The sequence below is a fragment of the Orussus abietinus genome, unplaced genomic scaffold (assembly GCF_000612105.2).
Source record: "Orussus abietinus isolate OABI.00-Male unplaced genomic scaffold, Oabi_2.0 scaffold64, whole genome shotgun sequence".
Classification (NCBI taxonomy): domain Eukaryota; kingdom Metazoa; phylum Arthropoda; class Insecta; order Hymenoptera; family Orussidae; genus Orussus; species Orussus abietinus.
Window position 1 is genome coordinate 378070 of NW_019394435.1, and position 60948 is coordinate 439017.

The 60948-nt window shown below is 43.2% G+C and overlaps 5 protein-coding genes and 2 long non-coding RNA genes across 13 annotated transcripts in view; 4 read left to right on the forward strand and 3 right to left on the reverse strand.

Annotated features, from left to right (window-relative positions):
- The window catches only part of LOC105697631 (acyl-CoA Delta(11) desaturase), a 7140-nt gene extending 882 nt beyond the window's left edge, over positions 1–6258 (forward strand). For both annotated transcript variants that reach the window (XM_012421118.2, XM_012421119.1), the window contains exons 2-6: positions 4231–4481; positions 4647–4777; positions 4887–5092; positions 5188–5370; positions 5472–6258. In XM_012421118.2, the coding sequence (XP_012276541.1) occupies positions 4244–4481; positions 4647–4777; positions 4887–5092; positions 5188–5370; positions 5472–5826 (1113 nt within the window). In that variant the 5' untranslated portion in view covers positions 4231–4243 and the 3' untranslated portion in view covers positions 5827–6258. The remainder of the gene's footprint in view (positions 1–4230; positions 4482–4646; positions 4778–4886; positions 5093–5187; positions 5371–5471) is intronic.
- LOC105697633 lies at positions 2752–4301 on the reverse strand. 3 transcript variants are annotated; one of them, XR_002762181.1, is made up of 5 exons: positions 4219–4301; positions 3983–4113; positions 3839–3885; positions 3519–3716; positions 2752–3420 (listed from the first exon to the last, which is right to left on the reverse strand). It is a non-coding gene; the product is annotated as an uncharacterized LOC105697633 (long non-coding RNA). The 3 variants fall into 3 exon arrangements; XR_001103859.1 differs by having other exon boundaries at positions 2752–3284; positions 3377–3420; positions 3519–3885; XR_002762180.1 differs by having other exon boundaries at positions 3519–3885.
- Positions 6259–6365: 107 nt separating the features above from the next.
- LOC105697632 lies at positions 6366–8038 on the reverse strand. The gene is made up of 4 exons (XR_001103858.1): positions 7959–8038; positions 7452–7882; positions 7102–7377; positions 6366–6832 (listed from the first exon to the last, which is right to left on the reverse strand). It is a non-coding gene; the product is annotated as an uncharacterized LOC105697632 (long non-coding RNA).
- On the forward strand, positions 7756–13746 carry LOC105697630 (glutamyl aminopeptidase). Of its 2 annotated transcripts, XM_012421115.2 has the most exons (17): positions 7756–7853; positions 8556–8674; positions 8782–9120; positions 9652–10087; positions 10179–10326; positions 10465–10735; positions 10811–10981; positions 11048–11145; positions 11224–11358; positions 11421–11719; positions 11822–11907; positions 11987–12114; positions 12192–12395; positions 12485–12564; positions 12629–12777; positions 12846–12978; positions 13047–13746. In XM_012421115.2, the coding sequence occupies exons 3-17, from the start codon at positions 8913–8915 to the stop codon at positions 13444–13446; spliced, it is 2946 nt and encodes a 981-aa protein (XP_012276538.1). In that variant the 5' UTR covers positions 7756–7853; positions 8556–8674; positions 8782–8912; the 3' UTR covers positions 13447–13746. The 2 variants fall into 2 exon arrangements, with proteins under 2 accessions (XP_012276538.1, XP_012276537.1); XM_012421114.2 differs by lacking the exon at positions 7756–7853 and adding an exon at positions 8300–8392 and having other exon boundaries at positions 8556–9120.
- An 8607-nt stretch (positions 13747–22353) lies between these two features.
- LOC105697603 (organic cation transporter protein) lies at positions 22354–34999 on the forward strand. The gene is made up of 8 exons (XM_012421058.2): positions 22354–23108; positions 28155–28356; positions 30419–30677; positions 32264–32562; positions 32751–32863; positions 32962–33176; positions 33417–33765; positions 34267–34999. The coding sequence occupies exons 1-8, from the start codon at positions 22777–22779 to the stop codon at positions 34436–34438; spliced, it is 1941 nt and encodes a 646-aa protein (XP_012276481.1). The 5' UTR covers positions 22354–22776; the 3' UTR covers positions 34439–34999.
- Positions 35000–35127: 128 nt separating this feature from the next.
- LOC105697606 (carcinine transporter) lies at positions 35128–41216 on the forward strand. 2 transcript variants are annotated; one of them, XM_012421062.1, is made up of 10 exons: positions 35128–35755; positions 37681–37951; positions 38620–38815; positions 38904–39162; positions 39263–39455; positions 39513–39618; positions 39689–39792; positions 39929–40143; positions 40251–40426; positions 40511–41216. In XM_012421062.1, the coding sequence occupies exons 2-10, from the start codon at positions 37707–37709 to the stop codon at positions 40694–40696; spliced, it is 1680 nt and encodes a 559-aa protein (XP_012276485.1). In that variant the 5' UTR covers positions 35128–35755; positions 37681–37706; the 3' UTR covers positions 40697–41216. The 2 variants fall into 2 exon arrangements, with proteins under 2 accessions (XP_012276485.1, XP_012276484.1); XM_012421061.1 differs by lacking the exon at positions 35128–35755 and having other exon boundaries at positions 35772–37951.
- On the reverse strand, positions 41093–58689 carry LOC105697604 (carcinine transporter). 2 transcript variants are annotated; one of them, XM_012421060.2, is made up of 10 exons: positions 58473–58689; positions 48084–48342; positions 45571–45781; positions 44514–44772; positions 44225–44417; positions 43671–43889; positions 43383–43597; positions 43121–43296; positions 42839–43011; positions 41093–42706 (listed from the first exon to the last, which is right to left on the reverse strand). In XM_012421060.2, the coding sequence occupies exons 2-10, from the start codon at positions 48332–48334 to the stop codon at positions 42607–42609; spliced, it is 1797 nt and encodes a 598-aa protein (XP_012276483.1). In that variant the 5' UTR covers positions 48335–48342; positions 58473–58689; the 3' UTR covers positions 41093–42606. The 2 variants fall into 2 exon arrangements, with proteins under 2 accessions (XP_012276483.1, XP_012276482.1); XM_012421059.2 differs by lacking the exon at positions 58473–58689 and adding an exon at positions 50479–50754.
- Positions 58690–60948: the final 2259 nt, after the last annotated feature.

The following is a 60948-nucleotide window of genomic DNA, read 5'->3' on the forward strand; positions in this document are numbered from 1 at the left end:
GACAGGTGCACATTCTTATCACAACTTGCGTTCGGTTTCTTGCCTCTAATTTCTGCAACCTTTGGAAATTATCTTGACGACAGGAAGAGCGGATAAATTACACTTGACGTCGCCTTTTCGCAGAAGCTTAATGTTACCCCTTTTTTTCTCTGCTTCAAGGTGAAATTATGGAAATAGTCTCCCCCCCCCCCTCCCCTCTCCTCTCTCTTCCTGATTAAACATTTCGCAATTGTTCAGGAAGAGCTGACGGAGTCAAAAACAGAAGCATAAGAACGTTATCAATATTTTCTCACCACGTCCAGTTTTATTCCTCACGTTGCAACGTTATTAGGCCTCCGTTAAATTATTATAAAATATTGGAAATCCTGTCGAAAAATTGTACACGTTGTTTTAAACGTTTTGTCGTTTGATATTGCACGAAGTCATGTTCAGGTGACAATCAGGCTCCCTGTTAACTTTGCAATGTCGAGGCCGAGATCAACAAACGGGGCATGTAACTAGCTGCACAGCATCTCTCTCTTGACACACTTTCTCGTTTTCCTCTAAAAGTCGATCAGGTAGTACGTAATCCTTCAAATGGATCGTACAGGGTTTATGTTATCATGTTACGTTATCAGTTCGGTAGGAGATATCCATCGCCATTCTCTCGTAATAATCCCCAGAATTTCTGAAAGAATTTTCCGAGTGCACTGAAATTGCTCTCCATACCCAGAATATTTGTTCGATCGTGAAAGGATATTCCACTAAACTGTAAGGTTAATATTTTTCGCCCTAATCTACTTACCTCTTTAGCTGGCCATTAACGCAGCGCGTTTATACGAACTCATGAACCCGTTTAATTTTTATGAAATATTTCCATCCATATTAGCGTCATCATTTTCCTTACCTGCTGGTGGTTTATAGCTTTTTGTCCTCTCCGTAACGTCTTTTAGAAGTTGTAAAATCTCCATTTCCTTAAGAAATTTATCGGTCCCAGTTTCCATCCTCGAAGTATGGTTATTACATCCCAGCATGTGCTATTTTCCGGATTTGGTTTTTTTAAGTACCCAAAGAGTATCCAAACGTGTCCCTGGACCAACCGCTGCAATATCCGCTTCACGCCTGAGTCTGTAGACAAAAGACAAACGAAGGAGACGCCTTTTAGTTACCCCATTCAAGGCACCGCCTTTGAGTTAGACAAATTTCTCGCAAGATCCAAAGTCCTCTTTCTCGGCAATGTTTTCTCAAAAGAGAAAAGGCACTTCCCTTCTCGATAACGACTCGGTTTCCGGATGTCCCAAATACTTTGCTCTTCCTCCGAGCTTCTTTCGTGAGAAAGAAACACGCCTAAGAACGTCAGGATTAATTTAATTTTTAATTTCTTTTTTCTCTCCCGCATTCCTGAAATTCCAAAATGCCTCACAGCCGCTTCATTAAGACTATCAACGTCGGCTTCAACATTTATGACAATTCTTGTAGGATTTTATTTAATATCGACCCACAGGCGAGTTAAATGTGAAACGTCGTCGAGCGTTTAATTTCTCTCCACTTTCCAACTACTCGGACACTCAATCAGGGTTAACTTACTTCGCTGTAATGACAGTAATAAACCACTGTAACGCCAAGTTGGGGTCGCAAGTATAGTGTTCCAGCTGGGACCAGCTGATCATTGAGGAGCTCACATTAAGATAACGGTGGACCTTCGTTAGCTCGATTTTTCGAGTCGATGGATCATTTTGACGGCTCGCTGTTAGGGGTGGAGAAAGTCCGAATCATCTTGTCTAGAGAAGATATATTCCCGATTGGACTTCTGCTTCACGGAGATGGTTGGCAGTGACCTCAAACTCGCCATTGGCCTCCTTTCCTCCGAACTCGTTTACGCCTCGAGTCTTTCTCCTCGCCTTGCGGTGCAGTCGCCTCCACATCAGGTACCGTTCCTAAACGAACAAGGAAAAGGAATACTTTTATTAAAGCGGTTCTTTCTCTGGCCCACCTGTACAACCTCCACCGTGGAGACCGGTAATTAGAGCGAGAGATTAATTTAAAAAATCGCTAATTGTGAAAGAAGGTACCCAGAGCATTAAACATATAAAACCCAATTTTCATATCTTTTACTTCTCAGGTTGCGTCGGTTTTCATATTTTTCTTACCTACAAGTTGATATCAATTTCGAATATTAATACGTAGATTTTTAGATTATTATCACTATCTGGGCATATATCTATAAGAGCTAGCGTAACCCTTCAGTAAATTCGCAATTAAATTCGCGAGTATTTGCACTTGCACTCTTGCAGGTGCAATGACTTTTGAGACGACCGGAAACGATAGGCTGTAAATTCTCGGTCCAGGTTTATTAACAGAAAATACCCTGAGGAAGCGTCGGCGTAAATACTGTTATTGATCGCTTCGGAGACTTCGAAGAAAGTAGAACTCGCCGTCAGAGAAGACCGGGTCGAGAAACGATCTTGCTCCGAAACTGTGAATCGGGTACCGTTAAGGTTTTTTCTTTTTTTTTCCTGTGCTCTCGAAATACCTCCAGATGACCCGGACGAAAGTGGACCAGAAACATACAAGTTCTCTTAACCCCGAGATGTATTCGACCGGTTCGGATACTTCGATTTCAATGGCCCAATTCTCAACGTACAATTTCTTCGTGGATTTAATCGCTATCGAAAGATTATACTTAAAATTCGGAACTTATCAAAAATCGTTAAATCCTGAGGAAGCTGTCAAACCTGAAATTTATTCGACCCATTGAAAGTATATTACATCTTTCCGGAAATATTATTGTGTTTAATATTTAATTTTTAATTTTTAATAGGCATGTACTCGTATTCGCAATTTGGCTCTTCTCGGTGGATTTTCTAAGCGTGCAGTTCAAGGTATCGAGGTCGGTGATAGGTGTGGGACGGAGATCTGCTCCGGATCGGGATCAATTCGTTCTATCGTAATTTTTATCGTATCGTAAAAAATGTTAGAAACCACTGGAAAGCCGGGAAAATAGTTATTATAAGACGAATGGCGACGATGGGAGATGGCGTCGACTTTACGACTCGCGGTGCACCTTCGGGTTTAACGATCAGCACAATGGGATAGCTTTCACGACGTCGAGATCCTTAAAAGCGGTCGAGAGGACGTCTACGTGGAACATCTGCGAGGAGAATATCTGACAATGCCATTTCTCTTTCCATGGGTGATTGATGAGAGCTCTAAGATTTCTATGAACTGCGATACGCCCGGGTCCATCTCATTTCTTCGATTTCTGCATGGACCATGATGACGTTTCCCGGTTTGCAGCTGACCAACTGCAATTTTTAGTTATTAACAATATTTAATTTAATGTCTAATTATTTCACCTGACTGACTATGAACCTGGTTCTCATTCCTTTTGATTTACCTCCAATGTTGAAACGTTGGCTCGAAGAAAAATGATGACTCTTTCTGCTCGAAAATCAAAAAGAATTAAATATCCTTTCTAAAAGAACGTTAATTTGGTAGGAAAACATTTAATGATATTTCTAGTAAATAAGGGAACTTACGCCTGTTTAAATCCTCTTCAGAAAGTCTAGGCACGCGTGTAATTAGGGTTAATAGAATTGCTGGGGTTTCATTATCATTCGTAGGAAGAAGAGATAATAGATTCTTTAGTCATGCAAACCACTCGTCTTGATCTTTCAGCGCAGGCCAAAGGATTTTTTTTTGAGCGACTGTTCGAGTCAACAATTTTTTTTTCCGGCCTGTTCCATTATTCAGAGGGGGCGAAAAAGTGTAATTGTAGAGTTTGTCGCAATGGTAATTCATTGCAAATGTCCGAGTATAGTGGATGATGGCCACCACTTGTTCGCTGCTGAATACTCACCTCTATGAGGGTTTTTCTGGCCATGCACCTCATTATTCCTTCGGTTTCTGGATTGAGAAAATTTTTTCATGCTCATGCGAGCCATGGAAACATAGAAATATGAAAATGAGGGCAATAAATATTGATAATAAGTGCTTTAAATACCTTATGCATCATATGTCTCTTCGTTTGAATATCTGACAGAAATGAATTATTTCTCTTGAACACCTTGTGACGTTGGAAATGCTAATCCGTTCTATCTTTCAAATTGAAGTTCTTGCATGATTTAAATTAACCTACAACATTTTACAAACGTGAAGTCATGCATGATTTCCATGGTAGAATGATTATTATCACTAGATGCCGAGTTCAGTTTGCGAGTAATATTTGATTATTTATACGCAATTTTCCAGATCGTCCTGAAAGATGGCACCCAATCTTTTTGGAAATTCGGCGACGCTCTTCCTGGAAGCGTCCCAACAAGATGCCATCCAGAAAGCACCTGCGGTGTCAACTAAGTCATCGTCTAGTTCAAGTCAAGAGCCGAAATATAAATGGAACATTGTCTGGAGAAACGTGATCGCTTTCGTCTACCTCCACCTTGGAGCTCTCTTCGGATTCTACCTATTCTTCACCTCGGCCAAATTCCTTACTTTCTTGTGGTGTAAGTGTTGCCTTTACATCCGTATAAAAAGTACTTCACTCTGATTATACAAATTATAGAAAAATATAATAGATGCGAAAGTAATTACCGTAAAATCCTTGAATAATTTAGGCCCTTAGAGACGTTCAGAAAAATTACAATAATTAGATGTAATCTTTCCTCCAGCCTATATCCTCGCTATTATTGCTGCCATGGGCGTCACAGCTGGAGCACACAGATTATGGGCGCACAAATCGTACAAGGCTAGGTGGCCATTGAGGGTTTTCTTGATGATCCTGCAAACTGTCGCATTCCAGGTTAGTTAAAAGAAAAAAGAAAATTACTGCTTGCGTTAAGAGTTACTAAATATATTAGCCTCGTCGTTATGTAATATTAATTCCAATTTGTAATACCTTTCGAACACAGAATCATATTTACGAGTGGGTAAGGGATCACCGAGTGCACCACAAATTCACGGACACCGATGCTGACCCACACAACGCCCAGAGAGGTTTCTTCTTCTCCCATATGGGATGGCTTTTGGTACGCAAACACCCTGACGTGATAAAAAAGGGGGCAACGATCGACATGAGTGATATGGACCAGGACCCTGTTGTAGTCTGGCAAAGAAGGTACGTCCAAATCGCAGTTGAGAAGCAATAAGCAATCTGTGCAGGAAATGGACGTCACTAATTTACCTCTTTCTTTAAATTATCTACATTCTCAGGCTGTACATCATCCTTATGCCGCTGTTCTGCTTCCTCATACCCACATGGATTCCCTGCTACTTCTGGGGTGAGACTGGACTGAACTCTTGGTATGCCAACATATTCAGATACACCTTGTCCCTGAATTTGACGTGGCTCGTCAATTCGGCTGCACACATCTGGGGCACCAAGCCGTACGATAAGTAAGTGATTTGTACAATTTCATAATGACTTAATCTAGGTGACATAAGTACGTTAATGATTTTCTTTTCCTAACACTAATAATTTTAACAATACCTTACAGCTCGATCAGCCCTACGGACAACCTGAAGATCGCAATCGGAGCCGTTGGCGAGGGCTGGCATAATTACCACCACGTCTTCCCGTGGGATTACAAGGCGGCCGAGTTGGGCGATTACAAGGGCAACTTAACGACCCTCTTCATTGACATTTGCGCAAGATGCGGACTGGCATACGAGATGAAAACCGTGCCGGTGGAGATGGTGAACAAACGCTCAGCCAGGACAGGTGATGGGACCAGGATCACCAGGGAGCAGGTGGAGGGTCACACCTACGAGGGCGCCGTTTGGGGGTGGGACGACACCGACATGACTGTGGAAGACATAAAAGACGCCCAAATTGTAAACAAGATCGACTAGAGGCTGTTCTCGGACATTATTTATAAAGCTTTAATGTCAAAGGGACTTTTACGTCCATCGCGGCGGGTCTCGAAGGTGCCGATAATTTGTCACCTGTGGGATGATAAACCGTCGCCTCCGAAATCCGTCTCGAATTTTTACCGTGATTTTTAGTCTCTCCCGGGGGATCGTTCTCTAGGAAAGAAGTCAGGCTGATTATCCGATACGATACTATGCTATCATTTGGCTACGGTACTTCCTGTTTCCGGGAGTCGCTAGCCAGGCTTCGAAAGGCATTAGGTACTTTAAGAAATCGATTTAAGCCTATATTTAAGCTCGCTATTTAACCTGCGAATCTGAGAGCTCAAAGGATCTCTCTGACCTGTATACACTGCGCTTTCTGACAGTATATACATTTCCATGGTATTTATTAATAAAGTATCGTTTCCGAACCGTGGCTGGGTATTTAACTCTATGAGATTTCCTCGGTGTACTATGGGTTGCCGTTTTAGGGAGGACAAATTCACGTGGTTATTTTCATCTATGATTGGGCATATCGAGATAGGTTTTGCAGCTCCCTTAAACATTCGCCCAACTTTCTCGGAGTGTCTCGACTTCACGCTCTCTCGGAATTTGCCGACTTGTCTTGCGTTATTCGCTTCGGACAAACCGATCCTGCGAGGAAAAACTACCGTCGGGGTAAGTGTACTACCGATTGCACTGCAAATACGGTAAAACACTGCCCGGCTAATTGTAATTCCGTCACGACGAGCTCTCATCCACCTTCACTTGTCTCGCGGGTAAACGCAATGTTAGCGTCGGGCCTAATTGCGAAATCCTCCTGTGATTTCGCCGCAGAATTGCGCTCCGTGTACTGCATACAGGTGGAAACGTCCCTTGACAAGGTACGCTCAATGTATAATGCATCAGCTGACGTGTTTCCGTGATGAAACGTTTCACGCGGCTGGCAATAGTAACGCCCCCGAAATTTCAAAAATCGACTCCGAGGTCGTCCACATTGGGTACGCTGAAATTAAAAATGGAATCGGAGTGAAAACAGAGTAGGTGCATTGGATTGGTATCTTGCATCATTGGTCATTCCTGATAATTATATCTTTCTTGACGAGCAAAATCTGTACAGCGCTGAATTGTGGAAAGTTACGATACGAAAGAAAGAGATCGGATAAAGTATAGAGATATCAATCCCTCGTATCAAGGATGCTCTTAATGATACGAGACCCATCGCGGAAAACAGTTGCCTTTGGAGAGGGCGGCTAATTTAATGACGGCACGTACATGTTGCTAATTTGCCTCAATTATCCAATGCACTCAAATGCAGGTCCGGGGCAGTCAATTGGGAACAAAGTTCGTGGTCTCGAAGAGCCACATCATCGGTCTCGAAACTCGGTTCCGGCGCAGTTCTGACAATAAGTGGAAAAGGTGAATCCACGGTGGCCTTTTCTTCTGTCTTGGTCAGATGCTGAGTCGTCATCGCAGGGCTCACTTGACTGGGAAATCCAAGTTGCAAGTGGAATAGGTCGTCATAGGATTCTCACCCCATCATCGAGAAACCTACATCAAGGTCTATAGTGAAAATCAATGTTGCAAGTGAGAAAGGTGAATTCTTATCTGATTTTTTCCCCGACCTGGCCAAATGCGTGAGTCGTCATAGCAGGACTCACTTGACAGTGTAATCCAGGCTGCAAGTCTAACTGAATAGGTTGTCATCAGATTCTTACGTCGTCATCGAAAGACTTACATCAAAATTTATAATGGATATCAACATTTCAAGTGATAAGGTGAACCCTAGTTTGCTATTCGTGCCCTCATAGTCAGGATTTAATCGCTGTCATCGAGGGGATTATTTGACAGTGCAATCGAATTCTACTTAGTTCGGAAATTCTAGGCCAAGAAGTAGAGAGTTTCCTGCGAAGGACACTACGGCTCTTATATATGTAGAGCTGGAAACGTGACAGCAAAGTGTACCGAAGGATTGGCCAACGTGTCGGTCATAATTTGGCCGTTTCATGGAATCCAGCTGATTTCGTGTAAGTCGTGCTGCACGCTGTGTTTTGTCCTTGAAGATATCAAAACCGAAATTTAAAACATTTTCATTACTTGATTATTCTAAATAGTGTTCGGGGTTGGCTCACCTTAAACTCGAATATTTACTCGGGCGTGCTATTTGACCCCTCGCAAAGATTGATTACTAATCTCTTATAATTAACGGAAGATTTGATAAGTCTTATAACACTTGCAAAATCCTGGTTATCATCCGCGTTATTTCAAGACGAGTCGTCGTTATCTCTCTCGCATCCACGTGTGCGCAGGATATACTAAAAAAATTTAAAATCTAAAGAAATGCCTGGTGCATAAAGAACTCAGGAATCGCACCTTTCATAGTCCTCTTGAAAAGACTTGAGTCTTGTCAATAGCTCCCAGAAGCGGAAACTAATTTTCCCTGTCACGTTTCAACGATCACGAACATGTCAGCTGTAATTGAAAAGGAAGTCTCGGAATTAACATTTTTACCGCCTTTTCCATACTCACGTTTGATTTACATTTACACGCCTGCACGTTAACAAAGGTGAGTTAGTACCCCTCATCTTTCGGAAACCTTGATTTACAATAATTGGAAAAATTCCTGAGGATTCTTGGCAATTTCTGGCAATGCTTAAAAAGACATCCTCGCGGGTATTGATATCAGTGTACACGAGTATCCAGCGCTTTTCTGAATCCTTTGTTTACAGGTTTCTTCTCTTGTCGCGCTTGTTAGCCATTTTGAAAAGGGCGCTCGCCCGGCAGGCGCATGCGCAGGAGGCACTGCTGCAAGCCTTAGACCATAATACCTCGCGTAGCGGTGGAAGGGGTAAACTCGAATACTACATATACCACGTGTGCCGACGGCACTCGGACCCAATCAGATTTTAGACCATATAGTTATATAGACCATAGTTTATATAGACCGTCTTCCAGTGGAAGGGGTAAACGAATGTACCACGTGTCCCGACGATTCACCCACACAGTTAAAGCCATTCTGCTTACTGAAAATCTGAGAGTGGGAGGTCCAATGCGAGGTCTAGATATATATGGTCTAAGTTGCAAGCATGAAAGAAAATGACGTGAAGCGAACAGCGCACAATCTGGTGGACCGCGACAGAAATTCTGTCAAGATGTACCGACACCGAGATATTCGACCGGGGATATTGTGTTTCGTTTGCGGACTTTGTATTATCCTCAGTTTGGTCTGCTCCTGTCTGGGAGCCTTCGTGGTTTTACTCCAGCGAGATAAGAGTTCCACCGGCGAGCACACAGGTAAAATAGCAGAAATAATTCAAAGATAAGAGCATAAACCGACATCCAACTTGCAACTACATTCCGGCGAAAAGCTCGTCATTTTTTATTGCTTTGTTCTTAGTACTTTCAAGCGTTTTTCTGCACATGCGCTTTTGCGCATTGCACTTTAATTTTAAGTTCAAGTATACCGGTACTAGGAATCAATTTGTAATATTGTTCTATTCACTAGAATATTGATTGAAAAAAAGTCGAATTTGAACGAGTTGAGAAGGAATTGGATTATTTGGGTACGTGGAGAGGCGAATATTATATGTTTCATCCTCGATATAATTATATATAATTGTGGGGCGGTGACATTTAATCTAATCATTTGAAACCTGTTGATGCGCATTGAGGACAAAAGAGGTTGGACTTATCTCTTTATTTCTGAATTTTATTTCATCGCAGTTGGAGATGCAAAGTACAAGTTGGATGGATTTCCGAGTGTTCCTTGAATTAATGGAAAGATCGACATTCTAAAATTCAAATTAACTATTACATTTTTTGCAGATCCGTACAGTTCGGAAGCATCGGCCATCATGACGAACAGAGAGCCACCAGCAGATCTCACGTTCCGACTGCCACAAGAAGTGAAACCAGTGCATTACGATTTATATTTGCATCCAGATCTCGAAAAGGGAACTTTCCAAGGTAAGGTCACCATTTCGATCGACGTCGTCGACAAGAGGAGCTATATTGCCCTGCATCAAAAGGATCTCAATATAACTTCCACCAAGCTGACCACCATCGACCGAGAGATCAATTACGACATTCCCATAAAAACTACCTACAACATAGAGAAGTTAGAGGTCTTCGTCATTGCGACTGAAAATGATATCACGGATGGCCTCTACAAGCTGTCTCTTGAATTTGATGGAGCTCTGCAACCGAACAAAATTGTTGGATTTTACTCGAGCTCGTACAAGGATGAGGATGGAAAGAAAAGGTAAATCAAATCATAATTTAAAGTTCTACATTTATTGCATTCTACACGCAATACTCTAACCTTTTCTTTCTTAATTTATTTTTTTATCTAGACTTATCGCCACTTCGAAATTTGAACCCACATATGCCAGAAGAGGTTTTCCATGCTTTGACGAGCCTGGATTTAAGGCGGAGTTTTCTGTCAAACTTGTTCATCCCAGTGGTTACAGTTACACGGCACTATCGAATATGCATGTGGAGGTACAACCATATAATTACTTATGAATTACTTGTTTAGTAACATCATGCAATCATTTTCTTTTGTCTCTTACATTCATTTGTCAACAGAACTTAGTTGAACTAAAGGTGCATTCTGAACTAGCGAAAATCATGTTTTAGAGTTCTTTGAACGATCAGCCATCGCCGGGTCTCACGACCGTAACGTTTGCCAAAAGCGTTCCAATGTCGACGTATCTAGCTTGCTTTATAGTGAGCGATTTCGTGGCTGTCACGTCAATGGCTAAGAGATTGAAGGGAGAGGCACTCCCCGTGAGCGTGTACGCCACGAAGGCTCAAAAAGAAAAGGGAAGATTTGCCGTGGACATCGGGGTAAAAGCCATTGAATTTTACATCAATCTCTTTCAGATTGACTATCCTCTCCCCAAACTTGGTACAAGAAATATTTACCTCAGAATTAAACTGAAAACGCCAATAGATTTAATTTCACAAAGCTTCTTGATTTTAGATATGGCAGCAATTCCAGATTTCGTCTCTGGAGCTATGGAGAATTGGGGACTCGTCACTTACAGAGAAGCAAGACTTCTTTACAGCGAAAGTGCGACCTCTACAAACAATAAAAAGGGCATTGTCACCGTCATCGCCCACGAGTTCGCGCATATGTGGTTCGGAAATTTAGGTAAAGTTACTTGAAATCTTATATTCGATTTCCATTTGTACAATTGAAATCTTTTCTATTTTTTAGTGACGATGGAATGGTGGAACGATCTGTGGCTAAACGAAGGCTTCGCAACGTATATGCAGTACAAATGCGCAGATGCGATACTACCCGAGTGGGGTTTCGTTAGTCGCTTCATATTTACATATTCAAAACTTTAGATTTGTGAAGTGTGTAAATGATTTCCTTGAAATTCACTTCAGATGGAGGATTTCTTGGTTGACAACCTTTACACCGTTTTCGTGACAGACTCGAAGCTCAGCTCGCATCCAATAGTGCAGACTGTCAGCAATCCCGATGAGATTACTGCGATTTTTGATGTCATTTCGTACTCGAAGGTACTTAAATAAAAATATTCTAAAATTTTTGAATAAATATATAAAATTGTAAATAATCTTAGGGTTCCGCTGTCCTTCGGATGCTGAACAATTTCGTCGGTTCGGATGTCTTCAATGCTGGAATTACAGCATATCTGAAGAAATACGAATATGCCAATGCGAAAACGGAAGACCTCTTCAACATCCTGCAAGACGCAGTAGGTAGCAAACTGAACGTCACCAATATCATGGACACGTGGACCAGGCAGATGGGTTTCCCGGTGGTGGAGGTCGTCAAAAACGGCAACTCATATGTTCTAAAACAGAAGCGATTCTTGGCAGATTCAGAATTAAAGTTCGACCCTACCGAATCGCAATTTGGGTGAGACCTAAATATTTAAATCTGGAACGTATTTAAATTGAGCCTCGCAGTTCATAAAGGAGCGTGATCAGAAATGTCGCAAGAAAAGCAACATTTTTTCAGTTACAAGTGGACCATACCCATCACTTACATCACGAATAAAAACCCGACACCGACACTATTGTGGTTCGACAGAAACGACGATAATTGTAACTTTTAATTTTTATTTATTGCAAGTCTCGTTGGCACTCTGCGGTATGTCATTTTTTCCTCATTTTTAATGTTCAGTGGTCGTCAACACTTCTGGTCCGGTGGAGTGGATCAAGTTCAACAAGGACCAGGTTGGCTACTATCGAGTCAACTACGAGGTCTCCGAGTGGCAGAAGCTGAAGGGAGTTCTTCAAAAGTGTCATGAGGTAAATTGCATCATCAGGGACACAAATTCGTTCCAACAAATTCTCGATACATAATTCATTTTTCCTTTTTCTTTCAGACATTGACTGCATCAGATAGAACGAGTCTGCTGGAAGATGCGTTCAGCTTGGCCGAGGCTGGAGAATTGGACTACACGATTGCGATGGATATTACGAGTTACTTACCTCGTGAGAATCATCCCGTCCCTTGGAGTGTTGCGGCTACGAAATTAATATTCATGGATAAGCTCCTTTTCTCTACCAATGTGTCTCCTATGTTCCGAGTAAGAATTTTTTTCAGACACGTTAATCTACCCTTCGGCTTACCCCTAACAGGAATTACCCTAACACTTTACCACATACCACTTTACAGGAATACATGAGGAGAACTGTGGACGTTGCGTACCACAAAGTTTTGTGGACTGTCGGAGCCAATGATAGCTTCACGACTTTGTGAGTATAGGGATACGTATAATCTTAAAAAAAAAAAATGTATTTATTCCATAATTTCCCGTAGGTCATTACGAACGGTTATTCTGAATCTGGCTTGCCTGGCAGGACATCAGAACTGTCTTAATGAAGTGCAGAAAATGTTTAGTTCCTGGATACACCACTCCAGTGATGTACGACCTCCTCCTGACATACGGGCCTTGGTTTACTATTATGGCAAGTTTCGTTCTCGTTGAAAATGTATTTTCATCGGTAACTTTAATTATGATACGTCATTTGTTCAGGAATGAACTACGTGGGTGACGAGTTCGCATGGGAGATCATGTTCCAGAGGTTCGTCAACGAAAAGGACTCGAACGAGAAGCTGAAATTAATGCGTGGGTTGGCTGGAATCCGCTCAGCCTGGGTCTTAAACAGGTACAAATTAAATCATTTCAATTCAACCGTGATTTTAAACAAATATTGACGCTCTTCTTTTTCTTCAGGTTTATAAACATCGCCTTCGACGAGACTTACGTTCGAGCTCAAGATTTCTTTGGATGCTTGCAAGTCATATCATCCAATCCCATTGGCACACCGTTAGTTTGGGATTGGCTTCGCGAAAACTGGGAAAAACTTGTCAACAGGTACACCCTGAACGATCGATACTTGGGTCAGCTGATTCCAGCTATTACGAAAACATTCTCAACCGAGCTGAGACGGGACGAGATGAAAGCATTCTTTGCAAAGTATCCGGAAGCAGGAGCCGGAGTGTCATACAGAGCTCAAGCTTTGGAGACTGTTTCGAACAACATAAAATGGCTGAAGAGAAATGCAAATAAAGTAGAGGAATGGCTGATCTCAGCAGCGACTCATCATTCCAAAATCGCCGGAACGAAAAAATAAATCAGCCGAGACGATGGATTTCCGCTAAAACTGTTATCATCCGAATATCATTTATTAGCGATAAGATTACTTGCTAAAAGCAGAGATCTAAAAGTTTAAACACGTTTTGTATGTACTTTAAGAAATATACCTACAATGGAATACGCGTGTAACCATTCTATGCTCACTTCGTGTCTTTTATGATAGACTAGGAAATTATCATTTCACAAAAAGCGGTAATCGTTCATAATTCGAATTCAGAAAAAATGTCTCACGTAGAGAACTCATATTGCAAATTAATTATACCTAAATTAGCACACATATGTTGCAGTTTTATGACCCCTTGCAGTGTTCAGTGTTCATGACCGTTTCGATAAACGTTCCTCGCAATTAAGACGGATCCGCAATTATTCCTCGGTATGACGCAAGGACGAATGAAATCTCTGCAAACGGCTTATCGATATCATTATTGTGAAACTATCGGTCATTTGACAATAAGGAAGTGAGCGGCGGGTATAGTTTACATAGTACTTACCGTTTCGCGGAAAGTAGATTACCTTCAGGATATGCCTTTCATTACTCGCCGTCACTGCCTCGAGATAATCCTGTCAATAAATGTCAGATCCGCATTTTTTTCGCAGTTTTTTTTTGTCTTTTGCTGCTGCGGCATTGTTACACCGAGAGGCCCGACCAATTTACTATATTTTTATTTTCAAGACTCGGAACCACTTTTCCTTGATTTTTTTTTTTTTTTAAATATTGCTTTTAATCGCAGACAAGTTAACTTATTCTGAGCATGTTAAACATTTCTTTTTCTCGTTTCAAAGATAACAGTTCTCTTGGGTGCGATTTTTTAGCTACGTGTCGAGCTAACTTGGCATGTCAATATGTCGAGCGATCGACAACTCCGATCACGATTCCACACTTGGCAAGGGCACGTGTTGTGTACGGTGAGCCATGAAAGGAATAAAGAAGTAAATAAATAAAAAGTGTCTGTCCACACGTAGACCTACTAGTTGTGGGGTAACTCCGGCATTTTTTATGGCAATTCGACCGACTTTCTGAGCCGGGAACTCGACGGAGTTTCACGCCAAATGCAACGCGGCAATGGCGAGATCGACCGAGTACATTTACGGAAACGAATCCGGTTATGCAACACGAAAGAAATAGTTTACGCCGTGAAAATAGAAAATTCGAAGTCGGAATAAATGCTTCATTGGAGGCTTAAGCTGCGAACCTCTAAATGAAGGGAGAATTATTGTACTTTTTATTAATTTCGCGGATCTCCAAAAGAAACGGAGAGTTCATTGGACGAAAATTTATTCCCGCATGTTAGGGATGGATCTGCATCCGATTGTCGCTTCCAATTATTTTTCCCGAGCTAGCGACCGGTTATCCAGTAATTGTTCATGGATGAGGAACAATCCAGCTGACCCGTGGATTCCGAAGGGAATTTTAACGAGCATCGATCCTACCCTCTTCCGTTCGGCAAAATATAGAAGCGTCTAAGTAGAAAAAGGCGACCGAGATTCTCGAAGTTTAGCCCAGTAAAAGTTCCCGTGTTTGTAGACTTGGCCTTCTTAGGGCGGTTCTCGCTATTAATTATTAAGTTCCACATGAAGCATTAGCGAGCTTCGCTGCGAATTAAGCTTCTCACCGACCGAGAGCGATTCGGCCTCCTCGGGCGATTTCGAGAAAACTTTTAACGAGCATTTGCATACGTCCTCCGGATTGTCGCTTCGTAAAATCCGACAAGCAACGGCTCGGTTAGACCGAAGTCTGATTACGAATTCCCGAAGTGGCCTCTCTGTGCAGAGCTTTCGCATCTTTATCAGTATTCTGGATTTCGCGCTCAACAATTAAACCAAATGTTCTATGTACAATCTACTATGTTTGTAATTATAAAAATGATTTAACATGATTCAAATTCAGCCATCGAATTTTATCGAATACTATTTCCTAATTTCACAGGTGCAATAATTATCCGTAATTACGGATGAGTACTCCATTGTTTCTGACGAAGGGAATGCACCTGTCCGAAATTCGGAGGAACGGGAATTCTTTTTTTCGAGCCAAGGATTCATCGGTTGAGAAAGTAAAAATAATATGATTCGAATTTATCCATCGAGTTATTTTGAATAGAATTTTCTAATATCAGTTGTGCAATGACTATCTGTCATTACACATGAGTATTTTATCGTCTTTGACGGAAGAAATGCACTTGCCCGGAATTCCGAAGAGCGCGAATTCTTTTCTTTCGAACAAAGGACTCATCAGCTGGGATAGGTGCATTTTTTAAGTCCAGTTGAGGATACCGACAAGACTGCAATCCAATGTAATTGCATGACTCACCTGTAAGGTTCGTTCCAGAGAATAACTCCAGTTCCCCGGTCCGTCGTTTCGAACTATCCAGCACGCAGTATTAAAGACAATTAACGGGAGGTGTAATTGCCAATTGAGGGACGAATGTGTCATTGTTGATTCGCGGACAATTACAGGTTTTCTCACGGCCCCAGGAGCGTTCATGAAGGCTCGCATGCAGACGACATATAAACATCGGTCGTCGCTCTGTCTCGCGTGATAACGTCAATTGCGACGTGCACATTTACGGAATAACGCGCAAGCTCGTTACGACAATTCCGATCAATCGGAAAAGGTAACGCCTGTCGTCGCGACGTCTGCGTCAACCCCGTATTAAATTGTCCGGAAAGTAATCGCACATTTAACATTTCTTTTTCTATTAAAGATGAAATTAAAGAAACGCACTATATTTAAAATAAAGTCGCTTTTCCCTTACGTTCATGTAACATATCGTTTTAGAGTGCAGACTTCGCTCGACACTTCCGCGGCAAAAATTCTGTTTCAAATAATTTTTCACTTTATTTATAGCTTTTCATTAACCGTTTGAGTCCTAGGGGGTATTGAAAAAACTGTCGAAGAATCCCGAACAGCGCAACCGCGCTTTCTCTAAATGAGTACGAGAAGACCCAAACAGCGCGATAGCGCTTTGTTTATTTTATGTCGATGAATCCCACTCGGCGCGATAGCGTTTCTTGAATTGTAAGATGTATTATTTACACCCTTGCGTTACGATTTAAATTCCAATAGCGCGTGCCATAAACAACAAAAGTGTCGGTCATACATCGGGCCATTTCACGGTTTGGCTGAACGTAACTTCTCATACGGTTTGTTTACATTTGGCCCGATTAACATACCACGTCTCTCACACGTTTTGTTCACGTTTGGCCCGATTGATTTACCACGTCTCTCACACGATATTGTAAGTTAAGAGGTTGATGAAAAAAAAAAAAAGAAGAAATGAATATTTGAAACACAATTGTTCTTATCAAAATGTAGAACGAAATTTGTCCTTTAAAATGGTACATTACATGAATACGAAGGAGAAGCAACTTTATTTTAAACGAAAGCGGGAAATCTTAAGTAGTATAAAACGTGATAAATTTCCGGACCGCGTAATACTGAAACCTCGTCAGGACGTCATTAAATTCGTGCGTAGTTAAAGGCTTGATTATCCGCTAATTGTTTGAGAAATTGTTATCGGCAAGTGGCACGTAACTGCCTGACGCCTTCTGTTACGCTTGCATGTCGATAATCCGACGACATGTTTCCACGATGGCACTGAAACGTGCTCTAGCCCGCAGCAGGCAGATTAAAATTAATCGAAAAATGAAGATAAACATTACCGAACATGTCCTTATCGCCTCGTAGGACGGGAAAATGTGCGACAGCTCGAACGTCATACTCGGAGAATTTAACTGATTAACCGTGAATGTTGTCCAACTCTCGAGAAATATGAAAAAAAAAAACATCAGCTCTTCCCACCGTCTCTTGAGAAGAGAATATTCTTTTGTCCGAGAGAAAATATTTATAAACGTTTTAATCCACGCGAGCATCTTTTCTGAAAATTACATCAAGAAATACGTATCAATGTGTCTATTATTACGCCACATTGTTAGACATAACGGGCTTTGTCAGCTGCCACCTGGTTCACTTTTTCCCGGATTTTTTTGTTCCATTTCATTTTCAAGTCTCGTTTATCAGCACTTTTTCTCCCGGTTGATTCATTCGCGAATTGTCACGATTAACAGGCCCGTCTGGGGTATGACTTGACAGGCATGGTTTTTTTTTTTTTCTTTCCCCGGCAAAGTAGCGGATTTAGAGGAAATGCTTGAATGCTCGTACGAGTGCCTCGAGGTTATTTCCGGATACGGTCCTGCTCCCGTTGCTCCCATTCATAACGATTTCGATGATAAGCGGTCTACTATCGTTATCGTCGCGGCTGGGGCCTCTAGGAACTCCCTCCGACATTGACGATAATTTCTACCATTAAATCGCGCATGCCGCGTACGTACCTACCTACGAAATCTATAAATGCACGGCTGCAAGTGCACGTCGATTGAATATAAATCTATTCGGGGCTCATTGAGTTGCAGCTTGAGGCTTTACGATAAAGGATGCTCGATCGCTTGCTACGTTCAATTTCCTTTTACGGCTGATTTTATGATTCACGCATGTAACGACAATCGTTGACGTAACTCCACACGGAGAGGATAACGGTATCGTGTGTAAATAATCGTTATTCCTCCTCACAGAATGGCCACTTGCTCGGAAATTCTGAATTCCAAGTAAATCGAAAATTTTCTCAAATTCTTCTCTTTATAGTCCTACGCTGTAAATACATTTTTAAACCCGCGTTTATTTTCATTCTTAAATTCGCTTACGTTAAATCTGCCAGTAGGTGAGGTACGATCGTGGCCAGACAATGAGAATTTATTAAAAAAAAAAAAATTGTTTCTATCATTTGTTAACAGAGGGTTCCCATAGAATCTACAAAAAACACATTTACACCTGGGAATGCACGTCCCCCGCTATATTAAAATCCCTTTTACGATTGTTTTTACGATTCGCGCACGTAAACGCAATCGTCGGCGTAACGTGCAATGAAGGGTGTTACGGTGTCGTTGGTAAGCAAATATCTTTATAAAATGGTTATGTCCTCGGAATGCGGCTGTTCTCCACGCCGGAAGAGCTCGAAAGAATCCCAGATTGCATGAATAAATGTACAAGTGTTCAACACCTTTCACGATTGATTGCGCGATTAGCACGTAACGACGATCGCCGATGCAACTGCCGATGAAGTGCATAACGGTATCGTTTGTGAGTAAGCTGCATCCTCTTTACCAATATCTATTACCTTTAAACAAAAAAAAAAAGAAATCCTACCTGCCCCTCGTTTAAATATATCTTTTTATCCGATCCGATGCACCGGTAATGAAGTACATACTTGCATCGTTTGTGAGGAAATTCCAGCTCTTTTTTTTCTTTCATGGAATTCCTACAAAAAAAGATTATTAACATTTATTTAATAATTCCTTTGCATATCACTGGTTTATATCCGGGGTTAAAAAGATCCCAGGGGGATATGATTAATAGGTGAGATTTGTTTAATGATTGTTTGTCCGCACACGTGTAGCGGTTAAGCCGCTTCCGCAGTTCCCGAGCACGCGGAAAGACAACAAGCCGATCGGCTCGGATTTGATTAATCGAAAGATCGCATAATTGGCCGATAATGCTGGAAACGACCTCGGGCTGAGATTTGGCCTTCGTCGGTCTCGTAACGAGCAATAGCGATGTCTTGCACAATTTACAGGAAGCGGCTCTATCACCTGTGATCTAGATCACGATCCGGCCAGCTCGTGCGGCCCCTTTGCGTTTCCTTGCTTCTTCGGCTCCATTGTCCATTCACCTGTTCCCGAGACAACTGGGACGACTGAGACAGGTGGAAGAGTCATCCTGCGATTGATTGACAGCCAAGGGCGAACCAGATATCATTGACCCATTTATCGGTATTGATTGTAAACGGCTATTAATTATCAAAGGGACGCTGACAACGCATTGTCGGCAAATCTGCGATTGACGGACACTCTAAGTACTCGAATCTCCGAAATAGATAAAGATCGAAGAATATCCGACAAAAAAGAAAATAATATACATAAAGGCCCATCGTCGACCTGTAATTAATCGACCGAACGATGTTCTGCGAAATTCCAATTTTGTATTATCTTTAATTTTCGGTGCATTTAACGAGCATCCAGAGCAACCTCCGAGGCCGTAATTTCTTTCGCGTCGCCTTGAAGCTTCCTTGAATTATCGAGACGGGATTACATGTTTCCTGCGTTTGATACCCGTAATTAGGAGCCTTCAGAGTATCGCTGCACCAGAGGAATTTTTAATCGGCGAGGGAGCCTGAAAAGGAAATCGTATTCCTCGATGCAGAATTCCATCGTCGGCCTTTATCGTACCATAACGCGATCTAAATTCATCGAGGCACGCGGAAAAATCTAAATATCGTACCGCGATAATAAGCAGGGTATTGCGGAAATTGCGGGAAACTATGGGAAATTGTTTTATGCTTCTAAGTTTGTTCGGACAACGAATGCGATTTATTACGCGGAATTATCGCTGCGTTCAATTGCAGGGACAATAGTCTCGGAGGAATTCTTTATCGTAACGGAATGCTATTGTTAGATCTACGGATCGATATCGATAAGAGTTAAACCGAGAAGGTATTTCTTTTTTCTCCCGGTTTACACCGGAAAGAATACTCTCTGATGCATGCCTCGAGTCAATGTTTTTCCCTCTTTCGAAGAAATTGCAAAGACCCGTCTCGCGCATCGGTGCATCGCGAAGAATCGCCGGAGTTTCATAAACTCCTTGCATTTGCATGGCAAGTCCCAAGCAGGCGGATGTCCATGACATGTGCGATTAAATCGGAGAAATGTGTTGTGTAAACCTTCGAGTTAAACGATCGAGTAAACGACACCAATGTCGGCCGAAGAATTTCCGTCCGAATCGCGGAATGGATTTAAATGCACGAGCAATATAAAATCCTAAAGCAACTGAAACAATGAAAATGAATAATTTCTTCGGTTAAAAGAAAATCCCTTGGACTAGATTCCCTGAAAAAAGGAGAAAAAATAAAATAATCAGAGGGCGTTTACCTCCAGGGTGCATAATGCATCGACACAGATCTGCTTTGCAATCAGCGGCTGCATAATTACAGATTTCAACATAAATAACTACGGTCAATGATCACATATCCCGGGTTATCATGATTAATTCACGCTGTACCCGGTGGAATATAATTAACATCGCATGTCAATGTAAAAACCGACCGCAGATTTTTGAGAGTGAAACGTTAGGTAAACCTGAATTGCGCAATCGGTAGCTTGCAGGACGAAGAGCTCACTGGTGTATTCATTTCTCAGGATTGTTCCACAAGACATTGATTAAAAGTCTAATTGATCGTAATTATCGGAGGTTTACCCCAGGTATTCCTTAGTAGGGGATCTCTAATCAGGGTATCGGGGCTTAAAATAATTAAACACCGCTCCAAGGTGGAAAACGCACGAGTTCCTCTTACACTCGTGTTAACTAGTTTCTCGCGGTAACAGGTGATTGGGACAGTTTCCCATAAGGCACAGGTAGGAGAATAGCACTCTTGGTAATCGAATTGGAAATTCCATTAGACTTTCCAGTCGGGAAAGTGTAACGAACAAAAGCTCTGGCGAAATAACACCGGCCGAAAGTGGGTGCGGAATAAGTGCGGTTAAACAGCTGGGCGAACCTCTGCAGGTCTGCGGTTTTCTCGATGACGCGGGAAATCGCAGGAAAGGGAAACCGAGCGATCGGTTCCGGAAGTTTTTCCAGCTCGGTGTAATTGGACAGTTTAGTCTGAATGGAGAGATCCATTTTACGAGTGCGAGGGCAGAGTATGACGCGCGTTCGCTGGAAGGATTTATGGGCTACGACATCCTGGAGTCCTGTAGTCCTGCGGGGGAAGGACCTTGGCGAAAAACGACATAATTCATGCAGGGTTTATTTTCAGACACGTGGAGATGATTATTCAATTACCGGCTCCCAGCAAATGGGAGAAAAAATCCCGGCTTATTTGCTATCGAACGACTCGTTTACTACCACGGACGCGGTTGTTAAAGGGGCTTAACGTGTGCTTTAATTTTAACTATCATTTACTGAAACTCGAGTACATATAAAGTCCACGGTGCAGAATGAGCCGGGTAATGCGATATATGGTTGCAGTACATGGAACGGGTGCAACGAGAGCTACGGAAAAGAATGGACTTGAGAAATCAGCTGATCGGGTATCGGGTGGTTGACATAAGGACTTGTCGTATCCAGGGGGAATTCATTTATCGCGACATTGTTTTAATCGTTAAATCTTATTCATTTTATTGGATAGGTGAAGATTGTTGGACCCGGTCACTCTGGTAGCCAGGTCGCGGATAAACCTCGAGAAAAACCAGTCGTGAGATTTTCAAAGCCGTTCCATTTCAAGAGACACTGGCAAATATTTGCCGGCAAAGTTAGACATACTAATTTAGACAGGAGATAAAAAGGATTTTGTGTCTACAGCGGACATTTTTGCGGTCGAGGTGCGCCGATACGTATCCCCCACCTTAGCCTCGACTCGATCGGAAATTTATATCGACTATCGAACTTCTATTAGACGATCTACGATTCGTGATAACCGATACGTGCCATAGTCATCTTATCGTAGAATACGGGAGCGTCTTCGATACTATTCGAGGAATCGGTCAACCATGTTGAAAATCATAAGCCACGGCTTGCGCTACTCTTTTCATACTTTCTATCGTCAAAAACCCTCAAGGACCCATCGGTACGTCATCCCGATCTCCCGATCGCGGAAGATAATGGCAAATCTCGTCAGAAGTTAACAGTTAACAGTAGGACTGACGCAGCGTTCAATGCCATCGAGAAAACATTGAATTGTGTTCTCCAAAGAACAGCAACTTAGGAGGGGAGTCTTCTGACGGATGCCTATATAGCCAGCTACTCAGCGAACCGTTTCAGTATTGGCTTCTGCGCTAGGATTTGCCCGCTTTTTTTTAAGGGCTAGCCTAGTGGTCCTCTCACATTTGTTTAAACAATCTCCCGTCGAGTCCAAAACCCGCGGGAGTGACCTGTGACCCCCAATTTTTCAAAGTGCAATTATTCCGGAGCACTTCAGGGTCCATCCGACACCATGTCTTCGGAGACCTAGGAATTTTTATTTCCATATCAGAATTTTAATTACCGGTCGTATCTGTACTCAGCGGAGCAACGTTAAGGTTTATCTACCCTGCATATTTTTTTCCACAAGTTTTGTGCGCGCACGTGGCACAGAAGGTGAAGAGGTACCGCGAGCAGGGATTTTCAAAGTGACCGAGTGGCAGGAAGATCAGTGGAAATAAATTAGGAGTAATCGAGGAAATTGAGAGGGAAATCAAGGGAAATCAGGGAAAGTCGAGGATGCCTCCGCAGGAGAAATTCGAAACCACCGTGCCGAATTGTCTGTCAAATGACAATGACAACGTTTGCCCGAGTTTGGCACCGAGTGCCTGCGAGACAATTTGCCCGTCTCAGCCTCCGATCTCGTCGAAAGATGAGAAGAACCTGGATTTCGATGATCTTTTGCCACACATTGGGGAATTCGGGGTCTACCAGAAGATTTTGTTCATCCTGATGATCCCGTTCGCGTGTTTCGTGGCTTGGGTCTACTTTTCGCAAATATTCATCACTCTGGTCCCTGAAGAACATTGGTGCAGGATTCCCGAGCTGGAGAACTTGACGATGGCGCAAAGGTGAGAGCACCTGTATTTTTTCCCTGCCATTCAGAGTCCGGTAAAACATCCTCTAATTGCAAACAATTACGTCGACAGTTAGCTCCTATTATTTTAAATATTTTAAAATAGTCCCTCACTCCTAAGCTCCCGTAACATCGAAGATTGGAAAGACTTACTCCACTCTTTACATATCGTCGAAATTGACGAAATTACTACTAAGTAATTTGTATATCAGGCGGATAAATAATTACGAGTTCGCACAAAAGGTAGCCTTATAAAGTGTCGAATTAATTTCAATGAATCAATCGATGAAATTAAAATAAGGGGGTTAAATAATATTGGAGGTGGAACAATTGATTAACACGTCCAGGAAACAATGGATTGCCCTGCGCAATTTCCGCCAGTCTATTTATCCTAATTTTTACATTTATGGTATCTCCCGGAAAAATTCTCATGTATTTTTAATAATCTCTGATGAAAGCTTCGAAATAATGTCATCATCGAGACGCAATTCAATCCTGTGTACCAGATCGTTAAATAGATTCATAGTTCATGGTGCTCGCGAGACGGACTAATTAGCACCGGCCTTTGTCACTGAATGCTCGCTCACTCTTCCGTGATCCAAGCCAACCTCGGCTTTGCATAATCCATGCTAATCTATGTAACTTCATTGTCTCGAGTGGCGTTACAGAAAATTATTCTTCAGAGGAATCGGAGAGATTGACTGCAGTCATATTTTGAGTCAATAGTTCTGATCAAATGGTTTTGTGAGCATTCGAGTCAGGGACACTTCCGGCACCAATTTCTCGGCTGTCCGGCCGAATTCGAACAGTACAACGGATTTGTCTCGCAATGAGAACACTTTTAAGTTAAACAATAAAATCCGAAATCTTTCCGACATCTCGATCATCCTCTAATATGTATAATTAAAATTCTGAAAAATAGTTCCAGTGCTTTTTCTATTTTTGTATGTTTCTTCCCTGGCATTTGAAATTGACTTATGTAATTCACGTGCCACGAGAATCAGAGTAAAGCATTTAATCGACACTTAATCGGCGTTTATTCATTGAGAATGGTCATGGTTGGCCCCCCCTTCTGGTCCAATTAGAGCCGAGAAAGAGTACTTTATGGGTGTTGCAGATTTCATTCACGGAATGCATTTCAGCCTAATGATCGTTGCATGAAATGGCAGTAAGAGCATGAATGCAGCGTCTAGTTACTCCCTAGTGGAATTACCTGCTAAGTCCCTATCTGACATACTCCTCGCACTAAAATAAGGTTCTACGGATTAGGTGCTCTGTCATCCAATAAGGCCAAGGCTAAGTGGATCACCATTGTTCATTTTTCTGCATCATTTTTCAAAGACCAGTTACTACGTGCACACGAGATTTATGCCGAGAGCTATTGAAAATAATTAATCCTCGTTACTTTTTTTTTTCTCTAACGAAAGCACGTGGCCGTTCAATTGTTATAATTAATGTGTACGTGCTGTTAATTTATTTCCAAAGAAGAATTTCAACATGTTCGTGCACATTTTCCACGCTCGTCAGCGAGGAAAATCTTAATGCGTTTCAGGATTTATGAACTTCCTAACAAAAACGAGCATTTTCCATCTGCTTCCGTGACACTTCACCTTAGAATGCCTTGACCTTTAACCCGAGTCGGATTAATTAATTAACATGTGACGAAGTAGAGCAATTTAATTTTTTTATGATTAGCGTCGAGTTTAATGATTGATAGAAAATACGGAACCATTTCAGCGACTTTCTACGACGTTTTGAAAATTAGGTGTTATTTATCGCGTGAAGATAAAAATAATAAAGGTATTGACTTTCAATTTTTACAATGAATACCTTGAGTAGGGATCTGACTTGAGCCTTTAATGTCCATTAGATTACGTGTTAATGACACGTAAAGAGGCGGACTATTAACTGGAATCTTTGCAGTAATGACTTGGAAACTATTTAGCATCCATCATATGTTGTAAAATCAGGCTTAAACCAGCACACTCTTTATACAAGGTATTATAGTCATCCATTATTAAGGTCGAGGACTAGCCACTTTACTAAGGCCATACTTCAGCGAAATACTGTTGGCACCTTGTCCGGTTTTTTAACAGACCCTAATTGCCGCAAACCGACGCGTAAGAAAAATGGCCATTTATTGTAGCATAACTGTGATTGCGGTGGCGGAGATTTTTATAGGCAAAACATATTTAACGGACAATTGAATCGTACGAAATAAAAGTTCGTCTACCTTCTTTGGGAACGATTTTCCGTTAAAATTACGTAAACATAACGTGACATAATTTTCGTGCATTACCCAATACTCCACTTTTCGTAAAAATTACCGAAATTTCTGTAAAACGACATTTGACTTTAAATAATTATGCCCTTCACTTCTTGCGATGTTCAGTAGACCTAGTTATGGTTCAATGATTATGCCCGTAATTATTATAAACGAGAATATTATATAATAACGACATATTTAATCGGGAATCGAAAGACTATCTCAGGTGTTCGATTGCAGATTTTTCTTTACTCCTTTGACGCGTTTCCTTCGCTTCGCTGTAACTGTTATTGCAAGAGATCCTTGATCTTTCCAATGATCCCGAATGCTCGATCCTCTCACAATCTTATTTATCCCGATAAATTCTGTCGAGTATATCCCAGGGATTTAGAATCTCTGGAATAAACCTCGCACTCGCAAATGGAAAATCGATTTGCGCTCGATACTCGGAATCGGCAGGCAAGAACTGTACATACAAAAGAAACCAGAAAAGAAAAAAATGCTTCCAGATAATTGTCACGTGATTTTCAGAAAAGGTCATACCTAATTGTCGCTGCGATTGCCATTAATTATTACCCGCGCTAAAAATCTCCGCCAGACTTTTCCGTCCGGAGCTCGAGAAACTGGCCATAATTTGGTTTAATTGTTAACCACGGGTTGAAAAAAAGGAACAAAAAAACAGTCAAAGGTTGAAACGAACGAATGATGGTAAGATGAGTCATCAAATTGGTGAATAATGCACTGGCCATTAACAATTTCTCATGCTTCTTTTACTCCCAACGAGAAGCACTGTTTGAGTCATCTACTTTCAAGGCATTGGCAAAATGCTAATTTCGTAATTTTAAAATGACTTTTCTTTTTAATGATGCCGCGTGGAAAAAAAAAAAGATCGTCAAGGAATGGAGAAAGGTGCGGCTTTTGAAGACTGGAGTGCTTTGGCAGGACTCGCTTTTAATCCAGCAATAAATCGATATATTTGCAAATTCGCCGAAGGATCGACATGCATAAATTTAGCATGAACCAGCCAATCGTGCACGCATCATCAGTCTGTAAAATGGGCTCGTACCGATGGCAGATAATGAACGCTCGTCGTGAAAAACCTTCACAGCGGCAATGAGAGCGTGAACGCGAAAAATACTAGCGTACTTCGGTTTCGACATAACGTTACGTTTAAGTCCACTGGCATGCATATGTTCACCGTTATGTGGAAAGGGCAATTCAGGGTGCGTCAGAATTGCAGCTGCAACGCGCCGTAAAAAATGTGAAGGCGCTAAACAGATCGACATTAGCCATAAAAAAAAATTGCGGGGCTAAAATCAACACCTTTATTCGGTGTCAAAGCACTCCCTACAAGCAATTACAATGTACATTCCTACTTTTTTCATCCAAATTTCCTCCCCCGTACCCCATATCTATCTCCGCCACCTACCAAAAAACTATCCAATAAAAAGTTGCATTTCAATTAATAAATCCATGTCGATGCAAAGGACAACGTTAACTGAATTCCCCGATTTATGAACATAACTGCAATTTGCAAGACTGAGAAGAAAAAAAGATAAAAGGAAAAGAGTTATCCTCCGACGTTCTAATCCTTGACACGTGGTTTCCTCAGACTTTGACGTTTCTTTTTTATCGGCCGTTGTTTTTCTCTTCCTCTATACGACACGTGGGTGCGGTACAGAAATGCCGACACGACAGGTGAAATAAAAGCGGGCATTTGCAGATATATCGGGGCGATACGATTAACAGTTCGTTAGGTCCGACAAGAAAACTGGGAAAATCGCGTTACGCGCACGTACGCACATGCGTGCGAGGTTAGTCCTGTCGGCCTGATTTAGTTTCTTAGGACTGACCTTCTCGAAGTCGCGTTGGCTGGCCAACGAGGGGAAATAATCTACATGGAATTTGTCGAGGACGTAGATTCCTCGTTTTATAGATCGGCCCTACGCAGGAGCGAGGGAGGAGTTTCCGGAAACCGCTCGGCGACTCCAAGGATCTCCTAAAATTCAGAGAACCTGCAGAACTGCACGAAACGCTGCGGCTTCCATTTGTCGAGGAAGTTATTAAAAACGAGGGTAGATACATTCCGCGAAAAGCACCTCCGAGATATGTCCCCTCGTTCGTTACTTTTTGCACCGCAGGAAATTCATTCCGTCCGGAATTTCGCGAATTAGTGAGGCCGAGCAGCGGGGAAGCATTAATAGAAATTGAAGGGTCGTATTTTAGTTTCGCGTACGACCCCCGCACGGGGAAACTCTGCACAGCTAGGGTTCTGGAAAATCTAGGGAAAAATATTCCCGCATTTGCAATGTACTCCTTGCAACGTGGACTTGATCTTTTAAGGCAACCGTAATGAGTACGGCCACCGTGTTGCTGGCAGGTCTAAACTTTTTCCGCGCGGCAAAAAGGTAATCGATTCTGTCAAATTGACGGTCGCGATTATGGGGGAAAAAAAAACCCTATCCCACATGTTGGGGAAAGAAACGGAGGAAAAGGTAGAGCAGAACGCCGGGTGCCAGGGAATGAGGGATCCGTGTCTCCGGGATTTGGTTTTGACCCGAGATGCGTTTTATCTCCTCGAAAAAGGGGCTGATTTATTTTCTCTATATTGTTCTTCATCAGCCAGCTCGAAAATCTCAGCACACCGTGGTAATTTCCTATGGGAAGAAGATCGGGCTAACAGGTGGCGGTAATTATATCGATCTATGGGGAATGTTTTCCAAGAGCGCGATCGACAGGATTTAAACGAGCCGCGACTTATGAATTCACTTTCAGAATAGCCCTGGCAATTCCACCAGCTGCGGAGGGCGAAGAGAGCACCAAGGAATACTCCAGGTGCACTATGTACGCGATCAACTATACGGAAGTACTTCAGAGCGGGATCACCACGGCCAATCTGAGCTGGCCGACCGAGAAATGCCGACACGGCTGGGAATTTAATTTCACGGACTTGCCTTACTCCACCGTGTCGACCGAGGTGAGTCCGTATGTTGGAAAGTAACGATAGTTTAATGAGACACTTGCCGATTCGCGAAGAAACGCGCGGCCCTTAAAGACAGAGAAAAGAAATCCATTACACCTAATTCTTCCTCGATATAAAAACGCCGAACGTATCGAGGGATAAAGTATGTAAAGGATAATGATAAATAGATAACTCCCTATAGCGTCACACAGATGATTTCACATATCGACCCGTAATGAGAGAATAACGAGACAACCTTTGTCAACGCATGCTAAAAAGTAATAATAGTTCCACGTGACACTCCCAGTCCTCGAATCTTAAAATTAGAAAAAAAAATCGATTAAGACTAATTTTTCCTTAATACAAAAGCGCCGTTGTTAAAACATATCGAGGGCTAAAGCACGTAAGGTAAGGAGATAATTTCCCATTGCACCGCCGAGAGGATTTCGCAAATCGACCTGTAATGACAAAATAATGGGACGATCGTTTGTCAATACATGCTGAAAAGTAATGACAATTCCCTGAGGCACTTATCGATTTCAGGACCTTAAATTAGGAAGAAAAAATTCCATAAGAATTTTTTCTCGGTGTTAAAAGATTCGACGATAAAAATTACCGAGGGGTGAAATATGCAGATAAGTTTGCATTATATCGCGGGGACGATTTCGTATATCGAGGGGGAATGACAGAATTATGAGGCAATAATTCGCGAAGGTAGACGGTGTTCATTGTCGTTGGAAATTCTGTAAGCACATCCGATGCTGGGGAAATTGCGGTAATGTAAGTAACGGCTGCATGGATGTATAAATAGGCGATTGACTCGCGATGGTAGAATGCACCGAGAGGAAAAGTAATAGCTCGATCTCGCCTTGCTTTACCATGCCGACCGAGGTGAGTGGGCATGTTGGAAAGTAATGACGGCTTCGTGAGGCAATAATTAATCCGTGAAGAAGTAGCGTACCGTAAGGTGGATAATGACTGCCTACGAACGAAGAGAATTGGCAGCACGGTTATTACGCGCGATTCGCTCGTAATGAAACAATCGGCGAATTTGCTGCTAACCTGTGCCTTAATTAAATATCTCTGATAAATAACACCGTGGTAGAAATTGAATCTCTTCGCAAGATATCCCTTGAAAATTGCTTCAATACAAGTCGTTACCGTAAATCAGCCAAAAAGAGACGTACCTCGCGATAATTCAATTCTCATGTCAAACGAATGCAATTGCTCCAATAAATGCATTTTGGCACTCGATTGATAATGTCGCGTCGTACCGACAATGAACTGCGCTTAAAATCACGTGCATTTAATTACTTGCGCGTAATCACCGTCCTGACAACCAAAGTGACGATTAAAAATCGGGAAAAAAAGCTTACTCAAGCTGCTCATTAGGTCCGCGGCCCGTAATAATTATTTTCTCGCCTTACTTGACACTCGAACGAAAACCCTGTTTCTTTTCCGCATTTTTTCCTACACCTTCCATACTTTTAACGACATAATCAATAATTATTCGGAAGAATTTCCGATATCTTCGGATTTGAAGGGTCCGCTCGATGGATGGTGCCTGAAAGACGTGCACTGGGAGAAAGAAAATAAAAGTAGTATCCTTGAACCAGAGAAATGTATCGTTAATTCAAAGAATAAACTGGAATAAATTGAACGCTACACCTCTTTGGAATTATGATAATTTATTCAAGTCAAGTGATTATTCTTTGAATTAATAAAAGATTTCCTTGGTTCAATGAATGTTCCTGTCTCGGGGTGGAAATTGAAGAGGAGGAGGAATTCTCCTCCCGTGCATCCGCACGGTCTGGCATGTTCGCATAAATGACAGTCCAGGAAAACGAAATACTCTGTTCCCTGTCAGTTTGCACTTTCGATAACTCGGCATGACTGGTTGACACCTCGACACGACGAGGGTCCGCTGGTCCAGCGAGTCATGTGGAACCGGCGCGTGTTGACAAAGAGCCAAGCGTCGCGAATCGGCGGTTTCCAAATTCAAGGTCTGGAGGGCTTTCTATCGGACAGTCGGCTTTTCATTGACATTCATGGATTCGATTTGTCTTCCTCGTTTCAGCTCGAGTGGGTCTGCGAGAAGGCCGCATTGCCGTCCCTCGCGCAGAGCGTGTTCTTCGTGGGCGCCATCTTCGGGGGCCTGATCTTCGGATGGATCGCCGATCGGTACGGCAGAATTCCCGCTCTGGTCGGTACCAACATGGCGGGTTTCCTGGCCGGCGTCGCCACCGTCTTCGCCACCAACTTCTGGCAGTTTTCCGCCTGCCGATTCCTCGTAGGCCTGGCCTTCGACAACTGCTTCACCATGATGTACATTCTGGGTAAACGTCCCGGCGTTGGTACCGCAAAACCGTCGACCAGACGTTTCTTTAGCGCCTCCGATTAGCGTCGATCCGACGTCAACCGGCGGTATAAATTGGACACTTTTTCGATAACGAGAGGGACAGCCAATTTCCTGATGCAGCTGCAAGGGACCACGTGGTCCATCCCCTGGGAAATTTCAACTCCACGGATAGACCCTCGTGTCCCTTTTTCTCCACGCGGACTGCCCCGCGTTAAGTCGGTCGATGAGTTTTAATTAATCAAAGATCTGTATTATTTTCTTTTTTTTTTCTTTTTTTCTTTCCCCATGCTTTTTGTCGAGATCTGCTGAATTACGCGGAACAGCATCCTTGAAATTTCGGGGCCAGACATCGGATGTGATCAAGGACGTAGCAGTTTCGCGTCGGCTGATCGCAACCTACAAAATCATTCGATCGAGGCTGTAGAACGGATTCCTGCCTATCTCGGGCCCAAATTCCTCATCTCGTGGAACGAGTCTACGGACAAGATACGGTGACAGCGACCTTGACTATCTAATACCGGAGACAAGTCAAATCCCGCCACTCTCTGGCCGGCTACAATCGATTTTGACCGCGATACTTGACTGCCGTTCCCCTGACGACTCTTACGGACAAACTCTGGATTAGCATAACAAATTCCGTGTAATCACAATCCCCAATTTTCTTTTTTTTATTTTCAATTAATTCGGGAGTTATGTCAATTTGCCCCTCTCGTCGATGGTTAAAATTGACGTACAGCTCTATATATTAATAAACCATGAAGCAAGGGGTCATCGGGATTACGACCTCGGTCATGAACCGCTGCGGCCGTAACTCCTTAATTGTTGTCCTTGCATAAGTCCGCTCGTTAGTGGTAACAAGAGACGGGAGGTTTCGAGCGACGTGCCTCGCAATTATGGCGGCCGTTAAATCGATACTTCGATCGCTGGTTCTGCAAAAGGAATATGCAGAAACCGTGGGTAAAAAAACGCCAGGGAGCACCGTTGACCCCGTCATCGCGAAATTGCGGAAGGCCGGTCCGCGTGTCGAAAAACTCTTTCGCGCGTCACCGTCCTGTGACGTCAGAGGGAACCTTCACTGATTCGCATGGCAACGGATCACTAATTAAAGGGGGAAAAAACAAAAAACGGTAGTTAGTGTTAAAATTAGCGCCGAGATTACGGAATTAAGTGAGGTCACTTGACGTAACCGCGGTGACAGATGACTGACCGGCGATGGAAGTGCTCTAAGCGCTCGCTAATTAGTTCCTACGCCCCGCAAAACCGGGAAAATGTTTATTAACCCCGTCGCGATGTTTAATTACATTTTCGAGGTAACGTCCCTTAATTGCCTACGTTGAAGTCGCATTCAGCAGCGATCGTCACCGTCGGCGTCATCGCGTCACCGCGTCGCTACGTCCGGTGTAGAAGTTCAGAATGATTAATTATTATTTTCATTATTAAACAAATAGGGTAGAATGGGGAAGATATCTATAGTCAACGGTGCAACGTGTATTTACGGCCAATTAGTAATGAGAGACTCGGATCTCGCAGGAGTGCCGTAAAGGTCTCGTTTTGTCCCAACAGTCTTGGAGTACGTGGGACCAAAATGGCGGACGTTCGTGGCGAACATGTCCATAGCGTTGTTCTTCACATTCGCGGCCTGCATCCTGCCCTGGATAGCGTACTTCTTAGCCGACTGGAGGATGACGTGCATCGCGACGTCGGTTCCTTTGGTCCTTGCCATCGCGACGCCCTGGATGGTGCCGGAAAGTGCAAGATGGCTCGTCAGTCAGGGCCAGGTCGACAAGGCCATCGGGATCCTGAGGAAATTCGAGCGGATTAATGGTACCAAGGTCCCCGAGAACGTCTACAAAGAGTTTAAGGTCAGCGGAACAGGCGGGACGTGAAAAACGTCACACACTTGTTACACGCGAGAAAATCATGGGAGCCTTGACCTTCCTTCAGGAACGTCAAGTGCCTTGCAAGGAATCGCAATGTCGCTCTTTACGATCTGCCGTTTGCACCTATTCGTTTATTTACTTATTTCTTACGAAGCATCCTCTAATTTCAGGATAGCTGTGCCAGGTTGCAGAAGGAAGAGGAGGCCGATAGGTCCTATTCCGTGTTGGACCTCTTCAGGTCTACCCGACTTCGGAATACGACGATACTGTTGATCGTGATCTGGTGAGCCCAGCTCCCAGAAATTGCGATCTTCGGAACCGACCTCGGATCTCGGTGTTGGGGATGCAGCGTGAGGAAATTTATTCGGTTCGTTATTTTAGGATGATCATCTCGCTGGTCTTCGACGGACACGTACGGAATGTGGACAACCTGGGACTGAACGTCTTTGTCACCTTCACCATAGCCTCGGCTACCGAACTCCCTGCTGACACCTTCTTGACGGCCGTTCTGGACAGATGGGGAAGAAGATGGCTCGCTTTTGGTTCCATGGTACTCTCCGGCATATTCAGCATCTGGGCCTCCGCAGTTTCCGACCGTGAGCATGCAGCTGTAACGTGGCTGCGCAATGATGTACTTGACATTAGATTATTCGACACGAAGTCGCGGATTTTACCTTAACCCTTAACAACAGACATGTACACGCGTCTGTAATGAAAGCTCAATTGAAAAATCCGAAACTTTGGGCTGAAAATCCTAATACAAGGTTCATGGAATACTTGCTGAGCATGCATCCAATTATAAAAATTAACGAGTTGAACCTTCTTTTTTTCCCCAGATATGTACGCCGCATCTCTCGCGATCTTTGGTCGGTTTTGTGTGAACATCTCCTACAATATCGGGCTGCAGTATGCTGCAGAAGTCCTGCCAACCGTTGTCAGAGCTCAGGGTGTTGCCTTGATTCACATAATGGGATACGTTGCCAGCATCGTGGCTCCTTTCATCGTGTACATGGCAGTGTTTTCTCCGGTGCTTCCGCTTTTGGTATTAGGCACCCTTGGTGTCCTTGGGGGAGGACTCGCCCTTTTCCTCCCGGAGACGCTCGACAAGGACCTCCCGCAGACTCTTCAGGATGGCGAAGACTTCGGGAAAGACCAGGCCATTTGGGATATGCCCTGTCTCATGAAGTACGTCCTGAGTCCTCCTGTTAAACGAAATATTGACATCCACTCAGAGAAAAGAATTCATTGAACCTAAGGAATATTTGCTAATTCAAGGAATAATTATTTCATTCAAATAAACTCATATAAATTGGATGTGAAATAATTCTTGGAATTAGCAAAATATTTCTTTCGCTCGATGAGTATCCTTCCTCGGTGCACTTTAACCGTGAATTACCGACACGTGGTCTGAGAAATCAGCCTTCCTGCTTTCTCTCCATACTTTTTTCAAATACGACCACTCCACCCTCTTTATTAATTTAAGTTGGTTCCTATGGTGTTTAATTTTCTCTAAAAGGCTTAACTTATATTTGCATCTTCCCTGAAAGGCTTGCTATTACAGTTCATCCTCAAGAAATTGATGCGGTCCCTGAACTCGCGATGTTAAAATGATAGTTCACGGTTAATCTTGATTTTTTAATGATCCTTCAGAGAATTATTAGATAACTAAGGGATATTAACTTCCAGGAGGGCAGAGGACGAGGAATCGGCGATGAAGAGGAGCTTCACGAGAGGCAGCATCCGAGGATCTTTGCGAGCCTCACGTCGAGGCGAAACCCTGAGGAGCAGTATGATACAACGATCGAGCATTAGGTCGCACAAGAGTATGACCTCTCCCATAGAAGTGGAAAGACTGTAGGTTGGAGGTTGCCAGTAGGTCGGGATTCCCTTCAGCTGGTCCTTCCGGCTCTCAAAGTCGTGTGATAAGCCGGAGCTCGAGAGGCCACGAGAAATGTTTTTGTAGGAAGCCATGCTTCACGGCTCTCCGAGTCCGGGATTTTCGTAGCTTGTACATAGCGCGTTCTTAAGGATTTTGTTAAATTATGCTTAGGATAAAGAAAAGAAATATGTATCGTCAGGTCATGGCTCGTTAGGACGCCGACAAGGATGCAAATCGCTTACGTGCTTTTGCCTGCTTACTTGACGAAACGATACTCGGACAGGTCGACGAATGCTGACTCGCGAGTTGACGGCCAAGAGCTGAAAATCATTCCATTGTGATAGTAAGTTAATAAGATTTTGTAAGGACCGATAAAAGCGATCGCCAGGCCCGACAGCGGCGCTGTTGCACCTATTTATAGCAATTAAGAACCCGGATTTTAAATCTTATGCGTGCGGAGCAGTTTTAACGCCGCTCCCCGATAGTCGGCATGTACTCGTTTTCTCAGAAAATAAAAACGATATTTATATGCTCGTAAAACGCTGAAATGACAGATTAGCAATACTTCTCCTTGATAAGTGAGTCATAGAACGAACGCCACGTGGCAAGGAACGGTAACGTACGCGAGCTGCTTACAATTTTAATCGCACTTTTATGTAGATTTCGCGCGTACAGTTTTGTGCAAATTCGCTTATATCGGGTTACTCAGATTTTGTATTTTTCTTTCTTTCTTTTTTCTTTTTTTTTATAAATATGTACTCGATTACTTTAACGGAATGCAAAGTAACTTTGCTGGGCTCCTTTCTCAAAAATCGTTCGTAATGTGTGACGCATTTTTTTCATTATTTTTTATACAGGTGACCAGAAATGCACTTCTTGCGAAACTCAACCACATGCACTTGGCTGTGTTTGCTATCACCTCTACCACAAACCGTCGGCTATTTCGAGAGATGGCTCGAGGAGGAGACATCGAACCGACCGCGTGGTATCTTCGAGGCACAAGAGGTGCAGTTGCAAACGAGGTGTGGCTGCGGACGTGTCTGCTGCAACACTGAAAAATTTGCACTTCCGGTGTCCGGAAGTCCCGGAAAAAAAAAATGCGGAGGTAAAGTTTCGAAAAGCGCGTACCTCTGATTAGTAGAGGAGGTATGCACCATTCGGAGTTACATTCAAATGCGGTTCTTTGACTTACTCGTGCCGTCCATAGCCTCGACTCTCGTTATCAAATCAACAGTTATCTGAGAGCGGTAGATGGTGATTAATGTCTACGGAACTCGAAATCAATAAATACTAAATGTGAGTACATAAATACTTTAATATATAAATACATACAAATATATTATATCAATTCGCGATTCCGTATACGGATATAGGCAGGATTGGACACGGCTTATGTAATACATATCTAAGTGATATTGACAAGTGTACAGCAGCCATAAGCCGTGCTCAATCCTGCAATCAGAAGAGCAAATAAAAGAATCATCTGCGCACATCTCGTTTTTTGTACAATAACTGTACATAACTTATTATTTTCTCTGGTGATTCGGTACGAACAGATGCACCAATTGGTAATAAAAATCGCATGCTGAATAACATGAAATTATAATCTGAGATCGGTGATATACGGATTCAATTCTGAGCCTTCTGTAATAAGCACTTTACAATCTATTGCTACAAATCTTTATAATCTAGCAGTAAAATTTATTCTTAGTGCAATGGTACGAATTGATAAAACCCAAGTTCTCGTCGAAAGTGCGGTTTTATCTGTCTGGATTTTTATCTTTCGTCGACATTTATTAGTGGTTAGCTTCGTTGAATGATTTACGCGTTGCTCAATTTACGCTAATCTATGCTCTGTACAAATTTTAGTCTTTAGCCACTCGTTTTGGAATTTAATCGTCGCTTGTGCCGAACTTTGAAATTCTCAGACGACAAGAAGAGAGAAGAAACGTTCTTTCCAATCGTGGTATGCCAAGTATTCGGCCTCCATTTTAACATAGACATTTTTAAAACAGAAATCGTAAATAATTTAGATAACTTTGCCCCTAAACCTCGCAAGAAATATTTCGATTTCTTCAAAAATGATTTGTAGCACTGCCATGCTAAGCCAAATAGGTTCTCCCACTCCGAGAGTCATCTTCTCAGCATCTTCTCGGTTTCCTTTACTCTGTTTCACGTTAGTGCTGAGGTGGAAACGAGAAGAAGCGGGAGGGGAAAATTAAAGGAGTAGGAGAAGCTATTTATCTCTACGGAGCAACATTTCTCACCACTTGTATATATCGACAGTACGTAAAAACTGAAGATTATCCCGATCACCTGAGCTCCAGTACTCCACGACACTTGTAAGCAACATAGAAAATAACAAAATCAAACGTAATCTTCATCTCTTCGAATGCCATTCTGAATATAAATAACAAAGTTAATGTACCTACTTTTTCAAAAGAACCATATTCATTTTTAAAAGCGCAAACTCATATATGATATTCGACAAGACTCCATTTTCAGATATCCCTCGTTCATTAGAAATAATTGCGTTAAATAGAAAACCCTTTCGATTTCGGGATCATTTCACGTATCAGACGCTACTATCGTTTTTCAAGTCTACTATTTCAAGTTTTTCTATTATCACGTGGAGCCCTCGCCGAAGAAGAGTCTTGATCTTGCTGATTGCAAAAGACCCCCAGCAAACATTACTTGAAATCGATAATCGACCAACCATTTTCATTCCCTTGCTCTACTCTTGGTAGACCTCGAAGTCACCTGCAGATCTCTACTGACCTGAATAACACGTCTCGAGTAATAGTTACAGAAGAACTGCTGTATCATTTAAACATACCAAGGACTGGCAAGTATGAAACAGTGCAGTGCGGTGCAATGCTGCTCTTCTCAGAGCGGCATGTCGATTATTGACCATTGCCCGTTGGCTTAATCAAGGAACTGCTCTCTTTAATTATGATAACTACGGACAAACCAATTCATTTAGAAGAACAATCAATCGGAACTCCCTCCTATTGGTCGCTAATCTATTTGACGTTGCGCAATTTCTTACGTACAGCCGGCAGATTCATTGTCCAATGGAGTAACGTCCAGTGTCTTCATCATCGAAGACGTTGGACGTCTAGATGACTGCTCGTTCGGCTCTTCAAGTCGACTAGACTTTTCCATAATTTTACAGAAGCCTGGCAATAATTAATTCACCAAGTATCCGATTTTCTTGGCAGAAGTGGGAGTCAAAAAGTCGATCAGGATGCAAGACGAAGAACTGGAGCAGGACGAGAAGACTGTGCTGAGGATCAGCACCTTCGACAGCATCTTGACTTATGTCGGTGACTTTGGGAAGTACCAATGGTATTTGCTGCTCTCCCTGTTCCCTTACACGGGGGTCTACGTGTCACTGTACTTTTCTCAATTCTTCTTGACACTCGTCCCTCGTGAACATTGGTGTCGCGTCCCAGAGGTGGTCGACTTGAACTGCACCTCGGAGGAACAAAGGTACGCCCCGAGAAAATTTCTCGGTAATTCGTGTGTAAGCTCGCCTTCCTTGCGTTCCATTAGTCCTGAAATGTAGAAAGGAATTAGATCGATCGGCAGTGGCATTGTAGACCTTAGATAGCTGGCATAGAATGCCTGCTCGGTCTGAAAATTAGTGATACTAAATAATGGGCGTAAAACTTCTTACGAAGCCGACATGAGATTTTACGACACCCAGGGGCCGTTCCTGAATTACGTAAGGCGATTTTTTTTTAAGATCCTTTTTAAGACCCTTTTTAGAACCCTCCTCAGGCATGAAACCGTAAAATCCGCTCTACTTCCCCTATTACGTGGATTTTCGAATTTTCGGTGATTCGAAAATCGCGAAAAATCTTCGAACAATTGCAATGAAACGTTTAAGATGTAACTTCCTCCAATGAGTTCTTAAATCGAGCTCTGACAATGTTCGCTTAGAACGGTCTTTTTTACGACGACTCACAAGGTCGTGTCGAAACGGAAATTATTTTACTGCGTGCGCGTTTCGATACAAACCAGACCAAAGGCACCGATAGTGTAGCGTTAAAGATCGGAGTTTCTAAAATCGATCAACGATCGCCTTTGATAAGCTGAAGCTGTTCCTTGCAAGCCGTCGTAAATATTGTTCTTATATTTTTAAAATCATTTCCCAGGATTCTTCTGGCCATTCCCAAAGCCGACGAGTATCCTTACTACGATGGCTGCTATCAGAAGGACTTGAATTTCAGCAAACTTCTGAGAGAAGGCCATGAATTCCAGTCATTAGTGTGGAGTACGAACAAAACTGTCCCATGTAGCGACTGGGAGTTCAACTATACTCAAATTCCATATCGAAGCATTGCGGCCGAGGTGAAGTAACCTTTTGAATCTGCAAAAGTGACGGGAAATAATTTCTACGAGCATTTTGTGATCGACTAATTGTATCATTGACGATCAGTTAGGTTGGGTATGCAACAAGGCGTACTTGGTCTCCACGGCGCAAGCGATTTTTTTCTGCGGATCCATTATAGGTGGATTTTTCTTTGGATGGCTAGCCGACCACCATGGTCGAATTTTGACACTGATGGTCCTCAATGGGATTGCACTAATTGCGACGATCGCCACCGCTTTTGCGAGCGATTTTTGGTCCTTCGCGATATGTCGATTCTTCGCAGGGTTGGCCTTCGACAATTGTATAAACATTCCCTTAATCGTCGGTACGTATTATCGCTGAATATTGCTAAGAAACATACACTCTTCGAGAATAAATTTTCACAAATCGCGATCGATTACAGTTACATTCTTTTCTTTTTGCAGTTGTGGAGTACATGGCGGTGAACAAGAGGACCTTGGTCTTCAACATGACTTTCGGTCTCTTCTTCGCCCTGTTAAGTACGATGCTGCCTTGGGTGGCTTATTTCATCGCTGATTGGCGGAATTTCACATACGTCAGTTCCATACCGATATTGCTATGCCTCCTGACCCCATGGATCATTCCTGAAAGTGCACGGTATGTCGGAATATTAATAACTAATTGCATCGCCTTAATCATGATTTCTGCCAACAGCTGGTACATATCCAAAGGGAGGATGGAGAAGGTTTTCGAGAAACTGCAGAAAATCGCAACAGTCAATGGCAGGACCTTTGACCCGAAAATCTACGGCAAATTCGTGGTAAGGTATAAGCGATCATTTAATATCCATTCAAGAGGGGCGATAAATATATTTAAATTTGAAATTACAGAAGGGACTCAAAGAATCCAGTCACAATGCCGAAAACGCGACCCTGTTGGATCTTTTCAGGACTCCTCGCCTTGCCAAGCATGCCATCCTCTTAATTCTCTTCTGGTAGGTGCATTTAGACAAATGTAACGAGACAGTGCACAGATTAAATGCTTACCACGGTCTATGGCAAGCATAAAGTGATAACCTCGAAAATGAATACCGAGAAGGGATCAGTATAAAAAGTGGAAATGACTCACAGGTTCTTAACAATTGCAACATTCGACGGCCACGTGTACTCGTTGAAGCTGCTTCCTGATTCAGTATTTACATCGTTTTCCTTGGCATGTGCAACGGAATTGCCGGCAGGAGTGCTGCTAACTTTATTGCTGGATCGCTGGGGGCGAAGATTTTGTGGGTTCATCACAATGGCCTTAACTGGTGTCTTCAGCTTGGTGACCCTCCTCCTTCACTCAAGTAAAACCTAAAAATGTTTAAATAAATTTATTAGAAAGCGGTCTTCCATGATATTCCACGATACCATCGTTACCCAGAATACTCTGTCTAATTTTAATTATTTCTAGGCGCACTCTTACTGACAATGGCAATCCTTGCTCGATTTTGTCTGAACATGGCGGCGAACATTGCTCTTCAGTATGCAGCAGAAGTGCTGCCGACTCCAGTAAGAGCCCAAGGTGTCGCATTGATCCATATTTTTGGGATTTTCGGACACGCGATAGCGCCGTACATCGTAGATACGGTAAAAAAAAAATCTGAAAAATTCATAAGACAAGGCGTGTAATTAGTATTTGACGTTTGATCTTTTTTTTTTTTTTCATTTTAGGCATTAATTTGGGGCGGATTACCTATGTTGATCATGGGGATCTTGTCCTCGATCACCGGAATCCTGGTGACTTTCCTTCCGGAGACGCTGGGCATGGATCTTCCTCAGACTCTCCAAGAAGGGGAGGACTTCGGAAAGGACCAGTCCTTCTGGGCCTTACCTTGCTGTACAGATAACAATTTATAGACTAGGAACAATTTTACGACATTTACAAATTTCTTTGATAAGTAGAATGGACACAGACCTGACCTAGGGGAAATTTCAGCGCTTATGACCGATGGTCATCCAGAAACATTTAAAGATCTGCAGACAAGCCGTATATTTCGTCGAATCTGCCTCCTAAATTTGTGATACCATTCCTTATCACCTATGTCAGACTTGAAATTTCCGGAATATTTTATTGCGTCCGAAGTATTTCAGACACTGGTGATTTATTAATCCGCATCTCATGAGATGCTTCAGGCATTCCTGGAAGTCAAGGAAAAGTCAATAAACGGGTTGATTTGAAATCTTGATTTCTCGTTACTTCAATGGTACAAATTCATGAGATTGATGCAATTAAAGCAAAGAGAAAAGGCTTCGTGAATTACAACTGTTTTTATTTCTCTCCGTGAATGACAATGTCTACCTCGTCCAGTTACTCCACGATCACTAAAGTTAATGGCTTCGTAAACACTGTACAAAGTATTAAACGACGTATCTTGCACGCTGTTCGCGTATGAGTTCCTCTTTTTCTTAAATACTCCATTCACGCAATCGCACTCACACATGCTGACGGGGTTCAACAATACAATAGTTAACAATGAGCGCGCGTACCTCGGTTGTACTTTCGTAATTCGTAATTGATAATTCGGTCCTTTGCGGTAAGGAGTCTCCCGTCGCCCTCTTGCACTATGAGAACAACCATAGAATACAATAGAAGTCCACACAGCAATATCATTGTGCTCTAATTCTGGCACACGTAGGTTCGCCTAAAATGATCCGTCGAGGCTAGCATTCTCGCTGGACCGCCCTCGTCTTCTCAGTTTATCCTTTTTAACCCCTTAACACAAAATGAGCCAGATATTTTATTTTCGTCGTAAATAGATCAGCATGTGTTAAGGGTGTCAACGTATTTTATAATATCATACGAAGGAAGCGAGCAGAACTGGGAAGGCTTGCCTCGAATAAGTACATGAATGATCCTAGCTAAGGAGAGCGACCTACGAAAATGTAACTTAGAATATCGGTGCCTAAGTCAGATGCGAATCGAGAGAGCAAAAACAAGTAATAGGCTCCGACTATGTACAGTCCGTCTTCTATTGCGCTATGTTAAAGTCGAGCAAAGGGGCGTAGCGGCCAGGAACTGAATTTAAAATTGCATCTCGATTAAAATATAATTAATTCTACGAGTTAGTATCCCTCGAGTCTTGACTAGCCTAGCCGGGAGAGGTTCTAGTCATCGAGACTGAAACGTCAATCGATAAGAACGACCCAACGCCACTTTTGCACGAGTCCCTAAGTTAGAGGTAAAAGTACTCCAATGAGAATCCGAATGTCTCCTGAGATCTGATTTTGATCGATTTCCGACGTCCGAAACGAGCTCGGAAAAGTCAGAAGGATCAGAACCAAGTCTGGTCGGTCCAAGTCATGGGACCTCGTCCTACGTGTTTATAAGTCGATCAGCTGACGCGATAAGCTGACAAGGCACAGTGTTCGCAGAATTCGAGGACCAATTACGTGGACCGACTGATCGATTGGCAATTCCTAGTAGAATTTTCGATGCTCAGCCGATACGGCCGATTAGCGATCGTTGCACCGCTTTGCTCCCTCAATCGCCGGTACCTAAGGATGCGAAAGGATGTTCGCAGGATCGACGAAAAGCTCCTAGCGACGTGTATGATGTGTTGCCAAGGAATGATAACAGCGATCGGCGCTGCCATTATTGCCATGATCGCAATTATCGTCATTATCGCGAGTCGATGACGAACGCGATCACTCGGGTTTCGACTTACGTCTACGATCACATAGTGTGACGGTGTCACTATTTACAAGAATTTGGTGTGACCCTTTCAATACTTGACAACTCGGTCGATCGTCCAAATCGACTGTTAGTGTTATAACCTGGTCGAGTCGATTCTTTGAAGACTTCCAGGATTAAAGCCGGCGTTCGTCGCGCCCAATTTGTGTCTGTACTTCTTCCTCTTCTCGGGACTCCTATAATCGATTAATTCGGAATTAGGGTAATTCATTAGAATGAATTTTTCAACGACAGAGAAATTCGGCTCCGCGAGGAATGAAAAATCGGTAGAATTAATATCAACGCGAGTTTCTTTTTTCTTCAATTACCTGGAGAGGCAAGGGAACCACCAGAAGTTCTGCTCCTTGCCGAAGTCGTTGCCTTCCTGCAAGGTCTGAGGAAGCTCTTGGTCCATGGTCTCGGGTAAAGTAAGCGTCAACACAGCCACCATAATCGAGAGCACTCCCAAAACCGCCAGTGGAAGCTCTGCAGAGATATCAGCCTGGAAAAGAAATGAAAAATTACTCCGTGGGAAATTTCACGAGGCTTCGCGGCAGTTTCCGATTATATATCACGGCGCTGCCTGAGGAGATTATTATGGAATGCTTTACCAGGTAAATCACATAGGGTCCTATGATGTGGGCAAAGTATCCAATCAGATGGATCAAGGAAACGCCTTGGGCACGAACCACCGTTGGCAACATTTCGGCGGCATACTGGAAGCCAATATTTGCAGCAATGTTGACTCCAAGTCGTGCCAAGATCGCCATTGCAACGGTCGGTGGACCTAAACGAGAAATCCATAAGTTGTGTCGTTACTCAAAACTTCCTAAGAATCCATCCATCCATCAGAAAATATTCCAGCCCCATTACCTTTCGGAGTGGCCAAAGCGATGAAGGAGAAGATGCCGCAAATGAACATGGACAAGAAACCCATCCATCGGCGACCCCATCTGTCAAGAAATATGGCAAGCAACACTGCAGCAGGAAGTTCCGTCAATGCAGCCAAGGAAAATGACATGAACACGTCAGGGTCGAGGAGTTTCATGTTCCAGACATGTCCATCAAAAACTAGAATAATCAGGAGCCTGAAAAGAGGAGATTGTCGATGTTATCATTTATCAGTGACCACAGAGTCGCCGTCCTGGAGACGATCCTCACCAGTATAAGACTAGGATGACAGTAATCCTGGCCAGTCGTGCCTTCCTGAAGAGATCCAAAACCGTGTACTGCTTGTGCGACTTGTCGCTCGCCATCATGCTGTTAACGCTCTTCTCGAACTCGTCGTAGATCTCTTGCTTGATGTTCTTGCCGTTCATCTTCTCGAACCTCTTCAACATCTCTATCGCCTTGTCGGTCCGGCCGATCGTGATATACCATCTGTGAGATAAGAATCAAGTCATTGTCGAATTAAATATTATGAAATATATAAATGCACCTAACATTGTGTTTTTACCGTATCCATGCATTTTTACTAAATTTAATGTAATATTACGTTATAGTTTTCTATAATTTAACTCAGAGGCTGAATGCGATGTTACAGAGACCATGTGATTTTAAGGCAATCCATTGTGGCATCAAAATAACCAATGATTCAGTATGTAAATTGGCGTGGGCTTTCTTATCAGTGCAGGATCCTTCCGCTTCACTGCAGGGATTTTATGCGGGAGGGTGGATTCATTTTAATAATTTATGAAAAATAATAGTTTCATCACCTGGCGCTTTCAGGGACGAGCCAGGGACCCGCGAATGCAGCTACGAGTGGAATTGCAGTAACGACGCTGAGTATCCTCCAATCGGCGATCCAATATGCGATCCAAGGCAGAAGGCTGGCAGCAATTGCGAAGTAGATGCCGAAGGACATGTTGGCTATCAAAGTCCTGTACTTCGGGCCCACGTACTCGATTACTGGAATAAATCATTAGGAAAAAAGGATCAGACCTTGCGCTTCGCGGACCACCCAGTCAGCCCTATTTCTGGAGAGAAACTCGAAGTACGACTCACTGACTATGAAGAGGATGTTGAAGCAGTTGTCGAAGGAAGTACCAACGATCAGCCTGCAGAGGCAGAAGCTCCAGAAACTGTTGCAAAATGCCGTGCCAACGGAGGCGAAGAACCCAACTGCGTTGCAGGACACCAGGGCGGGAATTCGACCATAGTGATCGGCGATGTAACCGAAAATAAACCCACCGATTATGCTACCGACGAAGAAGGCCGACTGCGCCGCCGAAGAGAGGAACGTCTTATCGCAGACCCACTCGAGCTGAAAAATATTAAACAATTGTATAAATCGTGAGACACTCAGGCTCGACCTCGTACTTCACCTCTCGCGTTAAAAGATGGCTTTTTGCGGATTCAGGACGAAAGATTAAAAATGTCTATTATCTCTGAGAGTGAGATGCGAGTACTGCTCGCGTTCGTTTTAGGTTATGGGATATGATTCAGCACAAGGGCAATCGAAATTACGATTAGAACCGGACTGAGCTTTATCGAGTCGTGCATCGGGCCGGCATAATGATATGGATTTCTTCCTCTCGCGCGTTAAGTGAAAGGGAAAATATTCAACTCGAATAGTTTTTCATTAGCTGACCTTTTTGAATAATCAGCGATCGATTGTGCGCACTGCATTACTCACGCGAGTTTCTCCACATCCTTGTGCTAGAATCGCGCGTTACGTGCACTTACAATTATAAGTGCGATGAACGGTCGTCGGTGATAATTAAATCGATCCTGCTTCTGTCCCCACCTTGGAGGTCGCGATTTCCCGCGATATCGAAATTTAAGAAATGCCTAATGGCGTGAATCGCGTGTCTGTCAAAACTCCAGCTGGAAAAGCTGAGCTCTCTGCCGACATGTCTAAAGATGACCTCAAGGAGATACAGTCGCAATTAAATCCGGCACGGTTGGTTAATCAAGTGCCCACTCTCGCTTCTCGCTTTATCATTTTCCTAATGACGATATTATACATCTGACGGTTCATTAAAGGGAAAAAAAAGATGACTTTAAGTCCCCATCTTAAGAACTATCAGTGGGATTGGAGGAGATCGAGTTTGGTCCTCACTTGGGCTGCAATGGAGGCGTATGGTATCATCGTATAGTTGAAGGTCCATCCATGTTGGCAGGGCCTAAAGGGCCAGGAAGGATCAGCTGTCCTGACACCTGCTTCGAGAAGTTCCGTGAAATTGACAGCATAAACTTGACACTTCGAGAACGGAGTCGCTCCTTCCATCTTCAGCTCCTCCTCGCTGGCCATCGGGATCGAGAGGGCGATCCTAGGAAATCATGAAAATCTGTTAATTGACAATTTACAGATAACATTTATATCCCCTCATAAACAGACGATAAATGTGTGCAAAGAATTGCGATCGCCATTTTGTCTTTCGAAACGCAAGAAACCCGCTAACATGGACCTCGCATCTGGGATATCATCGTTACGCAATTCTAAGCAGAGGTTGATAGAGAAACAAAAAAAAAATAAAATACTTGAGGACGAAAAAACTTCATTGACGGTAATCTGGCACACGAGGCGATCGATGTGTCATCGGTGATACGAGACACTCGCGAGATCATGAATGAACGTAGAGACCACGTGCGGTTTCGTCTGGCTCGTTATTGATAATGAAATAGCGGTCACTGGATGAATATATTCGGGAATAATAATCAGAATGAATGGCTCGAAGCTCGAATTAAACGTTAAATTTGGAAGAGGCGGTTTATTTGCATGCCTCTGTATAATATATTTTGATGATGCTTGGGACGAGGTCATGCGTCATCGGAGTACGCTCTTCAGGAATTCCCTGTATTCATGAATGGATGCGAGTCCCATTCGGAGTTCTATGTTACAGAAATGATCGTACAGGGTTAATTTCATTAACGTAGAGGAAATAAATGATCGGTATCGAGTTTATTATGTAAATTCAAACCGACGAGGAAATTATAACGGTCATTCGTGCCTCGCGACGCGAGCATTAGTATTACGAGAATAAAGCCGCAAGGGTAACGATCATTCGTGTTTAATGATGTTTGTAAATACCGCAGATTTCTCTCGCGAAATCTAATCGGCGCCGTAACTCGGAAGGAATTTCCCTGCAATAACAGGAGTGCAATAGCGTACCGATGGTCATGAAACCGGGAAAAAAAATGAGCTAGCAGAGTCGAGTCCGAAAAGAAAAAGAATTACAGAAAATCTTGGAGGGATTGTTACAAATCTCGATCATACGAGCCACTTGCAAAAATTTCAGCGTGACGGTCAATTTTATACGGGAATTCTTAAACAAGGAGAGAGAGAGAGAGATATCTATTCATGTAAAGAAGCAATAATTAATTAATCATAATTATCAGGCAATTCCGGGGAATATGTGGTCACCATTAATCGCGACCCAGAGGCACGTGGGGTCTGTTAAAACCGTAAACATATAAAAGTTAAAAGTTATCAGATAAAAAGTGATAGCTCGACGTTTCGCGAATCGATTCGCGACGCTGGCGAACAGTCCGAGTCTAAAAACCCATATAAAGGGATTTACGTAAAAGGACGGGCGAAGTTTGAAGTGTGACGACACATTATCCCCGCAATGACTTGGTCGGCTCGACCTTCGAATACGGAATGACAACTCGGTGGATCGATACAGATCACCAGACCATTGTTCCTTTTTCTGAGATCCGGGTAAAAAGAAGTGACGACGCTGCTCGGTCCGAGAAATCTGCAGAATCTCACCTGCGGACTTCGTTCCGCGCAGAAGATCGATCTCCCAGATGGGAACCGATCGTCATGGAAAATCTGCCTATCGATCACTTATCTAGATCAATCGGTGCACGTGGAAAGCTCAGGACATTTCCACGACACGCAGCCAACACCGAGAACGTTACGTCCGGTTACGTTTAACAGTCCTTAAAGTAGTTCACCACTGTTAATGGAACGGTTTTACTATCGCAGCCGATGGCTTTTATAACCGACGGCTGCATTTCATTTACAAGTTGGTGCTTAAGAACGGTTCGCACTTTACCCGCAACTTCATTGCCCCAATGAAACAGGTGCACCAGGGAATTTGCATGCGAGTAACAGGCTTTGTCCGTCACAAAGTGGCTTACAAAACACAGATCTGAATCTCTCCGGTGTGTAAGAAAAAATATAATTAACGACACACGTATGTCCAATGTGTATGAAAAAAATAAAAAAATAAAAAAAAATGACACGCGCCGCTCGGACTAATGGGTGGATTAAAAATTCAAATCCAAGGGGCAGCCGTGATTATTTTCCACTGTTTATCTCCCAGTGACACGCGATATGGGGCCTGAAATGGAATCCGGAGGTATTCTCGAAATCTCGAAAAAGTTAGCCCATGGGGCAACGATGTCAACGAGATGCGTCACGTGCGTGTCAAGACTCTCAGAATGTCGCAACGCGAAGAAGGTCGCTGGCTCTAATTTAATGACTCCCATGAAATGGCGTCGGTATTGGTGCAGACATTAGAGAAGTAATGCGGCAGCCTTGAAGAGTGACTATTGGTTATGGAGGACGATTAGCTAATCGGGCATAGTAAATAGAAAATAGAAATTCAATTACGCAGGACTCACTTTTCCGCATCCGTGAGATTCCATCCGTCCAATTCGGGCACGGTGCACCAGTGCTGCTCCGGGGTCAGTGTCAGGAAAAATTGGGTAAAATAGAGGAAAGCATAGACGAAGGTGAACGGCAGGAGCAGAAGAAAGAGGAGCCACTGATAACGACCAGCCTCCCCGATATAGGGCAGTATGTCGTCAAAGTTCTCGATTTTCTTGCGGCCCTCGCCCTCCTCCGATTTCGACGTCTCCACCGCCACCGTCATCTTGGTTTCTGTAAATAATAATTTTATTACGGATTAGAAAAAAGAAAAATATACCGACATAGGGCGAGGATCTCATGCCCTGTCAAATGGTCGCGTAATGGTCGCGTGACAGCTGTTACAATTACCGAGCTCCATGATCGTGAGATCGAGTTCCCGGTTATTCCGGGAAAAGCGTCTCGTTAAATCCTTGGCACTCTTACATGATGAATTAAATCTTTATCGTACAATTCATGGAATGCAGAAGAATGATTATGGGAGGAGGAAATCTAGAGAATAGCCTGGGATTTGCTTAATTGATTTCACATCGAGGAGGGGTCACCACAGGGCACGGAGAATTGAAATTAATAATTCGGTCGACCTGTTGCGCTTCCTTTAAGTAACGAACTCGAAGTTTTTAACAGCCTTATGAATTGAATTCTACTGAAATTTGCCGAGCTTTGTCCTGCTATAATTCAGCGTAAATTAACGTAGCGTTTCGTAGATGCAATTATGCTGAGCGCAGGCCAGGCAGCGTAGGTAGTTTATTTTGTTGTTACTGGCAATTTTGTAAAATAGAATCTTGCCTCTATTATTCAGAAAATACAGGTGTACACAGGTAGGACATAATCAAAGTATATTTTAACACACACTCCCTCGAGTTCGATTTTTATCGACGACAAAGCAACGCCAGCTATTATTTTCACGCCCGAGAACGAGCTTACCTAATTGCACGGAAAAAAGGGATTTGAATTTCAAGATCGCTCCGCTAATCTAGATATCACGAGAAGCGACGCAAGAGTAGCGATTATTTGTCATTTGATCAATTTGTTAAAGAACGAGTTTGCTAAGAATAATTTACGGGTTAACGTGGCGTGACGTCCGACTATTAAACCATATGATCATTTTCACTTTTTCTAAAGTTATTCCTCAGGAATCTCAAACCTGAAAAAATGATTAACAACTCCATCGAAGGCCAAACAAATGTGACTTTAATTGTGGGATAATTTCCTAAGCTAGACCATTCCGAAATTCCGGAAAATCGTGGGAAAAAAAAATAAAAGAAGGGAATCAGAAATGAGGGTAAAAATGTCCAGGTTTGATTATTAGTCGAAACGGTGACAGGTAAATTTAGCCGATTTTTCCAGTACGGAAATTCAAATTTCCTCCGAGAGCCACGAAGTGACGCGTGAAATCGTTTGTTTGCTTCGCACTATTCAACAATGTGCTAAAATTGGGGAACGGCCGATTAAACATCGTCGCTGGTAGTGGACTAATTTGTTAGCAGATCTGACCGTCTGTTTTTCCACGAGGCACACTTGAGTCAACGTTCGGCCAAAGGTGTCCTCGAAGTCATTTCTTACGTGTCCCAAAATGACGAATCTATTCTCCAATTTGCAGAACAGTAGCGAACCCAATCGAGTTTCCTATTCTGGAGGTACCGACAATTAGCGCGTACGATAATCGCAATAGGACTTTCCGCCAATGACGCTGCAGCGTTCAGTATTAAAAGGAAGTGGCGCGTCATCGGTTAAATTACACATTAAACGAAAATTCTGACCGGTTGTTACAGGAAACTCGGTGCGTATTTTTTTCTTAACCGGTTCCCAGATCGGAAACGATAAACGCATTTAGGAAGCCTCCGATGGTAAGTACACGACAGCGTAATTGATTAACCGACGCTTGAAAGACCAAGTATCATCGTCGTTTCAAATAGTCATGAATTAACCTTCGGGAAATTTTCCAAATATCACCGACTCTACTCAAAGGATTTAACCCGGACTGGCATAACCGATACAACACGAATGATAAGAAACTGTCAAGAACACGTGACGCCTTATCAGCCATCATTAGCAGGGATCCCTCGACGCGAACAAACACGAAAAATTAAACGCGAAACAAAACTCCGTGGATAGAAAATAGAGTAGCGTTTAATTTATCACGTCTCGTTATTCCGCCTGTCATAAACAAATAAATCTAGACAGCTTTAGCAACATTCAGAGATCCCGTCGAGCACAGTTTCACATTATCTCCATTCCGGACGTCAGAACGCTCCCAGGCTGTCTCCTTATCGACGCATCCCGAATTACTCCGCACATTGTTCCTCCGCGACGGGTAACGAGTTAATCACAATTATCCCCACAAAAATCGTAGTCCAATCTACTCACATGGATAATCGCGAATCGGTCTTAATCGGGTCCAAAGAGCGACGCGAACCCGCGAGGAGGTCGTCGAACCGTCACTGTCGGAGTTCTCTTCGAGGGCCTCTTCGCTGCACTTCCGGTCCCCGCGGAAGCGCGGGCTTTTCAAACGGGCGAAACTCGCGGCGACACAGAGCGATTAGGGAGAGAGCGAATCGAGATGGGGATCGAGATCGAGAGAAGGATCGGCGAGATCTCGCGTGTCGGCGAGCTACATCATCGCTAACAAAGGGCACGTGTGACTGATTCTGGAGGCACCGATTGGTGGGGCTTTATACGCTCCTTAACCAACGGGATCCCCACCAGGTCGAGGATCGCGATTTCATTGGTCGACTGTCGCGATACATGCTTCGCCTATCTCGCGCCTCGTGACGTCACTGGAGAACTCGCTAGGGGATTTCGCTGAGAGAGAAAGGAAGACCAGCTTCCTAGGAATCCCTGGCCGCGTCATGGCGCTCTTATGGTTCTCGCAATCGCTCTCGTTTCCAAGGTCAAGGGTACTCGAATCGGGACTCGCGATCTTGACCAAGGACCATCTTCAAGGCGCATCTTCCGGCGACGCAGCTTCCGCGTGGAGCGCTTGGTCCAGAAGGACGAGGATGCGCTAAAATAACGACCTCCGGAACGGTGGTCAAAGAACAATCAGATTCCAGTTATAAATAAGTGTATAAAAGAGAGGACTTGGGATGATAAGATTCGTGTTTGATATCGTCAAGGAAGTATGTGATTGATTGAATGAAATTTATGTAATTTGGAATAATAAATTCCTTGGGCTTGCTCCGCCGAGCTTTTATTAATCATCGTCATTCAATTTTCAGGATGTAAATGTGTTAATTAAGTGGGTGGGTGGAAAGTAGAGAATGACATTGGAGAAATTGATAATATCTAGTCTTCCTTGGAAGGAGATAGATCCAGAGTCCATCCGACGTTTCTTTTGAACACTTTGTTATTTCCCAGAGAAACCGTTCCGACATCGACTTGAGGTATCATTTACTCGTATTAATAATTTTTTTATATTAAGTATTAAGTTGTTTAAGTCAAGTACAACGTTTTGACTAAGATTGCATCGCTGGATTCGCTTTTTACGATCGGCATCGTGATGGTCGAGGAGCTAAAGGTGCGCAATCAAGTTTTTCCTATTCCCGGCAAATGCGACGAGACGTGAGACGTTGAAAAATTCCGAGTTTAGAGGGAAACGATGGATATTTTTTTATTGGGATTGTATTAAAATTAACGGAAGAAGTTGGACTATTAGCGATAAAAGGAAGAGTCTGACAAAATTACCGATGGCGGGATCTTCTATCACTGCAGCTGAGGCAAACAAGCATCGTGATAAGCAACGCTTTGTGCACATGTTGTATGCATAAATTAATCCAATGTACCCTTATGTCGCGTCGCCGACTCATTTTGACAACAAAAACGCTAATTGTGGCTGTTTGCTTAATGCGGCGGTGAGAAATACCCTACATGTCAGATAGTGAAAGAAACGCGTCGATGAATTACGGATCTCTTCAAGAAATAAAATACATCCTAGATATAACGAGGTGATAATGTTCAATCTGTATGAATTTATAGCGTCTATCTTATTAATACACATATTACGCTTTGAGTTCACAATGAAATCCACCGTTAACATTATTTTATCTCGGGAAGATTAATATTTTTATCGATGAAGAAATCGATGACATCTTCAATTGTGTCGACGTTTTCTCAATTTGATAGGATCTTCATGCACCTTGCCAAGTTCAAGGACGTCCACTGAAGCAAGGCGATTACGAAGAGGAGCATCATTTAGCATCGGTATTACCGACACGTCGTATTGTCGGTTTTTTGCATTTTACACTCTATTAAACGCGAGTGGTGAGTGAAATATCACTTCCACAGTGACGCAATGAAGAGTTCGATCATCGCAAGGCTGTCGCCAGGCGTCGAAGACTTTTCCGTAATCTTTATAAAAAAAAAAAAGAAAGAAAAATCGCATAACTGGGAAATAAATACTTCCTGCATCCTGGAAATGGAGGAGAAAGACGACTAACCAGGAAATAATTCTTGGACCTGGGGAAAAATTTTGTAGAGCATCTAGGGAGAATTCAGACGGCTCGACGCAGCTTCGGTTTGGCTCCGGAGATCTTTCCGTAACATTTGTAAAGTGAAATCGGGAAACTGGAAAATAAATACTTCCTACGTCCTCGAAACTAGGCGAGGTGACTTACCAGAATGAAAATCCCGAACCTGGGGAGAAATTTCGGGGGGTATCTAGGGAGAATTTGGGCTGCTCATCGCTGCTCCATTTTGGCTCCGGAGGAGCTTCAAGATTTCCGGAGGGACCAAGTATCGCCTATTTTTCAGCGACTCCACGACCACTTAACTGGAATTAAGAGACGGTCGTTGGTCAACGAGAAGGAACGCCCTGTTGTTAAAAGTCCCTCGGAGACGAGAAAGAAGTCTCGTGCGACCGAAACCTCCGCACATGTCGCAATTATCCTGGATAAACTGTGCGTTTTGTCGCCACACGAAGGGGCGGAAACGATCCGCTCGTGCAGGCGAGATGATCGATGCAGTAAGTACTCGCACTCGCAATGTCACAGCAGATAATGTCACGGAAATGATACACCACGGTTTCCACTCTGTCGTAAAGTTACGTGGAGAATGTTACTCCAACCTCGGGGCGCAAGAAGAGTCCCAGTTGCGGAGGCGGTAAAAAGCGAGAACAGGAGGATCCCGGGAAAAATCTCGAATCGTCAGCCAAGCTTGAAAGAGATCGCGGAAAGAAGATCTAACACAACGATAAAATCTAAAAATCAGTGCTCGAGGTTGGATTTCGAGAAGCCTTCTACGAGCTATCAAGGATGTCCTCGACGCTCCTCAGGATTAACTACGACTCTTCTTCCTTTATGAGAGAACTGCGATACACTTTCGACTTTAAGGGCTCGTCATTAATCGGGAATTAATTCACCACACTCGGTAATAAATTATAGCGAACTTTGGTACTTGAAGATGGCGAAAGTCACCGTGAAGACTTACTCTTAAATATCGTTCAACTTTGGGGATTTAATTTCCGCGAGTCGGGCAACGTCCGGGAGGACTTTCTTCGCCTTACCGAATTTTCTATTCTTTTCCTAATTCCGAGGCGAAGAATCGTCGCCGCGAATCCGACGACCGACTGGACGAAGTAGAGGCAGATTTTTTCGACAGGATTCTACGGACTTCGAAGACCAACCTGTGCCGAGACTGTACCTCAACCTGCGTCCACAAAAACCGGTTGAAGCGCAAAAGGAGAAGCCCCGGCGTGTTTTATAAGGAAAAAGATGGCGACCAGCCTGCCGAGCACCGGTCGACGTTCGCTCTTGTTCCCAAGGCTAAGGGTAAGGTCGAATCGAGAGTCTTTGTCCGCAGCCTGCTTGCACTTTTTATTTTTCAATAGTCTGTATTACCTCTCGAGGCCGATGACGATGACATAAGAATTTTAACACCTCCCGTGCGAGATCCCAACAATTTATCGCGAATAATTGTCGTTCCCATATATTGCAAATTTTATTTCTGCACAGAAAATGTTCCAGGATCCACCGAGGTTAAATATAGCTTCCTTTACCTACAAATCACGCGTATCGCCGAGATTATCAAAAACTTCGCACTAGAAAAAAGAACACTTATTGGCTACTAAAAAATTACATACAGGTAAAGAGTTTTGACATTTCGGATCCTGGCTGGACGAGGAAGGAATAATGTTCAGAGATCTAGATTTTTATTCCCATTCCAAATGCGATGACAGTGAGACGATAATTTTGACACCTCCCCTGCGATATCCCAAAAATTAATCTCGAACAATTGTTATCCACATATATGGCAAATTTTATTTCAGTACAGAAACTGTTCCAGGATCCGCGGCGGTTAAATATAACGTCCATTACCCACAAAACACGCGTATCGCCGAGATTATCAACGACCCTGCACTAGGAAAAAAACTTGTGCATACAGACATGAAGAGTTTTGACATTTCGGATTTTAGCAGGAGGAAGGAATAATGTTCATAGATCTAGATTTTTATTCTCCTCCCGACTGACAGCGATAGGATAATTTTCAACACCTCCCCTGCAGAATCCGAAAACGAAGTCTCGAATTATCGACAGGTACAGAGTTTGCAGAATTAATTTTACCACCGAGATTTTTCTCCGGGATCCGTCGTGGTTAAATGTGGTCTTTGTAGTCTGTAGAGCACAAATACCGCGAAGATCGTCAATGGCCTCGCAGTAGTGAAAAACTTGTTGAGTACACAGAAACATGAAGAGTCTTGACATTTCGGGACTCGTCAGGACTCGGAAGAAAGGATCGAATGTTTGGGAATCTAGGTTGGCAGTCTCGGTTACATTTAACCGAGGATCAGGTATTCCCATCAGAGCATGCACGCGTTTCTTTACCTGGAAAGCCTGCAAAGGAAGTTGAGTACCCACTTAACCGGCATTTCAACCCCGGGGATAGAGAGCACGACAGGAATCTCTGGAAAGTATCGCAGATGTAAGGCAAATAAGGTTTTACGATAGTAATCACTGTGCCGTTCGATGAAATTGCAGATATTTTTGCCACGTCTCTCGTGCAGACGCCGGGACCGCAGGTCTTAGAAAATGCCGCCGCTTAAATAGGAGAAAAGTAGAGCAAAGCCTTTCCCTGTTATTTCCGTAAACGCGCACCTAATACATGAATGAAAGTTATAGATATCCCGGTATAACGTATGCCAACCTGCCGACTAGGAAACAAATTAATGACAATTCACGTTGTAACGAATTAACTAGCAATTTCCATACAGTAAATAAGGCTCGTTAAAGGACACTCGATGTCACGGGACAACGCCTATGTAATTTATCTTTTTTTTTTCTTTTTCTTTTCAGCATAGGTTAAGTTGAAGTCTCGGCTGATTTATAGAGAGGAATCGTATTGGAATTGCAGGGCAATTTTATTATTAATATCAGCAATAAGAGATCGGATATCGCACGGTATCTCGTTGAACCGGATACGCCTAGAAATGACGCGAGCCAAGACTGTCGGTAGACACTTTGTGGCAAAACTACAGATTCGTGACGCAAGGGTAAATAAATTACGTAAAGGAAGTTCGGCGAACGCGAGGCAGCTTTTCGCGCGTCTCTGGCGCCACTCGGTAATAAATCTATCGATTTGACATAACCGAGCGTCGAAAAATGCTCGTCTGCCCCCTGGCGCGATAGCGAAGAAAGACCCCTCTGGAGATAACTGAAACCACGGCCGCAAAAATAGGCAAAATGGCAAAGTCGCTCGAATAATTCGCCCACTACGTCAACCAACTGATTTCTATTTTTTTTTTTCGCCTACGAATAGATTCGTATTAAAAATTTGTCATCATTGCGAAGTCGCCTCGTCGATGAGCGTTCGAAGGCCGTGTACGAAATTGCCAATTATCACCCGCAAAAGTTAATCGTATGGATCCCAGGGTGGGAATGCTTCGAGAAGTAAGCGCGACTCTTGAATAAAATTCCACGTCCTTCGTTAGATTTTTCTTCCCCCCAAGATTTATGGATTTTTCAGGATTTCCTGCAGGAACGAACGTCGCCCGCTCATGGCGATCGCATGCATACACTAATAATGGCAAAAGTGGCGCAGCTCTCTCGATTTTACGGGGCCGCGCCGAGAAGGCGTGCACACACGTGATGCAACTTCACGCGAATGCGGAAAAGTGTACATGCACATACATAAATGCATGCGGTGGGTTCGCGAGCGCGGATGTACGGGCTCGAGCGAGAAGTCGTGCACGTGCGGAGTACCGATGCACGTTCACGAGGTGAGTGTACAGGTTCTCGTTCGCCGGTTAAAAATAACCCACACCAGAGGCCCGAGTTACCGAGTCAAAGGAACTCGGACGAGTCTCGGCAAGGTGAGAGACTCCTCCGTCGATGTGTGCGAAGCCGTTCGAGCAACGACCGCAGCTCGAGAATTCCCCGGAGATCCGGAGCCGCAATATCGGCGTTGCGGCGAATTTCGTATATCCCACGGCATGGCGCGAAATGAGTCTAGAGATTTACCAGGTTACCAGTTTTCTAGAAGGTGGAGGGGCCGGGAATAATCCTGAGAACTTACGGGGAATTCACGCGAGTCTTCCGGGAGCGGAGCCAACGTCAACGCGCGTCACGCCGCAGCCCTATCAGGAAAGACTTCGGTAATAACATCCACAAGTAGTTCCCTGATGACGTATCCAGGCTTAATGACACCGGTGGATTAATCACCAGGGTAAACCCAGGGTGCGTTACCCTGACGTTCGCTTAGAAAGTCCCCATTATACGTTCTTTGAATTTACATACCTTCCCAGGGTGTCGATAAGACGTACCTATTCGGCGGGAATTAATCGCCCATTTCGTGCGCGCGGAAAGGGAACGTTTTCTCGGAAGGAGATACCAATCGTTTGCTTTTCAAACGACCGGATTTTCCATAATGCGCGGGACGAATTCATTTATTTCTTTCTTTCTTTTTTTCGAGCCTCGCGTATCGGGGAAAACCGCAACTTCACGCGGCATCGCTGATAACGCCGTGGACGGCGGATAACGTCCACTTCGTCATCCCAGACCCGTCAGAAAGGTGTCCTTTCTCCAAAAAACTTTCATTACGAGCCGTCCCCTGCTGACGCCTCCTCGCTTAATGACGCCATTGATACGAGTGATCAATCATCGGCACGTTAAACTCCGTGAGTATTGACTTGACGTCTCCACCGGAACGGAGTCGATATCGGTGCGGAACGCAAGTACCGCAGCCGATAACAAAAAATTCACGACATCCCTGGACAACGAATTAACGAATTCCGGTTCGATTGATTGAATCGTCAACTTTTTTTTTTCAGGTTGCATCCCAGTTTACGTGGGTGGAATTTTTCTTTTTTTTTTTTTTTATTGTAAATCGACAATTTCGCAATTTCGCTGCTGCGTCGAAACGATCGGTTTATCGCATAGATGCATCTCATCAGCTGTCGAAATCAAGCCGTGGAGTTGTGCATGCAGTTGCACGGGTAATTACGTTTTTTTCCCATTTTCCAGAAATCGGAGACGAGGTCTCGTGACGTCAATGGCAGGGACCTGTGATAGAGGCCCTGAACCCGCAAATTTGCAAGCGGGACGAGAAGACGCCCATTGTTCCGCGCTGTCATCGATTTTTGGAAAGTCGATAACTTTGCGAGGTGCACATGCAAGACCGAAGGTACATCAGAGGGAACGCTGAATGCGATCCAGTTCGTTATCCGTCCTGCTCCAGAGAGGCTTCCGTCTCCTTCGGGCTTTATCACGACTCGGTGACGTCTCGAAACGAAGTGACGTTACGAAAGAGGAAAGATGAGGCGAATACCTGATTCGCTCCTTTTTGCATCGGAATCGGCAAACGAGAGGGTCTAAAAGATATCTATTACTCGGCGCTGAGCAACATTAACGCTTCGCTGATAATGGATGCTTGAAGGCTGATGAAATAAACGGTCCTCTTTGCAGGATATTTCATCGGGATTTATTTCCTAGATTGTACCGTATATACCCGATGATTAGCTGAATCATTGGACGATCTAACTTTAACCCTCTTTATCGATTTTGTGTTTTTTGCCAGCCAAGAGATCAATTATACAACGGAAATTGCATAATATCAGCCTCCTCCTACTAACCACCCACTGGCATACAAATGTATAATTTACATGTATGTATATATATTTTTTTTTAACTGAAATGTTCATAAATTATAAATTCGTAAGCACATTCCTTGGGCAGTAAGGAGTGGTGCAGTAATTAGATGCCACTAATTCTATCGGGAAAATTAAATGAGACTTATGAATATCAGTACGTAGGCGACTTCGAAGTCACGTGGAAGGGTTATAAGGGCCTCGAAGATTTTTCTTTCTAAGTTTTAGAGGTCTGCTTTTTTCTTCTTTTTTCTTTATATATAATTTTTTAACGCGATCAACGTACCTAATTAACGATCACAGATGCTAATGACCGAGACTGCAGTGATCACCTCGATCCAGGAACCGCAATCCACATGCAAGTGCACCGACTCGGGCGAACTCGAACGAGCCGCGTTATCATCGACCCACTTTGGAGTTTCAACTCCCGTGCGGCTCCGGATAAAAGACAGCGATTTATGATCTACGATTTATGCCCGATCGCTCTGGCGGATTCTTTCCACGGCGATTAGAACGCGCGCTGCAAGCGATCTAGACCCGGTTTTGAACTTGCCTCGAGTGGTGCATAAACCAAGGAACGCCGCCATTTTCATGACGACAATGCCCGAGTGCTCCGTCATACTTACGGTTCAGAAAGTCACTGGATTTTCGTTACCTCCGTTTCGCAATCCTTTTCACTATGCGGCATTAAGTCGAGCATTGTGACGAAATAAGCCGAATGGAACGACTCGGTTGAAACGTTCCATTGGATTCAATTGGAAAAATAATCGCTAAAAAGAATCCGGTCTTCCTATAATCTACACTTTCTAGGATATTACAATCACTGTGAACAGATATTAATGTCATATCTTCAATAGTACATTGAAATTAAACAGTGACGGAAACGTTTCAAGGAGATCATGTTAATACTGAGATATAAGGACGAATTTAATTGCGGCTAATAATTGTCAATAAAGATGTAATAAAAAAATCTTTCCTCTTTTTATCATATATGAACTTAGATGTACCATTGTTTCAAGTGAAGTTTACCTTCGAAATAATCTGTATTCGATCGGCGCAACAAAGAAAGGTCTTCTCTCGTCCGGGTTGAGGAAACTTTAATTGTTGCTTTGTTCAATGCGGCGGTATTATTATTCGCGAGATGAGCTGGAATATTGATGAAACGGTCGGCGTGGTACATTGAATGTGTACCGAGCTGGCTAGAAATTATTCTATTGTGAGCATTGAACACTCACGGTTTCTAGTTTCAACAGTGAGCAATGGAGTGTGTCGCAAAGCATCGACACGCGTCTTGTCTGCCGACACGTTAATTACATTAAATCGGATGCTTAAATGATTGAAGACGTCCCAGATTGACTCGCGTCACTGCAGGTAGTAATGCAGGTCGGGGTTTCAAAATTGCACGGCATTTCGGTGCATGCCCGAAGTAGGAGTCGAGAGGGGAATCTGCAAACTCCCGGATCCTGAATACCTAACGAGAAGTCGGACCGATTTAGAAACACTCTAGAAATGAACATTTAGAGTAACGACTTGACAAGTAGTTAGAATTTATCTCGCAATTGACAGATAATTCTAGCCCGAAGAGACGTTCAATTTAATTTAGCTCTTATTATCCGGTGAATTTTCATGCACCTCGTTACGCGACGTAACGTGCTCTTCGTGGTTGCACGTGGATTTAAATATTCCACATAACTGCAATTCCGCATTAACATTGGCGCCATATTTCCGTTTTTATTTACCACTTAATCGTAGGTACGCACCGATTTACTATTTACGATCGCTGAAGCTTCAGCGCAGGTGAAGGTTTCTTTTCCTTATAAAGTCACGTAAATTTCAAGTATGCTACTTTTGCGTCTCTGATCCTTCCTGATTTTTACTGCCGGGGCTTTTAACAGCTTGGGCGAGGTTCGAGCCTCGTAAAAAGCGATTCTCCTGGAATCACGTACAGCGATCTCGTCTACGAGAAGATGATCTCTTTTTATTACTGTCCTTCGGTCGTATCGCCTTTTGATCATATTACAGAAACATTACAGCGGGAGGAAGTAAAACGGGAAAATAAAAAGTGGCGTCTTCCTTCCGTCCAGATGTAAGGCCGCATGCTCCTCTCCTTTTTCCCGGAAAAAAATGGATTTCCGGTATCGGAAGGGCCAATTTCATACGTGGAAAATCATTTGAGAACCCGACTTGCATGTCCTCGCGTGATGTTATTTGTATGTCACGCAAATTTCCCTAAATGGATGTCGAAAAACAGTGGAACTGTTCTATGTTATGGGAGCGAACAGGTGGATGACAGAATTCCCGGGGTCAGTAATGTTCGACGGAGACCACTCGGAGCCGAACGCTGATATAACCGAATGATATTTACCCTTTGACGAATAAGCAAGCCTAACCACTCATTACTGCATAACATGTCGCAACTACGGCCCATTGTTCCCGTTCCCTCTCGAGAATAGCCTACATTTGTTTTCACTCTAGAATCGAGTTGCATTTGCAATGGAAAAAAAAAAAACAAAAAAAAAACAAGAAGTGCACCGTTTAATCCGCATTAATCATTATTCTAGATATTAAAACCACCATTTTATCTCGTCCCGAGTTTTCTACTCGCCGAAAATAAATTCCCATAAATTTCATACTTCTGGCCCAACAATCACCCTCGTTTTGTTCACTTGCGTGCCACTTTGCTACGTGAAAGTTTTTACGTTCTCATACGTAATTACTTCTCCGAGGATCGGCGAGAATTGAAGTTGACTTCCAGTAGTCAC

What these genes read in the sequence shown, in the direction of transcription:
- LOC105697630 (XM_012421115.2), top strand. Translation starts at nt 8,913, where the DNA reads ATGAAAGAAAATGACGTGAAGCGAACAGCGCACAATCTGGTGGACCGC. An exon ending in TTCCACCGGCGAGCACACAG is followed by an intron (nt 9,121 to 9,651) that starts GTAAAATAGCAG and finishes CATTTTTTGCAG; the next exon opens with ATCCGTACAGTTCGGAAGCA. An exon ending in TTCTTCAAAAGTGTCATGAG is followed by an intron (nt 12,115 to 12,191) that starts GTAAATTGCATC and finishes TTTTTCTTTCAG; the next exon opens with ACATTGACTGCATCAGATAG.
- LOC105697603 (XM_012421058.2), top strand. Translation starts at nt 22,777, where the DNA reads ATGCCTCCGCAGGAGAAATTCGAAACCACCGTGCCGAATTGTCTGTCA. An exon ending in ATACTGTTGATCGTGATCTG is followed by an intron (nt 32,864 to 32,961) that starts GTGAGCCCAGCT and finishes TCGTTATTTTAG; the next exon opens with GATGATCATCTCGCTGGTCT. An exon ending in GGCCTCCGCAGTTTCCGACC is followed by an intron (nt 33,177 to 33,416) that starts GTGAGCATGCAG and finishes TTTTTTCCCCAG; the next exon opens with ATATGTACGCCGCATCTCTC.
- LOC105697606 (XM_012421062.1), top strand. Translation starts at nt 37,707, where the DNA reads ATGCAAGACGAAGAACTGGAGCAGGACGAGAAGACTGTGCTGAGGATC. An exon ending in ATCATTCCTGAAAGTGCACG is followed by an intron (nt 39,456 to 39,512) that starts GTATGTCGGAAT and finishes TTCTGCCAACAG; the next exon opens with CTGGTACATATCCAAAGGGA. An exon ending in GACCCTCCTCCTTCACTCAA is followed by an intron (nt 40,144 to 40,250) that starts GTAAAACCTAAA and finishes AATTATTTCTAG; the next exon opens with GCGCACTCTTACTGACAATG.
- LOC105697604 (XM_012421060.2), bottom strand. Translation starts at nt 48,334, where the DNA reads ATGACGGTGGCGGTGGAGACGTCGAAATCGGAGGAGGGCGAGGGCCGC. An exon ending in ACGCCTCCATTGCAGCCCAA is followed by an intron (nt 44,773 to 45,570) that starts GTGAGGACCAAA and finishes AATATTTTTCAG; the next exon opens with CTCGAGTGGGTCTGCGATAA. An exon ending in CGCTTTGGCCACTCCGAAAG is followed by an intron (nt 43,297 to 43,382) that starts GTAATGGGGCTG and finishes TTTCTCGTTTAG; the next exon opens with GTCCACCGACCGTTGCAATG.